Source organism: Salvelinus namaycush, chromosome 23 (assembly GCF_016432855.1).
Source record: "Salvelinus namaycush isolate Seneca chromosome 23, SaNama_1.0, whole genome shotgun sequence".
NCBI classification, from domain to species: domain Eukaryota; kingdom Metazoa; phylum Chordata; class Actinopteri; order Salmoniformes; family Salmonidae; genus Salvelinus; species Salvelinus namaycush.
In genome coordinates this window covers 4,257,215-4,329,303 of record NC_052329.1, presented here as the reverse complement: position 1 = coordinate 4,329,303, position 72,089 = coordinate 4,257,215, and the positions used below count along the sequence as shown (strand labels likewise).

At 43.9% G+C, this 72,089-nt stretch overlaps 1 protein-coding gene and 1 pseudogene across 1 annotated transcript; both read right to left on the bottom strand.

Annotated features, from left to right (window-relative positions):
- Window positions 1-19,764: 19,764 nt before the first annotated feature.
- Window positions 19,765-40,530, bottom strand: LOC120018921 (annotated as a pseudogene).
- Window positions 40,531-46,055: 5,525 nt separating this feature from the next.
- On the bottom strand, window positions 46,056-66,540 carry LOC120018031 (GMP synthase [glutamine-hydrolyzing]). The gene is made up of 16 exons (XM_038960986.1): window positions 66,308-66,540; window positions 64,525-64,700; window positions 63,690-63,804; window positions 63,401-63,498; window positions 58,433-58,536; window positions 57,856-58,049; window positions 57,384-57,549; window positions 56,769-56,920; window positions 56,259-56,432; window positions 54,590-54,695; window positions 51,996-52,111; window positions 51,681-51,806; window positions 49,476-49,591; window positions 49,251-49,381; window positions 48,136-48,308; window positions 46,056-48,027 (listed from the first exon to the last, which is right to left on the bottom strand). The coding sequence occupies exons 1-16, from the start codon at window positions 66,332-66,334 to the stop codon at window positions 47,926-47,928; spliced, it is 2,076 nt and encodes a 691-aa protein (XP_038816914.1). The 5' UTR covers window positions 66,335-66,540; the 3' UTR covers window positions 46,056-47,925.
- Between the last annotated feature and the right edge of the window lie 5,549 nt (window positions 66,541-72,089).

Sequence of the window (72,089 nt, the reverse complement as noted above, 5' to 3'; positions counted from 1 at the left end):
ATATTTTTAATCTCACGTTTCATCTACGGACTGAATATACTCTCCTGCAACCCGCCTCACCCAATGTGGTACGGATCTGCTATTTTTATACTTTAGAACCTGAGCTACTAGCTAGTAGTCAGTTAACCACTGCTAGCGGTCTTCACCGTTAACTCGGACATCAGCCAGCCTCAGCTCGGTCAATTCCTGCCAGTCTGCACAGTGCGATATCAACCCAGAGCATATCGGACTGCTTTTTCTCTACCACATCTCTACCACTACCAATCTGAGTGGCTACTCCTGGCTAACGTCTCTGTCCCGAAGCAAGCACCAGTTAGCTTGGAGCTAGCCTCGAGCTAGGCCCAGCTCCCGGCTAGCCGAAGAGGTCCATCAGCCAATTCTGGGCTACAATACCTCTTTTGCCAATTGGCCTGGACCCTTTACTGCCGACACAGAGCCCCGCCAATCCATCATGACTGGTCTGCCGATGTAACCGTCCGAGGTGGTTTCAACAGGCTCTTCCGTTGCGACGTCGCTGGAGGCCCATCTGCTAGCCCCGGCCCGCTAGCTGTCTGAATCGCCGTGTCTCCAGCTCGCCTAGCGTAATAGCGACTACTGAATCGGCTCCCTGACTCATCTATTGCTATTCATTGGACCATATGATCACTCGGCTACACATGCCTCTCCCTAATGTCAATATGCCTTGTCTATTGCTGTTTTGGTTAGTGATTATTGCCTTATTTCACTGTAAAGCACCCAGCCCTGAACAATATTCCTTAGACAGCCCTTTGGTTCCACCCCCACACATGCAGTGACCTCAACTGGCTTAACTGTTGCCTCTAGAGACAAAACCTCTCTCATTGTCACTTAATACCTAGGTTTACCTCCACTGTACTCACATCCTACCATAACCTTGTCTGTACATTATGCCTTGAATCTTTTCTTCCACGCCCAGAAATCTGCTCCTTTTACTCTCTGTTCCGAACGCACTAGAAGACCAGTTCTTATAGTCTTTAGCCGTACCCTTATCCTACTCCTCCTCTGTTCCTCTAGTGATGTAGAGATTAACCCAGGCCCTGCAGCCCCCAGCACCACTCCTATTAGAAGCCTCCTCCCTAAGTTTATTTTATTCACAGCCTTAGCACACTCTGCTAACCCTGATATCCTAGCCGTGTCTGAATCCTGGTTTAGGAAGGCCACCCAAAATCCTGAAATTTTCATCCCCAACTACAACATTTTCCGACAAGATAGAACTGCCAAAAGGGGGCGGAGTTGCAATCTACTACAGAGATAGCCTGCAGAGTTCTGTTATACTATCCAGGTCTGTGCCCAAACAATTCGAGCTTCTACTTTTAAAAATCCACCTTTCCAGAAACAAGTCTCTCACCGCTGTCGCTTGTTATATACCCCCCTCAAACCCCAGCTGTGCCCTGGACACCATATGTGAATTGATTGCCCCCTTCTATCTTCAGAGTTCGTTCTGTTAGGTGACCTAAACTGGGATATGCTTAACACCCCGATCGCACTACAATCTAAGCTAGATACCCTCAATCTCACACAAATTATCAATGAACCTACCAGGTACAACCCCAAATCCGTAAACACGGGCACCCTTATAGATATCATCCTAACCAACCTGCGCTCCAAATACACCTCTGCTGTCTTCAACCAGGATCTCAGCGATCACTGCATGCGTCCGTAATGGGTCCGCGGTCAAACGACCACCCCTCATCACTGTCAAACGCTCCCTAAAACACTTCAGCGAGCAGGCCTTTCTAATCGACCTGGCCTGGGTATCCTGGAAGGATATTGACCTCATCCTGTCAGTAGAGGATGCCTGGTTGCTCTTTAAAAGTGCTTTCCTCACCATCTTAAATAAGCATGCCCCATTCAAAAAATGTAGAACTAAGAACAGATACCGCGCCTTGGTTCACTCCAGACTTGACTGCCCTTGACCAGCGCAAAAACATCCTGTGGCATTCTGCATTAGCATCGAATAGCCCCCGCGATATGCAACTTTTCAGGGAAGTCAGGAACCAATATACACAGTCAGTTAAGAAAGGTAAGGCTAGCTTTTTCAAACATAAATTTGCATCCTGTAGCACTAATTCCAAAAAGTTTTGGGACACTGTAAAGTCCATGGAGAATAAGGGCACCTCCTCCCAGCTGCCCACTGCACTGATGCTAGGAAACACTGTCACCACCGATAAATCTATGATAATCGATCATTTCAATAACCATTTTTCTACGGCCGGCGATGCTTTCCACCTGGCTACCCCTACCCCGGCCAACAGCTCTGCACCCCCTGCAGCAACTTGCTCAAGCCCCCTTCTCCCCGCTTCTCCTTCACCCAAATCCACACAGGATGTTCTGAAAGGGCTTCAAAATCTGGATCCCTACAAATCAGCTGGGCTAGACAACCCTAACCCTAACCATCTCTTTCTAAAATGATCTGCTGAAATTGTTGCAAGCCTTATTACTAGCCTGTTCAACCTCTCTTTCATTTCGTCTGAGAATCCCAAAGATTGGAAAGCTGCTGTGGTCATCCCCCTCTTCAAAGGGGAAGACACTCTAGACCCAAACTGTTATAGAACTATATCCATCTTGCCCTGCCTTTCTAAAATCTTCAAACGCCAAGTTAACAAACAGATCACCGACCATTTAAAATCCCACCATACCTTCTCCACTATGCAATCTGGATTCCGAGCTGGTCATGGGTGCACCTTAGCCACGCTCAAGGTCCTAAACGATATCATAACCTCCATTGATAAGAGACAGTACTGTGCAGCCGTCTTCATCGACCTGGCCAAGACACTGTCAATCACCGCATTCTTATCGGCAGACTCAATAGCCTTGGTTTCTCAAATGACTGCCTCGCCTGGTTCACCAACTACTTCTCAGATAGAGTTCAATGTGTCAAATCGGAGGGCCTGTTGTCCGGACCTCTGGCAGTCTCTATGGGGGTACCACAGGGTTAAATTCTCGGGCCGACTCTTTTCTCTGTATATATCAATGATGTCGCTCTTGCTGCTGATGATTCTCTGATCCCCCTCTACGCAGACGACACCTTTCTGTATACATCTGGCCCTTCTTTGGACACTGTGTTAACAAACCTCCAAACGAGCTTCAATGCCATACAACACTCCTTCCATGGCCTCCAACTGCTTTTAAATGCATGGAACTTAACATTTCATACTAATTGGAGTGTCCCGGAATTTATGTTTACCATGTTACATCTAGCTTGACATAGGACCTGTACTAAAGATGTCTAATGCTGCCGGTCTTGACTACTTGTTTTGTTTCTGGCAATGACAAGTGGATGGTTTTGAGTTCTGCTGTCAGGCATCTGCAGGAGACAAAACAGAAGGTTAAACAAGATACATGAAGTCACATGGTCTATTTTTACCTTGCAATCGATGGTCACTTCAGTAATGGAACACTGGTCAATTTAATGTATTCTAGTCGATGCCACTCCGACATTGCTCGTCCTAATATTTATAATTCCATTCTTTTACTTTTAGATTTGTGTGTATTGTTGTGAATTGTTAGATACTACTGCACTGTTGGATCTAGGAACACAAGCATTTCGCTACACCCGCAATAACATCTGCTAAATATGTGTATGTGACCAATACAATTTGATTTGATGTGTGCAACTGGAACTGTGATGTCATGGCACGGTCTCTCTCTCTCTCTCTCACAAACACACACAAACAAACACACACACACAAAAGCAAATCCTGGAGGTGTGATCTCACTGATGTGTGAGAGCGTGACTGCCAGCTTCACGCTAATTTTGAAAGCAGATACACACAAAAACACACACTAGCCTCTCAGCCGATCACAATGTCCCAGACAGTGTCTGAGGAAGAGTATTTATAACCTGTCAGTATTTATAACCTGTCAGTATTTATAACCCATCAGCCTGGGAATTACTAAACATAGGATGATATGGCTAAGCTCAGATCAGCAATATTTGTCCACTGTAATAGCTACTGTAAATTGGACAGTGCAGTTAGACTAACAAGAATATAAGCTTTCTGCCCATGTAAGACATGTCAATGTCCTGGAAAATGTGCTGTTACTTACAACATCATGCTAATCACATTAGCGCACGTTAGCTCAACCGTCCCGGTATAGGGACAGCGATCCCATCGAGGTTAAAAACAGACTTAAGATCAGCTTTGCTTTTTAGCTGTCTGTTTATAATAATTGTTTGAGCGCACACACACACAGTATTGTATAACTAAACCTGGACACAATTCAGTCCCATTCAAAATCCTATTTTCCCTAACCCTAGCTCCTAACCCTAAACCTAATTCTAACCCTAATTTTAACCTTAACCCCCCTAGAAATAGCATTTGAATAACAAAATGTCCCCAGTTGGTCATAGTATTGTTAGTTTACTATTCTTGTGGGTACATCTGGTCCCCAGAATAATAGTTCAACATGTCCTCACACACACACACTACTCCTGACCTGTGCTCTTGTAACACTCCTGTAAATTCTGTCGACACACTCTGAAATCACACACACACACACACACAGTTGTTGACTGTCAGAGGCAGGGCAGGGTGCAAGCTGAAAATTTTCCACACGGAGTTCCTGAGAGTGTGTGAAAGTTGTGACAGGTGCAGGGAGAGGAAGAGAGGGAGGCAGGAGAGGGAGAAGAGATCGGGAGGGGAGAGAGGGAGAAGAGATCGGGAGGGGAGAGAGGGAGAAGAGATCGGGAGGGGAGAGGAGAGGAGAGAGGAATGAGAGGACAGGATAGGGAGAGGAGCAGAGATGGGGAGAGAGGGAGGGGAGAGAGAACTTTGTTCTAAGAGCAGAAATAATCTGATTGGTTTAGGGCAGAACAAATCCAATTGGTTTCTAAAAGGTCAGAGCAAGCTAGCTAGCTAAGCATTTAGCAACCTCAGCTGCTCATGCTGAATTAATTAATAGATATAGCTAGCTACCCAGCTAGGTGTCAAAATATACAAGTAAGTCAGCTAAAATTTGCTTTATTGAAATGTTAAGTTGAATATGCTGTATAAACTTACAAATTGTAATGAACTGTTATGTTTCCCTGTGGACAAAAACGTCAAATGTAGCTTAGCTGAGAAGAAAGCTACCTCCTAGTACTGTTGAATTAGAAATAGAAATAGCTAGCAAGTTAGGTCTCAAATCTGCCAATAGGTCAGTTAACATTTGTTTTATTCAAAGTTTAGTTGAAATGTTAGTTTGGGTCAATATCACTTGCGGCCATAAGAGCAGACTTCAAGCACAAAAGGTCATTTAAAGTAGTCAACTGCCCCCGGGGCAGCCATTTTTCTTCCATAGCCATTGCTAAGTCATAATTTATGTTTCCGCGTTGTGCGGTTTAATAAAGTTTAGCCAGTTCAGAAGGGAAACCCAAGTGTGATCGCATCAGCGGATATTGCACCAATCGTATTCACACTTTACATACATGCGGTCGCTTTAAGATTTCTACACACACTTCCTCAATGCCGGATGTCAACTGACTGGTTAAGCTGTGATATATTTTCACACATCATCATCTGATCCAGGAAGGAATTTTCTGAATGACAGTCAAGTGGGGAACAGCTGTTGTGATGCAACAGCCCAATTGCAGGAAAAAAACGTGTTCGTGGAGTAATGTCCAGAATATTTTGGTGTCTCGTTCGTTACGCTGGTGAAGACAGTTGTGCCATATTGGATCTAATATCCATAGCGGCAGGAAGTATTTTGGGGTGGAGGTGCTGCTTTTGCCGGGGGGGATGCAAAAAATGCATTGCCCAGTGCTACAGACGTCTATATAGGTCCTCTAATACAGGAATATAAAAATACTTGCTTGATATATGTTTTCCAGTTTCGTAAAATACTTTGCAAATGTAACTTATTTCTATGAAAACTGAAATGGTCTATTCATTCCTTATCAGTATACTAGATGCTCTTATCCAGAGCAACTTACGGTAATGAACGCATATATTTTGATCATTTTTCATACTGGTCCCCTGTGGGAGTCGAACCCACAACCCTAGCTTTGCAAGTGCCATGTTCTACCAAATGAGCCACATCATCACATACCACTTTTTGCCTCAATGCACTCAATTACTGTATTGTGCAATGTTTTTCTTAACGGTGATGGAAAGTTTACAGGTACAAACCCAGATGACCAGCCTATATACAATCCAGTAATGTACATTTACATCAAGTGATTTGTAAGGATGGTAAATGAATACTACACAAAAAGTAGTTGTTTTCCATATTATTTGATCAAGAAAAATATTTAATTTCATGTGGATGTTTCGTGTCTTTGCCCATAACTTTGCACCTTTTGATGTACATGTTTGAGGACAGGGTTTGGTTCTTTCTGGATTCCATTAGAATGACAATCACAGAGAAAGGAACAGGACAACAAATCTTACAATTCCAACTATTGAATCTTTCAAAATACTATTCTTAATTATACAACTACCTATTTTGCCAAATGGAGATGCTGAAAAGAAGTTTTGGCCCGCGCTACAGACGTCCATATCGGTCCATCAATACAGTGCATTAGGTAAGTATTCAGATCCCTTGACTTTCTCCACATTGTTAGCGTTACTCTAAAATTGATTAAATCGTTTTTTTCCCCGCATCAATCTACACACAATACCCCATAATTACATCTCAATACCTCATAATTACATAGCAAAAACAGGTATTTAGATTTTTTAAAAACTGAAATATCACATTTACATAATTATTCAGACCCTTTACTCAGTACTTTGTTGAAGCACATTTGGCAGCGATTACAGCCTCAAGTTTTCTTGGTTATGATGCTACAAGCTTGGCACACCTGTATTTGGGTGTTTCTCCCATTTTTCTCTGCAGATCCTCTCAAGCTCTGTCATGTTGGATATGGATCGTCGCTGCACAGCTATGTCTCTCCAGAAATGTTCGATCAGGTTCAAGTCCGGGCTCTGGCTGGGCCACTCAAGGACATTCAGATACTTGTCCTGAAGCGACTCCTGCATTGTCTTGGCTGTGTGCTTAGGGTTGTTGTCCTGTTGGAAGGTGAACCTTCGCACCAGTCTGAGGTCCTGAGTGATCTGGAGCAGGTTTTCATCAAAGCCGTTCTATCGGCTCTTAACCAACCACGCTATTTTGTTAGTTTTTTTGCATTGTTCGTAAGTTGTTTTGTACATAATGTTGCTGCTGCCGTCTCTTATGACCAATAAAAGCTTCTGGACATCAGAACTAGGATTACTCACCTCAAATTGGACAAGGACTTCTTCTTCAATGAGTTGGATGCGAGGGATATACTACGGACACCCGACCAGGCCCAGATCCCCGTGATTAGCAAGAAAAGGAAACGTAGATTTCGTGGAAAGAGATCAGGATGCCTTGTGAGGATCAGGTGATGAATGGCTAATCTGCCCTTGCCTTCCATTCTGCTAGCTAACGTTCAATCGCTGGAAAATAAATGGGACGAACTGAAAGCACATATATCCTACCAACGGGACATTAAAACTTCTTTGGGCTCAAATCCTGTTAACGGGATCGATTTGACAACATCCGGTGAAATGGCAGAGCGCCAAATTATAAAAAATATTTAACTTTCATACATTCACAAGTGCAACACACTTAACTTCTCGTTAATCTAGCCACCGTGTCAGATTTCAAAAAGGCTTTACGGTGAAAGCAAACCATGCGATTGAAATCAGATTTCAACCCAAAAGGCGCAACACAAAAGTCAGAAATAACGATTTAATTCATGCCTTACCTTTGAAGAACTTCTTCTGTTGGCACTCCAATATGTCCCATAAACATCACAAATGGTCCTTTTGTTCGATTAATTCCGTCGTTATATCTCCAAAATGTCCATTTATTTGGCACGTTTGATTCAGAAAAACACCGGTTCCAACTTCCAAGCTACATGTAAATGCTGTCCAAACATTTGAAACAACTTTCCTAATACAACTTTAGGTATTTTTTAACATAAATAATCAATCAAATTTAAGACAGGATAAACGGTGTTCAATACCAGATAAAAACAACGTGAAGCGTGTGACCTGGAGCGCGCATCAAAACATTAGAGAGCACTCAGCTGGATCCTCGTTCTGAACTGCCATACTTCTTCTCTAAAGAAAAACATCAACCAATTTCTAAAGACTGTTGACATCCAGTGGAAGCGATAGGAACTGCAAGCCTTATAAATCTAGATACACATAGAAAACCCATTGAAAACACTGTCACCTAAAAAAAATAATCCTGGATGGTTTGTCCTCGGGGTTTCGCCTGCCAAATAAGTTCTGTTATACTCACAGGCATCATTCAAACAGTTTTAGAAACTTCAGAGTGGTTTCTATCCAAATCTACGAATGTGCATATCCTAGCATGTGGGCCTGAGTAGCAGGCAGTTTACTTTGGGCACGTTTTTCATCCGGACGTCAAAAAACTGCCCCCAGCCCAAAGAAGTTAAAACTGTAATATCTTATGTTTCACCGAGTCGTGGCTGAACGACGACATTCAGAACACACAGCTGGCGGGTTATACACTCTATCAGCAGGGCAGAACAGGAGCCTTTGGTAAGACACGGGGCAGGGGCCTATGCATATTTGTAAGCAATAGCTGGTGCACGATATCTAAGCCTCAAGGTTTTGCTCGCCTGAGGTAGAGTATTTCATCATAAGCTTTAGACCATACTACCTACCCACAGAGTTTATCTGTATGTTTAGTAGCTGTCTACATACCACCACAGACCGAGGCTGGCACTAAAACCGCACTCAATGAGCTGTATTCTGCCATAAGCAAACAGGAACACGCTCATCCAGCGGCGGCGCTCCTTGTGGCCGGGGACTTTAATACAGGGAAACTTAAATCTGTTTTACTAAATCTCTATCAGCATGTTAAATGTCCAACCAGAGGGAGAAAAAAATCTAGACCACCTTTACTCCACACACAGAGATGCGTACAAAGCTCTCCCTCGCCCACCATTTGGCAAATCTGACCATAACTCTATCCTCCTGATTCCTGCTTACAAGCAACAATTAAAGCAGGAAGCACCAGTGACTCGGTCTATTAAAAAGTGGTCAGACGAAGCAGATGCTAAACTACAGGACTGTTTTGCTAGCACAGACTGGAATATGTTCTGGGATTTTTCTGATGGCATTGAGGAGTACACCACATCAGTCACTGGCTTTATCAATAAGTGCATCGAGGACGTCGTCCCCACAGTGACTGTACGTATATATCCCAACCAGAAGCCATGGATTACAGGCAACATTCACACTGAGCTAAAGGGTAGAGCTGCTGCTTTCAAAGAGAGGAAGTTTATAAGAAATCCCCCTATGCCCTCAGACAAACCATCAAACAGGCAAAGCGTTAATGCAGGACTAAGATCGAATCGTACAACACCAGCTCCGACGCTCGTCGAGGCCGGGCTTGCAAACTATTACAGACTACAAAGGGAAGCACAGCCAAGAGCTGCCCAGTGACATGAGCCTGTCAGACGAGCTAAATAGCTTCTGTGCTTGCAACGAGGCAAGTAACACTGAAACATGCATGAGAGCATCAGCTGTTCCAGACAACTGTGTGATCACACTCTCCGCAGCCAATGTGAGTAAGACCTTTAAACAGGTCAACATTCACAAGGACGCTGGGCCAGACAGATTACCAGGACGTGTACTCCGAGCATGCGCTGACCAACTGGCAAGTGTCTTCACTGACATGTTCAACCTCTCCCTGTCTGAGTCTGTAATACTAACATGTTTCAAAAAGACACCATAGTCCCTGTGCCCAAGAACACTAAGGTAACCTGCCTAAATGACTACCGACCCGTAGCACTCACGTCTGTAGCCGTGAAATGCTTTGAAAGGCTGGTCATGGCTCACATAAACACCATTATCCCAGAAACCCTAGACCCACTCCAACCAACAGATCCACAGATGATGCAATCTCTATTGCACTCCACACTGCCCTTTCCCACGTGGACAAAAGGAACACTTATGTGAGAATGCTATTCATTGACTACAGCTCAGCGTTCAACACCATAGTGCCTGAAAGCTCATCACTAAGCTAAGGACCCTGGGACTAAACACCTCCCTCTGCAACTGGATCCTGGACTTCCTGACAGGCCGCCCAAGGTGGTAAGGGTAGGTAACAACACATCCGCCACGCTGATCCTCAACACAGGGGTCCCTCAGGGGTGCATGCTCAGTCCCCTCCTGTACTCCCTGTTCACTCATGACTGCACGGCCAGGCACGACTCCAACACCATCATTAAGTTTGCTTATGACACAACAACACAACACCGACAACGATGAGAGCCTATAGGGAGGAGTTCAGAGACCTGACCGTGTGGTGCAAGGACAACAAACTCTCCCTCAACGTGATCAAGACAAAGGAGATGATTGTGGAATACAGTAAAAGGAGGACCGGAAGGCCCTAAAAATTGTCAAAGACTCCAGCCACCCTAGTCATAGACTGTTCTCTCTGCTACCGCACGGCAAGCGGTACCGGAGCACCAAGTCTAGGTCCAAGAGGCTTCTAAACACCTTCCACCCCCAAGCCATAAGACCCCTGAACAGCAAATCAAATGGCTACGCATTGCTTGTCTATGCATAGCCACTTTAATAGCTCTACCTACATGTACATAATTACGTCAGTTACCTCGACACCGGTGCCCCCACACATTGACTCTGTACCCCCTGTATATATCTCCACTATTGTTATTTACTGCTGCTCTTTAATTATTTGTTATTCTTATCTCTTACTTTTTGGGGGGGATTTTCTTAAAACTGCATTGTTGGTTAAGGGCTTGTAAGTAAGCATTTCACTGTAACGTCTACACCTGTTGTATTCTGCGCATGTGACAAATAACATTTGATTTGATTTTGAAGTTCAGTTTTTGTGTCTTTTACATTTGGTTTTGTACACCAGCTTCAAACAGCTGAAAACACAGTATTTTTGGTTATACAAAATATATTTCACAGCAGTTTAGAAGGTACAATGATTCTTTACACAATACTTGCTTGCTTTGTCACATAAACTGAAATTAGGTGAACTGTTAGAATTTTAGCAACCAGGAAAATGGCAGAGCGATTTCTGCAAAGTGCACCTTTAACTATTTAACTAACTAGTTAGTAGTCTTATGACTTGGGGTTTAAAGCTGTTCATGGTCATATTGGTTCCAGACTTGGTGCAGGGAACAGTCTAAGACTTGGGTGGCTGGAGTCTTTCACCATTGTTGTGATTATCTTTATGGCATTTTAAGGGCATTGTGGATTTTATAGGACCCTAGATATCCCACCCTCACCCCAGCCTCCACCTGTCTGGGTTCAGTGTTTCTTCCTTCAGGGGATTTGATATACACGGAAGTCCAGAGAGGACATGTAGAATAAAAAAATAATTCCCTCGTTGTGTCAAGATCACCACTTACATATCTCATGATCACGACAAAACACGACAAAACGTCCACTCTTATTTACAAAGTGTACTTTTGTTATGTCGTGATCACGAGAACATTTTCTTGTGATCTCGACATAACAAAAGTATACTTTGTAAATAAGAGTGGACGTATTGATGATAGATGGACAGTATGGCAGAGCCCAGTTGATCAGCGCATACATTTGTATTGATTGCAAATGTCCCTCACTTCAAAGGCAGTTATAGTCAATGAACTAATCACTGATCATAATCTTGATGTGATTGGCCTGACTGAAACATGGCTTAAGCCTGATGAATTTACTGTGTTAAATGAGGCCTCACCTCCTGGTTACACTAGTGACCATATCCCCCGTGCATCCCGCAAAGGCGGAGGTGCTGCTAACATTTACGATAGCAAATTTCAATTTACAAAAAAAGAAATGACGTTTTCGTCTTTTGAGCTTCTAGTCATGAAATCTATGCAGCCTACTCAATCACTTTTTATAGCTACTGTTTACAGGCCTCCTGGGCCATATACAGCGTTCCTCTCTGAGTTCCCTGAATTCCTATCAGACCTTGTAGTCATAGCAGATCATATTCTAAATTTTGGTGATTTTAATATTCATATGGAGAAGTCCACACCCACTCCAAAAGGCTTTTGGAGCCATCATCGACTCAGTGGGTTTTGTCCAACATGTCTCTGGACCTACTCACTGCCACAGTCATACTCTGGACCTAGTTTTGTCCCATGGAATAAATGTTGTAGATCTTAATGTTTTTCCTCATAATCCTGGACTATCGGACCACCATTTTATTACGATTGCAATCGCAACAAATAATCTGCTCAGACCCCAACCAAGGAGCATCAAAAGTTGTGCTATAAATTCTCAGACAACACAAAAATTCCTTGATGCCCTTCCAGACTCCTTCTGCCTACCCAAGGACGTCAGAGGACAAAAATCAGTTAACCACCTAACTGAGGAACTCAATTTAACCTTGTGCAATACCCTAGATGCAGTTGCACCCCTAAAAACGAAAAACATTTGTCATAAGAAACTAGCTCCCTGGTATACAGAAAATACCCGAGCTCTGAAGCAAGCTTCCAGAAAATTGGAACGGAAATGGCATAATAAACGGCTCTCTATCCACCGGATGTGTACCAAACTCACTAAAAGTGGCAGTAATAAAGCCTCTCTTGAAAAAGCCAAACCTTGACCCGGAAAATATAAAAAACTATCGGCCTATATCGAATCTTCCATTCCTATCAAAAAAATTTGAAAAAGCTGTTGCGCAGCAACTCACTGCCTTCCTGAAGACAAACAATGTATACGAAATGCTTCAGTCTGGTTTTAGACCCCATCATAGCACTGAGACTGCACTTGTGAAGGTGGTAAATGACCTTTTAATGGCGTCAGACCGAGGCTCTGCATCTGTCCTCGTGCTACTAGACCTTAGTGCTGCCTTTGACACCATCGATCACCACATTCTTTTGGAGAGACTGGAAACCCAAATTGGTCTACATGGACAAGTTCTGGCCTGGTTTAGATCTTATCTGTCGGAAAGATATCAGTTTGTCTCTGTGAATGGTTTGTCCTCTGACAGATCAACTGTACATTTCGGTGTTCCTCAAGGTTCTGTTTTAGGACCACTATTGTTTTCACTATATATTTTACCTCTTGGGGATGTTATTCGAAAACATAATGTTAACTTTCACTGCTATGCGGATGACACACAGCTCTACATTTCAATGAAACATGGTGAAGCCCCAAAATTGCCCTCGCTAGAAGCCTGTGTTTCAGACATAACGAAGTGGATGGCTGAAAACGTTCTACTTTTAAACTCGGACAAAACAGAGATGCTTGTTCTAGGTCCCAAGAAACAAAGAGATCTTCTGTTAAATCTGACAATTAATCTTGATGGTTGTAAAGTCGTCTCAAATAAAACTGTGAAGGACCTCGGCGTTACTCTTGACCCTGATCTCTCTTTTGACGAACATATCAAGACTGTTTCAAGGACAGCTTTTTTCCATCTACGTAACATTGCAAAAATCAGAAATTTTCTGTCCAAAAATGATGCAGAAAAATGAATCCATGCATTTGTTACTTCTAGGTTAGACTACTGCAATGCTCTACTTTTCGGCTACCCGGATAAAGCACTAAATAAACTTCAGTTAGTGCTAAAGACGGCTGCTAGAATCCTGACTAGAACCAAGAAATTTGATCATATTACTCCAGTGCTAGCTTCCCTACACTGGCTTCCTGTTAAGGCAAGGGCTGATTTCAAGGTTTTACTGTTAACCTATAAAGCGTTACATGGGCTTGCTCCTACCTATCTTTCCGAGTTGGTCCTGCCGTACATACCTACACGTACGCTACGGTCACAAGACGCAGGCCTCCTAATTGTCCCTAGAATTTCTAAGCAAACAGCTGGAGGCAGGGCTTTCTCCTATAGATCTCCATTTTTATGGAACGGTCTGCCTACCCATGTGAGAGACGCAGACTCGGTCTCAACCTTTAAGTCTTTACTGAAGACTCATCTCTTCAGTAGGTCATATGATTGAGTGTAGTCTGGCCCAGGAGTGTGAAGGTGAACGGAAAGGCTCTGGAGCAACGAACCGCCCTTGCTGTCTCTGCCTGGCCGGTTCCCCTCCACTGGGATTCTCTACCTCTAACCCTATTACAGGGGCTGAGTCACTGGCTTACTGGTGCTCTTTCATGCCGTCCCTAGGAGGGGTGCGTCACTTGAGTGGGTTGAGTTACTGACGTGATCTTCCTGTCTAGGTTGGCGCCCCCCCTTGGTTTGTGCTGTGGTGGAGATCTTTGTGGGCTATACTCGGCCTTGTCTCAGGATTGTAAGTTGGTGGTTGAAGATATCCCTCTAGTGGTGCGGGGGCTGTGCTTTGGCAAAGTGGGTGGGGTTATATCCTTCCTGTTTGGCCCTGTCCGGGGGTATCATCGGATGGGGCCACAGTGTCTCCTGACCCCTCCTGTCTCAGCCTCCAGTATTTATGCTGCAGTAGTTTATGTGTCGGGGGGCTAGGGTCAGTTGGTTATATCTGGAGTACTTCTCCTGTCTTATCCAGTGTCCTGTGTGAATTTAAGTATGCTCTCTCTAATTCTCTCCTTCTCTCTTTCTTTCTCTCTCTCGGAGGACCTGAGCCCTAGGACCATACGTCAGGACTACCGGGCATGATGACTCCTTGCTGTCCCCAGTCCACCTGGCCTTGCTGCTATTCCAGTTTCAACTGTTCTGCCTGCGGTTATGGAACCCCTACCTGTCCCAGACCTGCTGTTTTCAACTCTTAATGATCGGCTATGAAAAGCCAACTGACATTTATTCCTGATTATTATTTGACCATGCTTGTCACTTATGAACATTTTGAACATCTTGGCCATGTTCTGTTATAATCTCCACCCGGCACAGCCAGAAGAGGACTGGCCACCCCTCATAGCCTGGTTCCTCTCTAGGTTTCTTCCTAGGTTTTGGCCTTTCTAGGGAGTTTTTCCTAGCCACCGTGCTTCTACACCTGCATTGCTTGCTGTTTGGGGTTTTAGGCTGGGTTTCTGTACAGCACTTCGAGATATTAGCTGATGTACGAAGGGCTATATAAAATAAACTTGATTTGATTGCTATACTAAGGGATGGTATATTTCATGCTAACATCATGCTTTTATTTGTGTTTGGAGCTCATTTTTAGTTTATAAGTTAGAATTTTAGCAAGCTAAATGTCCCTTACCTTGAGCTAAGAGCTTGTGGGGTGAGCTAAGCCCTCATGGGGTATTTAAGCACTGAATGATGCCTGAGAGGCAGCTCGGTTTCCCAGGCTGTGTGCCACCCCAAGACCACAGCCAATCGCATGCAAGCAAACATAGCTAACTTAGTCTTGTGATGCGAGCAAGCTAGTTAGACAGGTAATCTTGTTAGCTAGATAGCTAGCTAGATGTCTATGCTGGTTGTTAGCTTACATACCTGATATGTGTATAACTGTAAGGGACACTTCATGTTTTATGGATAATATTTACAGTGTAGGGGAGCTCCATTCCTGGCAGGCTGATCAGATTCGATTTCAGAGCTTAATCAGATTCAATAGCAGCCTCAAAAGCTGATGAATCAGGATGCTGCCTTGTAGGCTCTTCATAGACAAAGCACCTTGCAGGCAGATTAGCAGTCAGTGCATTTTGTATGTGATCAAGAGTGGGTGTGCTCTATTCCTGGCAGTCTAATCAGATTCAATAGCAGCCTTAGCGGCTGATGAATCAGGATGCTGCTTTGTCTGCAAGGCTGTCTGCAAGGAGCTTTACCCTACGAAACAGCCTACAAGGCAAAATCCAGATTTATCAGCCCGAGGCTACTATTGAATCTGATCAGCTTGCCAGGAATAGAGCTCACCCACTCTGGATAATATGCATCAGCCTATAAAGTGCTGACAGCTAGTCTGCCTGCAAGGAGCTTTACCTACGAAACAGCCTACAAGGCAGAATCCGAGGCCAAAATTTGTGAACTAGGCCTGTATGAGAGGAAACAGTCCATTAGTCATTGTTTGGAATTGATTCATGTATTTGTTAGGTAAACTGATATCAGTAGCTTTGTTTCCATTAACTTGTCCAGTGACATTTAGAAAGTTCAAATAGAAAATCCCCGTGGTCCGTGTCATGGTGAAGACTTGCCCTCTTGTAGAACTGAAATTATTGGATTATGAAACTTGCATCCAGCTGATCAGAAAAACAAGTCGAAACAATTCAGCCATTCTTGAAAGTCAGGACAAGGATCCTACAAATAAACATATTGGTTTGTTGAAAAATAGATTTAGCAGGCAGTAGGCACTTAGAATTAAGTGTGGAGTGGAGCTTCAGGGCACTTGATGTCAAAGCAACTATGTGTACCTTCAAAATTATTCAGCAATCATAATTTATTTGAAAAATCATATTTTTGAATCCTAATTTGTCGCAATAAAGTTAGACAAAATAAAAATCCACACCTGTCAAACGTGATAAAAATGTTGTAGCGCTCCACACGTTTACACGTGTTTTTTGCAACATTGCTTTTTGTCGATTATTAAACCCGTGTCAATAGAAACCGCAATGATGTCATAATAAATTCTAGGCCAGGGGTAATCCATTCATGGTCGCCAACTACCTTAAGCGTCTAATATCTTCTGGCCGGGGGAGTTAAGAGCCCCGACTCGTTCTGAACGTTAAAACGTGTCGTGGTAATTTCCTGTATTACAAAATGAGGAGAGTTTACAAACCACACACAAGTCAGAGTTATATTTAAACTTCATATTTTATTATATGAGCTTCACCATAGCCCTTTGACTCTCAGATCAATTCAGAGTCTATAAATGAATTCTCTGAGTGTCCTTACAAAAGAATTCTAATATCTTTTATAGCCAAGATACACCCCTCTCAACTCACATGACGAACCACAGATCTCAGGAACTTCACAAAGGGCCTTTTACTTGAGAGAGGAGAATCCCATAGCCAGATAGCATTAGCTATAAATTATCGTTCAGTTTGGTCTCTAAAACAAGGTTGTAATCTCGTTCTTGGTACTTCATAGTACCAAAACATTACCTCATCCAAGCATATACCAATTGTCAACTTTAGATACTCCCATCTCAAATACACCCCACCCCTGGACAAGCTCACTGAGGGGAGTGAGCCTCTAGGTCATATACTAGGTCAAGAGAAGGGCAACAGAGGGGACATACAATGTTTCCAGACACTGCCATACTCCAGTGAGAAAAGGAGGGAGTGACTGGCGTACAGACATTGGAGACAACTAACTGGTTCCCCATTAATCACGCCATCCATTCCCATGGTTTAGGAATAGTTAGACACATTCCTATAAGGCAATGTTCCATTCTGTCCTCCTCCCCTTCTGATATTCTGCATAGCACCACATGGTTTTACAGATACATTGACATATGAAGACAAGCCTGACCTCTCCCCTCTCTGGGCCCCAAGTGACTGAGCCCTAGCTGAGAAGGGATAACTGCAACTGTCAACAGTATAGTCCAAAGGGAGACCTTCTAATGACAAGTATCTCACATAAGCATATTATGTAAATAAAACATCTTATTTATCTTTGTTACCTAACTAAGTCTGATTCAGCTACGACAAACGCCGTACAGTTTTGGAAACATAAGGAATGTATCTTTAATATCAGGGAGAAATTGTCTAAAAACAAAAAAGGTTAAATTACTGCACACCTTTATAGGGTTTCCACACGGCCATGTTTCCACGTTACAGCACCCGTTTACAGAAAACAGGGGTGTACCTATGCTAATTAGCTATTTGCGTCCCCGAACACCTGTGTGTAAACCGAAGACGGACACCACAAATGTGTTGTCGCTAAAAAAAAAAAATACTGTCAGCTTGCAACTGTGTGAAAACTGGTTAATAGTGCATGGTAAGTGTATAATTTGGTGAAATTATTTTGATGTGATTTGAAAGTACTGGGATTTATATTTCTAGAACCGTACTGCAATTGACAATCAATTCACATTTAGAGGGAGTATTTGCAGTGTTGTATAAAGTACTCAATTGTCATTAACCAAAATGGCACCATTTTTATTTACGGATAGCCAGGGGCACACTCCAACACAATTTACAAATGAAGCATGTGTGTTTAGTGAGTCCACCAGGTCAGAGGCAGTGGGGATGACCTCTTGGTAAGTGTGTGAATTAGAAAATGTTCCTGTCCTACTAAGCATTCAAAATGTAACAAGTACTTTTGGGTGTCAGGGGAAATGTATGGAGTAAAAAGTACATTATTTTCTTTAGGAATGTAGTGAAGTAAAACTAAAAGTTGTCAAAAATATAAAATAGTAAAGCACAGATACCCAAAACAACTACTTTGGAAGTATTTTTACACAACTGAGTATTTTGCTGTTTTGGCTTCCAGAGCCAATTCACCTTGAAACACGTAAGGTCCTCTGACTATGGAGTAACATTAGGCTCCTCTAGTCCATTATTGGGCTAGGCCAGGGGTACTCAAGTACTATTTCAGAAGGTCCAATCACTCAAATCTCCTAGGTGGCAAAGGTCCAGATGGATATTGTAATTTATTGGCGTGGTAACCAACCCCCCTCCCCATAACCCACGCAACCCCAAACTGTTAACACACCCCTCTTTTGGATAGTTTAGGTGTCTCATGGGAGTTAGATTTAGTATCAGGCAATACTGACCTCTACTGCATGACTTATATAGTTACAGAAAGATTCCAAGAAGGACTTTAACGTGTCAGTCTCTCGGTGGAACAAGGAAGAATCGTAACATAATCAATAATACATATCAACATGAATCGTTATTCACACACACACCAATGTGTAATAGTCAGACTAAAACATTTCGGCCTACTGAACACTACACGATTTTACAATCTTATCAGTACCTAACAAAAGTATACTAGTTCCTCTCATGTGACAGTCAAGCAAAGTCAAGACTGAAAATATATATTTTTTTTATTAGAAAAATCAAATAAAATATTTATATTCAGCATTAAATTCCACAGCTCCTGTCACTCTAAAACGAAAAGGTACATTAAAACCAAGAAAAGTTGGCAATCCATTTAGACTGATATTTATGACAAATAGATTTTACAACATTTTACAGTTTGTAGGGTTATGTTATAGTATCATGGAAAGACCTACAGCCTGAATATTTATTAAAAGAAACCCATCAATTAAATTTAAAAAAAATTAAATGAATAAAAATAATAGAAAAGGTCTTACGTGTGGTAGAGGGTGGCACATATACAATCTAATGTGGAAGTAACTTCCTTTTTACTTTCCTATCATGTCCCATGTGTACTGAACGGGCTTCAAGATAATAATATCATCAAATTCATGAAAACGCATTTAATTTAAATGTAAAATAATGTGGTTGAATATACTTCTACCAGATGCATTTTAATTAGTTTTTGCCCATTGAAGACCATTAAAAAAAATTACAAAAGTTGAAAAACTACAAGGGTGAGGGAGTACAGTAGTCTTCTTGAAGTCTTCCTGGTTACCATCACAGCGTATTCCCATGCTGCGTGGGTACGAATGCTGGCACCTAGCCCTACTTTGGGTCTACCCTTCATTTCATATCTCTCTCGGTCATTGAAAATCCAATAAGGTATGTCCACATTCATTTATAAAAAATAAAATAAAATGTCTTAATCAAAGCTCGAACATGCATATTGAACACATGTAGGTGAAGATGGAAGTGCAGCTTCGTCTCATGTTAATTACAGATCACTTGGTCAGCCCCCCCCATCTCTCATGTTAATTACAGATCACTTGGTCAGCCCCCCCCATCTCTCATGTTAATTACAGATCACTTGGTCAGCCCCCCATCTCTCATGTTAATTACAGATCACTTGGTCAGCCCCCCCCCCCATCTCTCATGTTAATTCAATACTGATGACTTGGTCAGTGGCGTTTCTGTCATTTCTCTTGTCTCTTGATCGAGCTGCTAAACACAGAAATAAAACCATGAGGAGGAATGAAATGTACCCAGATAACAGATATGAAGTAGTAGTCTAGGGGTTAAGAGCGTTGGGCCCTTAACAGAAAGGTTGCTGGTTCAAATCCATCAGCCAACTAGATGACAAATATGTTGATGTGCCCTTGAGCAAGGCACTTAACCCTAATTACTCCTGTAAGTCATTCCGGATAAGAGCGTCTGCAATAATTCGTTCAACATAGTAACTAATACACGTGGCATAGTTAAGTTTTAGACAATAGTTAAAGCAGCCTGAGATGGAGTGGCTGTGGGGGCAGGGGTTACCTCTGTGCGCTGTGGGGACAGGGGTTACCTCTGTGCGCTGTGTACTGTTTGGGGGTTCTTACCTCGAGCTCTGCAGCATTTCACCACCAGTGCAATGGTCACCAGCAGGAAGATAGAAACCACCAGTAAACTACACAGCAGAATGAGCAAAGAGATGGGCCACACTGGGTCTGGAGCTAGAGAGCGAGAGAGAGATGGAGGAGAGCGAGAGAGCGATGGATGGATGGAGAGGAGGAAGATGGATGGAGAGGAGATGGATGGAGAGGAGGAAGATGGAGAGGAATTGAGATCTACTGGTCATACAAACTGACACACACACACACACCCCTTAGAAATAACATACAAACACTAAAGGTGTATTTATTTCTCACCTCTCACAGACACCCAGCTCCCATGTGATTCTCCCTGGTCTAGTTGTTTACAGCGGTACCATCCTTCATCTGACTGTGTTGCTGCAGGGATGGTCATCTCTCCTGTTAGCTCAGTCTTAGTGAGGTAGCCGTTGTCCATCCATTTATGAAACTCAGCACTGAGGTTTGATGGGGTCCCCTGATATCTGCAGCGTAGAGTCACAGAATCTCCCTCAGTCACAGGAAGGGCAGGGCTTTCCAGGGCCACACCCTCTGTACAGCACCAATCACATACAGTACAGTTACAGTCTATCATACTGAAGAAACAACTCATCACCATATAATTTGTGGATGCTGGGGTATAATTCATATTATTATCAGGATTAGACTTACTAATGGTCACTGTGATGTTGACGGCATTACTGTACTCTCCTGACTCAGACTCACACCAGTACACTCCAGTGTCTGACCAGACATCTGTAGTTGTGAAGATGCATGTGGATCCTGTCACTGATCCCCAGTCAGTAGGACACTCTAATACGTTGGGTTCTTCCCATCGTAAGTACCTCTTCACTCTCCATCTATTAGAGTCCCCCTGCACCGCACAGCCCAGCGAGACAGACTCATTGTAAAAAAACTGAACTCTGTTGGGACTGACAGTCAGAGAGGCTGAAGGAGACCGACCTGAAACACACAGAAATACAGAGAGAGAGATTAGACTCTGGTCAGGGTGCAGACTGTGACACAGAGAGAGAGTGACTCACCTTCTACCCAGAGAAACTTGAGTTCACTGAAGTCTGTGTAATAGACTGGGTCTCCTCTCTCAGCTCTACACACATATCTCTCTCTGTGATTCAGACCAACCAGGCTGAGAGAGTAGGCGCCTCCAGCCCCACTATCACTGTCCGGTAGCAGCTCTGGAAAGAAGTCCTTGTCTGGATAAGAGGGGAACCCTTCCCTGTAGGGTACAGCCTTGTACCAGGAGAACCTCCAGCCTGTAGACGAATCTCCAACCTCACAACTCAGCGTTACCGAGTCGCCAGCATTCGCCCACCATGAAGGAGACATGGTCAGGTGAGGAGAAGCCCTCCCTGAAGTGGAGGGGAGATCATTTGTACCACAGTGATCTGTCAGTTTAAAAATATATATTTTATACTTGAATAGTCATAAAAGATTCATATTAGTCACTTATGATGCCATGTTCTAACACCACATCTAATATTACCTCACCACTTCTCTCTCAACAACGCAGACATATACACTCACATGACACGGTTAGTGTGACGTCTTCACTGATACTGGACTTCTGGGAGTTACTCCTCCGTACTCCCATACAGCTGTAGACACCATTATGAGACGGTTCAACAGGACTAAGACTGCATTCGTTCTGACTAGAGGAGTAAACGAGGCCGTAAAGACTTCTGTACCATCGGTACTCCCAGTCAGTGACTCCGTCCTCCTGTATGTCACATCGGAGAGTGACGGCCTCTCCTTGGTATATCCCCGTCGGTGTCCGTTTAGGCTGCAGAGTTAAAACAGCTCTGGGTGGCTCTGGACAAACAGAGAAAATAAGCATCAACGTAACACAAACATTCTTACTTTACAACAACACACAAACAAGTTATCATTAATCAAACCATAAAAACTAACTGAACACATTGAGTAACTACATGATGTGAGCTCACAAATAAAATGCACTTAAATGTTATTTATAGTTCATTGTTTTATTGATCATGTTCTGGTCAGATTGTATTCTGATAAAAAATAAAATTCAGTAGTATTGTAGATGTATTTTTAGTGACCAAATGTCTTTGTGTCTTCATGAGAGAGAGAAAAGAATTGTCCAGAAGAAAATAGAAAACGCTACTGGTGTGCGTCTTCATTTTGTCTACTGGGGTGGAGAGAAGAATGGGACTCACCTTGGCTTTGTCCATAGCAGGTGAGAGCACTCAGCACTAAAACACACAGAGAGAGAGAGAGAAAACACATCACACTATCACATAACAACCAACATTTCAACCTAACCGCAGCAATTAAAGGTGCAATCTGGGAATTGAAAAACATCAAAAACATTTGAATTAACAGCTCAGGGATGGGAGCTGGAGAAATGTAACACCTCAAATTCATAGACAAAGCCGTGGATGCAGGGACTGAGATAGAAATAATCTGCTGTTTGATCTGACAGTTAATCTTAATAGTAGTACAGTCGTCTCAAACAAAACTGACGGACCTCGGCGTTACTCTGGAACCTGATCTCTCTTTTGACGAACATATCAAGAATACTTCAAGGGCAGCTTGTTTTACCATCCGTGTAACATTGCAAAAATCAGAAACTTTTTGTGCAAAAATTTGATTAATTGATTGTTGACATTTACCTTGTTTACAAACAATGGAGTAAAACAATATTCTATTATGGGTCCTGATGGGGTATAACAGTTGAAGCTCATAGCCTTTTCTTCAAGAATCATTGGACAGCCTGTATGTCATTAATTTAAAATGTACCAATCCCAGAGGACCCCTATAAACAAGTGCTTGTGCCAATATTGATCATTCAATCATTTAATCCTCCCTAGCATCTGTTTCTGTCCAAAGACAGAGTACAGTCATTGTAAGAGCCTGCCTGTCATGTAGCCTACATCTGAGTTAAGGATTGGTCTCTATATTACATTTAACTCACTTTCGTTAAAACAAAAAACAGTTGTTGACACTGCAATGGATGTTACATTGATTTAGATTTACTGGACACACACACACGCAAGCACACAGTACTCACAAAGAATTCCCCAGAGTGAGGTGTGCTCCATGCTATCCTGCTTGACAGTGTAAGTGTTGTGAAAGGTCATGGCACTCTAACAGGACTCCCAATTGCTTCCAATTACACCAGACCACTCCCCTTCCCTCCACACCTGTTCCCACTCACTAATCACCTTTCCTTTCAGTTCCCTTTATAAACAGTATGATCCTTCCTACACACTAGTATAGTTTTGATTGGTGATGCCTTTGGGAGGCTCCATTCTGCCGGCGGCGCCATGTGCTGCCCCTGTAGCGCCATGTGCTGTGCTACCCATGTCCTCAGTTGGCCCCTTTTATGTTTTGCTCTCCTTAATTTGTAGTTATTCACCTGGCACTCCTTTCATGTCTGCAATAGTTTTTTTTGTTTTTTAATGTTCCTAATGTTTCCCTTTTGTCTCCCTTCCAGACCACCACATCCTTGCGGTGTTGGAAAATAGTTTACCAAGCTACAAATTACTTCACACTGGAAAAAGTTAAACGGACTTAGTTACTTTGAAAAAGTAGTTCTTTACATCCAAACTACTTTGTGGGTGGGGGGAGTATAAATCTGAAACGTCATAAACCACAAATTGCGAGAACAGATTATTTTAGGGTCACATGTTAACAGAATGTCTAATTTAGCCTACTAAACATGTTTAATGTGAGAATTGGGCAGGTCCGATTGGGCCATTTTACCATTGTTTTTGAAAGGTAGTTGGCTATATGGCAAAAAAAGTCATCATCTACTGAAAACGGTACCTTGATAATGATTTTAGTTCAACTAAAAATCACTGAAATGTTAAGGTATTAGTTGCATTCCACTACTTCCCGACACCGTATCCTTGTTACCCTAACCTTCCTATTTGCCTTAAAATGCATTAACTTCAACTCTAACCTCCATTACGCCATTCCTAAACTTCCCCATATGTCAACTGTCTTAAATGCGTGCAGATTGATAAAGTGTAGTTACCTTTGATTCTAAAAGGTAGAAAGAATCTGGTTTAAGGTAGAACAAACCTGTCTGTTTAGAAAGTCTATGGGTGCAGTTTATGATGCGGACATTTTATTATTTTTTTAAACATGGCAGAGGTTTGAAGTGAGAATCTTGAAATAGAATTGGGTTAAAAGTTGTAATGTGGTGATCATTGTTTGTCAGATAAATGTGATTCTAAGATGTAACTTTTCTCCTGATTTGAAGCAAACTGTCCCTCTATTTTATGATTTAGCTTAGCAAAACTGTCCATCCTTTAAGTTCATATCGCTATTCAACCTAACATTTCTACGAAGCAAATGTTAAATAACTTGTGTATTTGACAGCTAGCTCTATTTTTATTAATTCTACATGTGTATGTGGGAGGTTGCTAAATGCTTGGCTAGCTTTAACTTGTTTAGCATGTTTCTGCTAGGTTGCTACATTTGAATTACTTGCTTCAAATCAGGAGACCAGTTTTATCTTAGTGTCACATTTGTCTGACTATTGTAACAATGATTAAACATTTTTTTTACAACTTGTAACTCAATGTTTATTTACAAGATTCTCAGTTTAAACTTTGCCTGTTGACCTGTTAGGAACTAATTGGGTGTTCTGCCCTACAACAAAAGCTTACACAACCTGCATTGATGTTTGCTATTGCAGGAAATGATTAATAAAACCAATGTCTTCAGCATCTTTATTTTACTGTGCTATAACAGTCATTACATTTCCTCTAAATGATGACCCTTGTTTTCCCATTAGTCCTATGGATCTGAGTTGTAATAAACTCTTCAGAGGCCATTAGTTGCAATCAGCAGTAGAAACAGTGTCCTCCACACCTGATTTGGTAAAAAGATGAGGGATGTGGCTGGCGAAAGGAACCACTTATTCATACAGAGGTATGGTGGATCCGTGATATAAAAATGATAGTTTTAACTGTTGGTGTACGTGTCTTACTTTGATTATATTTTGGGTTCTGACAGTTGTACTAAGAACATTTATAAGTCATTCTTCAAGAATCAATGGGTGCAAATGGATGTAGTGACTGATTGCCCCTTTAAAATATGATTGGCTCAAAGTGTAGCCTAGATGAAAAACTGGGAATAGCAAAAGGAAGTTTCCAGTCCTGATTTATTAGGATCCTCCACTAGCCAATGACGACAGCTAGTCTTACTGTGGTCCGACACATGAAAGAGATTACATAAGACTTTACAATTTACATTTTAAAAAACATGTCTCTGTTACACGTCAGTACATACAAGTAGGTCACGGGGGAGAGGTGTTTTTTTTAAACCAGGTTTGCTGTTCACTTGCACTAACCCAGGACTAAAGTATAATTGCTCAATTAAGTTCTGGTTCCATATGTTTTGAGAAGATATGCTAGACCGGAACAACCTCGAGGAGCTCCACCCTCTCTTGGCAAGTCTATGGGTAGAATGTCCCTTCTTCAGATTTTTTGTTGTTGTCGGCACTACTATATTACACATACACTGCTATATTGGTATGCTAATACAGGACTAGTAAAGGCCCAGTGCACTACTTTTTTTTTTTTTTTTTTTATCCCCTTTTCTCCCCCAATTTTCGTGGTATCCAATCGCTAGTAATTACTATCTTGTCTCATCGCTACAACTCCCGTACGGGCTCGGGAGAGACGAAGGTCGAAAGCCATGCGTCCTCCGAAGCACAACCCAACCAAGCCGCACTGCTTCTTAACACAGCGCGCCTCCAAGCCGGAAGCCAGCCGCACCAATGTGTCGGAGGAAACACCGTGCACCCGCCCCCCTCGGTTAGCGCGCACTGCGCCCGGCCCGCCACAGGAGTCGCTGGAGCGCGATGAGACAAGGATATCCCTACCGGCCAAACCCTCCCTAACCCGGACGACGCTAAGCCAATTGTGCGTCGCCCCGCGGACCTCCCGGTCGCGGCCGGCTGCGACAGAGCCTGGGCGCGAACCCAGAGACTCTGGTGGCGCAGCTAGCACTGCGACACAGTGCTCTAGACCACTGCACCACCCGGGAGGCCCCCAGTGCACTACTTTTTACATTTTTTTTTATACACTGAAGAAAAATATGAACTTTACATTTTTACTGAGTTACCATTCATTTAAGGAAATCAGTCATTTGAAATAAATTCATTAGGCCCTAATCTATGGATTTCACATGACTGGGCCGGGGTGCAGCCATGGTTGGTCATAGGCTGGCATGGTTACACGTGGTCTGCGGTTGAGGCCAGTTGGAAGTACTGCCAAATTCTATAAAACAACGTTGGAGGCGGCTTATGGTAGAGTAATGAACATTCAATTCTCTGGCAACAGCTCTGGTGGACATTCCTCCAGTCAATATGCCAATTGCACGCTCCCTCAAAACTTGAGACATTGTGTTGTGTGACAAAATTGCACATTTTAGTGGCCTTTCATTATATAGACAGGTGTGTGCCTTTCCAAAACCATGTTCAATCAATTGAATTTACCACAGGTGGGCTCCAAGTTGTAGAAACATCTCAATGATTTTAAATGGAAAGGATGCACCTGAGCTCAATTTGAGTCTCATAGCAAAGAGTGAATACTTATGTATATAAAGGTCTTTGTGTTTTATTTGTAATACATTTGCAAAAATGTCTAAACCTGTTTTTGCTGTGTCATTGTGTAACAAAAAAATAAATAAAATGAATTTAATCCATTTTAGAATAAGGCTGTAACGTTACAAAATGTAGAAAAAGTCAAGAGGTCTGCACTTTCAGAAGGCACTGAGATATATATATATATGATTTTTCAGGGGATGCTGCAACACCCCTACTTCCTGTGGGTATGATTGCTGATATTATGTATTGGCCATTGAGAGACTGAAGTCATGGTTGGCCATATAGAGCCCCACAGTATGAGTTATAATGCCCATAAAACCTAGCAGGGAAATGGTTCCAATCATTTTTCCGCCATAGATTTTTCCCATGGTGGATTTTATAAAACTTAAAATAAGGGCTGTGTTTTATATAGGCTTACCCTGGCGTGACGTTTTGATAACTGTGTAAATCTCTCTGACCGCCAGGTTTTATGGGTATTATGACTCATACTGTGGTACTCTATTGGCTCTCCCCAGTAGGAGCAGTCCTCCATAGGAATAAATACAATTCTACAGTATTTCAATTAAACATTTCAAGGACAATTGCATATATTTAAGTATTTTTGTTTTAAATGGGGACATTAACATTCATCTCAAAAGTATACTTCAATTTGTTTTATGTTTAGCTCACATAATATACATTTAAAAGTATGCATTAAGGTGTCTGTAATATAATAAACATGGCAAAAACGAATGTAGGCATTAATATAAATGCAATATTTTGGTGGGGGAGTGACAAGATGGAGGCATGGTGGCTTCAACATAGCATCCCATATGTCATCCTGTGTGCAGTACATCATTGATTGCCACCTGTAGCCTACTTGCCTGCCACCCGGCGCCCAGGTCAAGAAAGTAACTTAAAGTCAAATGAATAATAAGCACTGGTAACACATCTTTAAGCTCCCAAGTGGCGCAGCGGTCTAAGGCACTGCATCTCAGTGCAAGAGGTGTCACTACAGTCCCTGGTTCGAATCCAGGCTGTATCACATCCGGCTGTGCTTGGGAGTCCAATAGGGCGGTGATCATGGAGTATGGATCATCCCGATTTTGACCATATAGATTAATGAGCCAAATCTCTTTTTCGCCCATTTTCATATTAAAAAAGATCCACCTTCCTTGCAAATTATTCCTGACTATTTGCACATTCAGATCAACATTTTTGTTAATTAATATCATCACACCCTTTGAGTTCCTTTGTCCATAACAGAAAATTATTTCACCACCCCATTCCTTTTTCCACGCAACTTCATCTAAGGATGTAGAGTGAGTTTCCTGTAAACAGTATATGTTATATTCCTTTTCTTTTAACCACGTAAAGACTGATCTTATTTTTTTATAATCTGCTAAACCGTTACAATTATAACTGGCTATACTTATTTCACTCCTTACCATAACTAGATACTATTCTCAGTCTAAATTGAGCATAATTAGTGCTTGTTAGGTTACTGCCATCAGAGGTATTATGACGGTCAAAATTAGAGCTTTCAAATGTCTGATATTTAGAATTCAAGAACAGCAATATGTGTTTTATTCCCTTGCCTGTTTGCCTGTGAGCAAATGACATAGATGTTAGAAAATTGAGACAAGATATGTGTGTAGTAAATCTGAGTAGGTTGATGTGTATGATATTGGATATGATATAATGAGAATGTGTACAATGTCTGTATAAGAGTAAGACTATAATGTGTGCTGTCCAAATAAATAATATCTCTGCCAATTTGCATGGTTGAGTGTCTGTGTAACATGTAGTGCTTATAGCCTTAATATTCATGATGATAATTGTAATCCATATCGTATCACTGTCAAAGTTTCATCATAATTACATAATTAAAAAACGCATCCCAGCATTTCTATAGCAATTGACGTTTCACATGAAAGAGGCCTTGCATTACTCTAGAGGGCTTCACTACAGTACAAATGTATTCCTTACAATATGTTATTATTCCCCAATGCCCCTATTCTGATATCTTCCCCTTGCTTGTTGTAAACATATATAAACTTGTAGACAAATACATAAAAGAGACAAACAAACATATTAAATGATAAAACAGTTTGACAATAGAGAGGTTAGAGGGGAAAAGAGAAAGTGAGAGAAGAGAGCGAGATTAGGTGTGTGTATGTAATTGAGTATCTGTGTGTTCATATCCACTTCATAGTGTTCAGATATTTTTACAGTTCCCATACTTTCTTTTCGTAAGCGTAAATCCCGGTAGAATTTAGTACAGCCATGGTGTTATGGAGCTGTCTCGGAATAGCTGTCCATCTATAAAGAGTTTGTCCACAATGAGAAAGGCACGCTTACCCTTCTCCCTCTGTTGCCTCTGTCCTGGAAACAGTCTCTTACGACGTTTGTTAATCTCCCTTGGAAATTGGTCATTGAGACTGAATTTGGTCCCTATAACTTCTTATGGCTGGGGGCAGTATTGAGTAGCTTGGATGAATAAGGTGCCCAGAGTGAACTGCCTGCTACTCAGTCCCAGAAGCTAAGATATGCATATTATTAGTATATTTGGATAGAAAACACTCTGAAGTTTCTAAAACTGTTTGAATGATGTCTGTGAGTATAACAGAACTCATATGGCAGGCAAAAACCAGAGAAAAAATCCAACCGGAATTGGGAAATCTGAGGTTTGTAGGTTTGCCTATCCAATATACAGTGTCTTTGGGGTCATATTGCACTTCCTGTGGCTTCCACTAGATGTCAACAGTCTTTAGAACCTTGTTTGATGCTTCTACTGTGAAGAATGAAGGAAGGAGAGCTCTTTGAGTCAGGTGTCTGGCATGAGTTGATCACGCGCACTCCCATGAGAGCGACCTGCGTTCCATCGCGTTTCTGAAGACAAAAGAATTCTCCGGTTGAAACATTATTGAAGATTTATGTTAAAAACATCCTAAAGATTGATTCTGTACATCGTTTGACATGTTTCTATGAACTGTAATGGAATTTTTTGACTTTTCGTCTGACCTGAGCGTCATCAATTTGGCTTTTGGAACTAAACGCGCAAAAAGAATGGAGGTATTTGGACATAAATGATGGACGTTATCGAACAAAACAAACATTTATTGTGGAACTGGGATTCCTGGGAGTGCATTCTGATGAAGATCATCAAAGGTAAGTGAATATTTATAATACTATTTCTGACTTCTGTTGACTCCACAACATGGCGGATATCTGTATGGCTTGTTTGGGCTCTGTACTCAGATTATAGCATGGTGTGCTTTTTCCGTAAAGTTCTTTTGAAATCTGACACAGCGGTTGCATTAAGGAGAGGTTTATCTAAAGTTCCATGTAAAACACTTGTATCTTTTATCAATGTTTATTATGATAATTTCTGTAAATTGATGTGGCTCTCTGGAAAATCACCGGATGTTTTGGGAACAAAACATTACTGAACATAACGCGCAAATGTAAACTAAGATTTTTGGATATAAATATGAACTTTATCGAACAAAACATACATGTATTGTGTAACATGAAGTCCTATGAGTGTCATCTGATGAAGATCATCAAAGGTTAGTGATACATTTTATCTCTATTTCTGCTTTTTGTGACTCCTCTCTTTGGCTGGAAAAATGGCTGTCTTTTTCTGTGACTAGGTACTGACCAAACATAATCGTTTGGTGTGCTTTCGTCGTAAAGCCTTTTTTGAAATCGGACACTGTGGGTGGATTTACAACAAGTGTATCTTTAAAATGGTGTAAAATACTTGTATGTTTGAGGAATTTTAATTATGAGATTTCTGTTGTTTGAATTTGGCGCCCTGCACTTTCACTGGCTGTTGTCAAGTCGATCCCGTTAACGGGATCTCAGCCATAAGAAGTTTTTTTTTTATTTTTTATTTTTTTTTATTATTTTATCCCCTTTTCTCCCCAATTTTCGTGGTATCCAATCGCTAGTAATTACTATCTTGTCGCTCTCATCGCTACAACTCCCGTACGGGCTCGGGAGAGACGAAGGTCGAAAGCCATGCGTCCTCCGAAGCACAACCCAACCAAGCCGCACTGCTTCTTTAACACAGCGCGCCTCCAACCCGGAAGCCAGCCGCACCAATGTGTCGGAGGAAACACCGTGCACCTGGCCCCCTTGGTTAGCGCGCACTGCGCCCGGCCCGCCACAGGAGTCGCTGGAGCGCGATGAGACAAGGATATCCCTACCGGCCAAACCCTCCCTAACCCGGACGACGCTAGCCCAATTGTGCGTCGCCCCACGGACCTCCCGGTCGCGGCCGGCTGCGACAGAGCCTGGGTGCGAACCCAGAGACTCTGGTGGCGCAGTTAGCACTGCGATGCAGTGCCCTAGACCACTGCGCCACCCGGGAGGCCAGCCATAAGAAGTTTTAAGCTCCTTCCCCTGCTTTTGATCAGCTCCTTTTGTTGGTAGTGTTCAAATATTGCGATGATCGATCGGGGACCCTTGGTCTTGTCGCTCTGAGCTCCAAGTCTGTGTACTCGGGGGAAAGCCACCTTGTTTACAGTCTCTAAAGGAAGTGTCAAGGCGGATTGCATGAATTCTCTGATCGCGCTCTCTGGATTATTGGAATAAAAAATATTTTCACGCATGCTACAACTTCGTATGTCTAGTAGCGACTCCATTTCCCTGTTTTCCCTGAATAGACAATCCATGTTGGAATCGTGTATTTTTACGTTGGCTGTGAGTGCCTTGTCCTCTCCTTGGAACATGAGAATTACACTCTGGCTGAACTCCAAACTCCCTCAGCCCTGCTACCTCCTCACACAACTTTTCCAGGATTCCGGCCAGAGCAATAACCTCTACTTCAACGGTAAGTAAATCGTCCGTGTATGTAGATTAATCTGTTTTTCTTGTCGTGTTAAAGTTATTTTGTGAGGTAGTCGGATCTTTCCATGATGGAGTATGTTGTTCCTCCATAGCGTAAAGCTGTTGGTACTCCTCGATTTCCCTCAGAATCTCCTTAGCATCCAGGTTGGCTCTTTGCTGCAACCAGTTGTTTTACGAAAAGATCACAATGAGTCTTTCCCAAGACGACGACAGGTGTCTGTAGTACAGCCAGCTAGCACTCGTGGAATCCACCCAAAAACACATTTGGTATTCATATTTAATTAATAGCAGTTTCGTTTTAATCAAAACTAACAAAGCAAGTGTTTTTTCCCCAGCATACAGTGTTCAGCTGCGCACTTGCTATGGTTTATTGTTGCTCCTTAATTATACAGTATGAATGGCCATTAGAACCTGTTGCTGCTGTGTGTTTGGCTGTAGTTCTACTGCCTGGGAAATCCATTGGTACACATGAGTCAAAACTACTGTATCAGCAGCAGAATGATGACATCACAGGACACTAGGGACAGACACCACAATGAAATGCTGAGTAGTCCCTAGTTTGTGTATGTGTAACGTGTATCACTGGCCTAAGCGTGGTTGCTGCTGAGTGTGTATCTGCACCTAGTGTGTGTGTATCCTATGTGCGTCCCTCCCTAACCCTAATAATCAATGGTGCCCAACGTAACTTGAACTTCAGTGGCCACCGTAGCGAGCGAGGTCCCAGTCTGGTTCCGTCACATGACTTGGAACGCGTCCGCATCATATCCTCTGTGTTATGCTCGGGCTTGACTAGCAGGATGTAGCACTTGGGCAGGAAGATGCAGACCAAAGCTGAATGGCAAAGATCTGTACGGCCACCATGAACTTACCACGTGTACTGAGGTAGGCCGGGACGAAGGAGACCCACACGATGAAGAACACTAGCATGCTGAAAGTCACTTACTTGGCCTCGCTGGAATCAAGAAACAGAGCATGAATTAAACCCCAACAAATTTAAGTGGTCTAAAGCAGGACATTTAAATGAGCGGCACAACTCTTAGGCTATTTATAAGTTACGCAATGGTAAGATACAGTATGATAAGTTACAAAGTTATGGCAGCTTTACTGCTATGTAAGCTGCAAGTCTACAGCTAGCCAAGGCTTTAGCCTGCTAAGTTAAGTAACTTCCAGGTCCACTAGCAACCTGGAGGGGTCCTCCAGTTTGTGTGCCATGAAGGTGACTAGCTACATGAAATGGTCCTCCAGTTTGCGTGCCATGAAGGTGACTAGCTACATGAAATGGTCCTCCAGTTTGCGTGCCATGAAGGTGACTAGCTACATGAAATGGTCCTCCAGTTTGCGTGCCATGAAGGTGACTAGCTACATGAAATGGTCCTCCAGTTCGCGTGCCATGAAGGTGACTAGCTACATGAAATGGTCCTCCAGTTTGTGTGCCATGAAGGTGACTAGCTACATGAAATGGTCCTCCAGTTTGCGTGCCATGAAGGTGACTAGCTACATGAAATGGTCCTCCAGTTTGCGTGCCACGAAGGTGACTAGCTACATGAAATGGTCCTCCAGTTTGCGTGCCATGAAGGTGACTAGCTACATGAAATGGTACTCCAGTTTGCGTGCCATGAAGGTGACTAGCTACATGAAATGGTCCTTCAGTTTGCGTGCCATGAAGGTGACTAGCTACATGAAATGGTCCTCCAGTTTGCGTGCCATGAAGGTGACTAGCTACATGAAATGGTCCTCCAGTTCGCGTGCCATGAAGGTGACTAGCTACATGAAATGGTCCTCCAGTTCGCGTGACATGAAGGTGACTAGCTACATGAAATGGTCCTCCAGTTCGCGTGCCATGAAGGTGACTAGCTACATGAAATGGTCCTCCAGTTTGTGTTTCACGAAGGTGACTAGCTACATGAAATGGTCCTCCAGTTCGCGTGCCACGAAGGTGACTAGCTACATGAAATGGTCCTCCAGTTTGCGTGCCATGAAGGTGACTAGCTACATGAAATTGTCCTCCAGTTTGCGTGCCATGAAGGTGACTAGCTACATGAAATGGTCCTCCAGTTCGTGTGCCTTGAAGGTGACTAGCTACATGAAATGGTCCTCCAGTTCGCGTGCCATGAAGGTGACTAGCTACATGAAATGGTCCTCCAGTTCGTGTGCCATGAAGGTGACTAGCTACATGAAATGGTCCTCCAGTTCGTGTTTCACGAAGGTGACTAGCTACATGAAATGGTCCTCCAGTTTGTGTGCCATGAAGGTGACTAGCTACATGAAATGGTCCTCCAGTTCGCGTGCCATGAAGGTGACTAGCTACATGAAATGGTCCTCCAGTTCGCTTGCCATGAAGGTGACTAGCTACATGAAATGGTCCTCCAGTTCGTGTGCCATGAAGGTGACTAGCTACATGAAATGGTCCTCCAGTTCGTGTGCCATGAAGGTGACTAGCTACATGAAATGGTCCTCCAGTTTGCGTGCCATGAAGGTGACTAGCTACATGAAATGGTCCTCCAGTTCGTGTGCCTTGAAGGTGACTAGCTACATGAAATGGTCCTCCAGTTCACGTGCCATGAAGGTGACTAGCTACATGAAATGGTCCTCCAGTTCGCGTGCCATGAAGGTGACTAGCTACATGAAATGGTCCTCCAGTTCGCGTGCCATGAAGGTGACTAGCTACATGAAATGGTCCTCCAGTTCGCGTGCCATGAAGGTGACTAGCTACATGAAATGGTCCTCCAGTTCGCGTGCCATGAAGGAGAAGATGAAGGCCAACAGGTCCAGCAGGATATCGTAGATACAGCAGATGAAGACCACAGAACTGTCGTCACACTCCAGGAGGATCTTGACGTTCTGCACCGTCGTGTTTTTGACCGGTTGCGGTGGGAGCATGAGCCACACCATGCACGCCACCGCCTGGATCAGTGTTGCTATGGCAGCCAGGACACTCTGGTGGGTGGGACGGAGACAGTCGACATCGGGGTTGCCAGTGGCTACAACATTGTTGTTGATGTTACCGTTGGTGACGATGACGTCAGGGCTGCTGTCAGCGGCAGCGTCAGCGTGCTAGACTAGCCGCTAAAGGTATAGTCTGGATTTGGTAAGATACACCAAAGAGTCCCGAAAGAGAGAGAGAGAAATACACTTCTACCCCCCCATAATGGAGGAGAGGCAGAGGGTGAACCCCAGGGCCCAGAGAGAAGCTCAGCATTCACCACAGGTCATCTATCATAATGACGGTGAATACTACCTGATTCACCACAGGTCGTCTATCATAATGACAGTGAATACTACCTGATTCACCACAGGTCATCTATCATAATGACAGTCAATACTGCCTGATTCACCACAGGTCGTCTATCATAATGACGGTGAATACTACCTGATTCACCACAGGTCATCTATCATAATGACGGTGAATACTACCTGATTCACCACAGGTCGTCTATCATAATGACGGTGAATACTACCTGATTCACCACAGGTCGTCTATCATAATGACGGTGAATACTACCTGATTCACCACAGGTCATCTATCATAATGACGGTGAATACTACCTGATTCACCACAGGTCGTCTATCATAATGACAGTGAATACTACCTGATTCACCACAGGTCATCTATCATAATGACAGTCAATACTGCCTGATTCACCACAGGTCGTCTATCATAATGACGGTGAATACTACCTGATTCACCACAGGTCGTCTATCATAATGACGGTGAATACTACCTGATTCACCACAGGTCGTCTATCATAATGACGGTGAATACTACCTGATTCACCACAGGTCGTCTATCATAATGACGGTGAATACTACCTGATTCACCACAGGTCGTCTATCATAATGACGGTGAATACTACCTGATTCACCACAGGTCGTCTATCATAATGACGGTGAATACTACCTGATTCACCACAGGTCGTCTATCATAATGACGGTGAATACTACCTGATTCACCACAGGTCGTCTATCATAATGACGGTGAATACTACCTGATTCACCACAGGTCGTCTATCATAATGACGGTGAATACTACCTGATTCACCACAGGTCGTCTATCATAATGACGGTGAATACTACCTGATTCACCACAGGTCGTCTATCATAATGACGGTGAATACTACCTGATTCACCACAGGTCGTCTATCATAATGACAGTGAATACTACCTGATTCACCACAGGTCGTCTATCATAATGACGGTGAATACTACCTGATTCACCACAGGTCGTCTATCATAATGACGGTGAATACTACCTGATTCACCACAGGTCATCTATCATAATGACAGTGAATACTACCTGATTCACCACAGGTCGTCTATCATAATGACAGTGAATACTACCTGATTCACCACAGGTCATCTATCATAATGACAGTGAATACTACCTGATTCACCACAGGTCATCTATCATAATGACAGTGAATACTACCTGATTCACCACAGGTCATCTATCATAATGACGGTGAATACTACCTGATTCACCACAGGTCGTCTATCATAATGACGGTGAATACTACCTGATTCACCACAGGTCGTCTATCATAATGACGGTGCATACTACCTGATTCACCACAGGTCATCTATCATAATGACGGTGAATACTACCTGATTCACCACAGGTCGTCTATCATAATGACAGTGAATACTACCTGATTCACCACAGGTCGTCTATCATAATGACGGTGAATACTACCTGATTCACCACAGGTCGTCTATCATAATGACAGTGAATACTACCTGATTCACCACAGGTCGTCTATCATAATGACGGTGAATACTACCTGATTCACCACAGGTCGTCTATCATAATGACGGTGAATACTACCTGATTCACCACAGGTCATCTATCATAATGACGGTGAATACTACCTGATTCACCACAGGTCGTCTATCATAATGACGGTGAATACTACCTGATTCACCACAGGTCGTCTATCATAATGACGGTGAATACTACCTGATTCACCACAGGTCGTCTATCATAATGACGGTGAATACTACCTGATTCACCACAGGTCGTCTATCATAATGACGGTGAATACTACCTGATTCACCACAGGTCATCTATCATAATGACGGTGAATACTACCTGATTCACCACAGGTCATCTATCATAATGACGGTGAATACTACCTGATTCACCACAGGTCATCTATCATAATGACGGTGAATACTACCTGATACACTGTAATTATATTGCCTCTCAATTCCATCAGACAAATCACCAATAACACTCTATTCCTCAATATTGCGCTACTTTTGCATGCCTTTGGCTACACATCCCTACAGCCATTGTGATCAGCGCTCCAAAGGCTGATATCACTCTGAGTATGATGCCCAGAGGTTCACTGAAGTCCAGGAACTCTATGGTTTTGGGGATGCAGGCATCTCGGGCCGCATTAGACCAGTAGTCCTCACTGGACACACTTCCTGGCATCTGACAGCGGAGGCAGTGGAGAGGACGATGTCAGGTCAGTCTAACACACACACACACACACACACACACACACACACACACACACACACACACACACACACACACACACACACACACACACACACACACACACACACAGAGAGAAACAATCTACAAAGCCGGTAAAATTCCTTCAAGCTACATATGATTTTAAACCCAAAACAACTGTGGAATCAATTCAAACCAACTCTGCTGCAGACCACAAACCAGTTGAGTTGAATTAAGGACTGACAAGATGTACACAATGATACATTACCTGTGGCGTTGCTGATCTCTCGGTCAGCACAGGGGACGCAGTCGAAGCAGTTGACGGGCTCTCCCTGCCTGATCCCCAGCCTGGTATCAGGCTGGCAGCTCTCACTGCACACAGACCTTGGAGTCGGATGGGAGGGAGGGAGGGAGTCACTCAGACAGACAGTACAACAGACAAGGAGGGAGACTGTCAGACAGACAGACAGGGAGGGAGGGAGACTGTCAGACAGACAGACAGGGAGGGAGGGAGACTGTCAGACAGACAGGGAGGGAGGGAGGGAGGGAGGGAGGGAGGGAGGGAGGGAGGGAGACTGTCAGACAGACAGACAGACAGACAGACAGACAGACAGACAGACAGACAGACAGACAGACAGACAGACAGACAGACAGGGAGGGAGGGAGGGAGGGAGGGAGGGAGGGAGACTGTCAGACAGACAGACAGACAGGGAGGGAGGGAGACTGTTAGACAGACAGACAGACAGACAGACAGGGAGACTGTCAGACAGACAGACAGACAGACAGACAGACAGACAGACAGACAGACAGACAGGGAGACTGTCAGACAGACAGACAGACAGACAGACAGACAGACAGACAGACAGACAGACAGACAGACAGACAGACAGACAGACAGACGGGGAGGGAGACTGTCAGACAGACAGACAGACAGACAGGGAGGGGGGGGGGGACTGTCAGACAGACAGGGAGGGAGGGAGACTGTCAGACAGACATCACTGTCTGTATCCTCAGTATCTCACTGACCTCCAGCTTATCATTGTTCCACACTATGGATGCCTTGTTGATGGTCATCATGGCCTCTGTGGCTGCTGTGCTGTTGAACTGGCCAATCGTCACGTAGGAGATCTTACCGTCACCATTCACTTGCAAGTTAATGATGTCATAGTAGCCGTTCAGGAAGAATAAAGGTTCTTTGGTGTGGGAGACGTCAAACTACACATTCCTCAGGTAGTACATCAACTAGAGGAGAAAGGAGAAGATGGACAATATTAAAACATACAGCAGTTACAAATGAGATGCAACCACACACACACACACACACACACACACACACACACACACACACACACACACACACACACACACACACACACACACACACACACCCACACACAGTCCTGTGCTCAATGCTGGTGATATCAGCACCGCTGTTATTGAAGGGCCTCTGGCCAGGCTCACAGATCTCCATGTTATGCAGGGCATGGGCCACAGCGTACACAGCCGTTTACACACTGCAATGCATAATATCATAATCATAATCACCATATCTACCTGTATGTGAGGTGTAGCAGGGTCACGTCAGAGTAGGTATCATCATATCTACCTGTATGCGAGGTGTTTAACTGTATTAACTTGTTTATGGTACAAGCAAACTGTATTAACTTGTTTATGGTACAAGCAAACTGTATTAACTTGTTTATGGTACAAGCAAACTGTATTAACTTGTTTATGGTACAAGCAAACTGTATTAACTTGTTTATGGTACAAGCAAACTGTATTAACTTGTTTATGGTACAAGCAAACTGTATTAACTTGTTTATGGTACAAGCAAACTGATGGAGAGAAATAGAGGAAAAGAGAGAGAAGAGAAGCAGACAGAGAAAGACAGAAAGAGAGAGACATACTGTGGAGAGACAGAGACATTGAGAGGCGTGTTGTAATGGAAACCGGTCACCTTGGGCAGGGTCTCAGAGAAGGAGATGCAGACCTCAGCCTCATCCACCTGTTCCTTGAAGGCCTTGATGCCATACTTCCCATAGTCGTCGGCGGCGGCGATGGTTCCCACCCAGGTCCAGCTGAAGTGCAGCACCAGGCAGGTCATTGAATGGTAGACGGCATTAGGAATTGTCATCAAAGGGTGGGGAACTGAAACTTACTTTCCAACACAGAGCAGGACAACGAGGAACTCACCTAGAGACAAGGACAGAGGGAAGAAAGAAAAGGAAAGGGGGAAGAGAGAGAGGAGAGAGAGCAGAAGAGAGCAGAGGAGAGGGGGAGGAGAGAGAGCGGAAGAGAGCAGAGGAGAGGGGGAGGAGAGAGCAGAGGAGAGGAGAGAAGAGGGAAGAGGAGAGAGGGAAAAGGGAGAGGGAGGGAGAGGAAAAAGCCCACTAGATTAGGCCCCACTGCACCTAGGTAGGTAGATATAGGAGCTGTAGTGAAGAGGAGAGTATATGTATTAATGAGTGTATGTAGATGGACAGAGACACCTGGGGGAAATAGTTGAGTCCCAGTATGCGGGCGCTGGCGATGGACAGGTCTAACCCCCCCCCCCCTCCCCCCCTCAGGTGAGGGTGCCCTCCACAGCCTTGGAGATGGTGACGCAGGAGTGATAGATGACATAGCCCAGGTCTGTATCAGGGAGAAGGTCTGTTTGCTTGTTGATCTCATCAATGGCGAAGAGCATCGTCTGAGTCCAGAGGAACGTCCGGAAGTTAAACCTGGATGAGAAGTGATGATGATGATGATGTTGGTAAATAGTAGTAGTAGTAGTAGTAGTAAAATCCTGACATTACTTTTAAGTAATCTCGAGTAGTACCAGCAATGCATAACATTGCATTAAACTGCCACGCGACAAAGATCAATGTGTACCTTCTCAGATGAGCCCAAATCATCATCGCTTAGTTCATTGGTTAATATAAGAGGAGGACAGGTCCAAGGGGCGGAAGGGATGGATGATTGTTGAGTCACAGATTGGATGAGGGAGCAGGACCTTGACAGAAGGAGGCGACTCAGTAGAGAAGCATTTCCATAATGTTCTGTTTCTAAATTGTATTCAAATAATATTTGAAAACACAATAGGGCTAATTTAATATAATAACATTTTAAAAAATCCCACATTGACAACTTCATTCTCTCCATTTCTCTAGTTTCACTGCCTTAAACTCCTGAGTAATATAATGTAATTGCATCCCAAGAAATTAAATTGACTCACCACTCGCATCCCAGGGATACCGGCACCGGGGAGGTGTTGGTATCGGCTGAGGCGATGCGGTGGTGAACGGGAAACATCCCTCCCACAACCACCTTTTTCTTCTCCGCGTTCTTGTACCCGCTCAGGTTAGGCTTGGCCTTCAGTTTACAGTTGGACTCGCCGAGATGGACGCGTAAAAGTGTAGAAAAGCACATCATCTACACAGTAACCGTTTTTTTTCAATTGAATCCAGTAACATCCATGATGTGAATGTGTGGTATAAAGTGTTCACAATGATAGACTCTGAAGGAACAGCGTTCACAACAGGTACCTTCCGCCAAATCTCAGGGGATGATATTAGCCATGTTGAACAAAACAACCTCCTCACAAAGACGTGAGATAAACAGGACCGTTAAAATGTAGATTATGGATAATTATTGACTATGATAAATGAAATAAATGGACATAATTTCATTTTAATTTGTATAATATAAATAATAACTAAGAATTGAGCAGAGTATAGGCCTAGGCTATATGCACCGTAGTGTTTTAATATATTTTGTGCGCTTTGCATTACTTTAAAATAGCCTATAGGGTTTATAATTTTAGGGCTTGAAATCAAAAGTATAGTTTTAAATTAAGGAGACAATGACGGAATAGTAAATAACGTTGTGTGAAGTGCGATGCGCAATGAGCTGGCAAATTAAAAATACATATAGTAAATGAGTCAGAAGCAGTAAATTCCCTGGCATGTGAATGTCGGTCTGTATTCATGTTAATGACAAAGCACAAAGCGTCACAAGGCTACGATTTAATTGGCAATAGCATGTGGCGACGCGGATGAGCGCCCACGGGACATTTGCCTTAATGCTCAATAATAAACCTCGGATACTGTAATTGTTTATTCCGAAGCATCCTCTGGGTCTTTCGCTGTTGTGAGTCTGAGCTTGTCGACACTTGTCTTTCAACCATCCGGGAGAGGAGAGAAACACCTGAACCTCCGCGGTGGAGACGCCCATGGGATTGGATCGCTGGCAGTGCTTGGTTTGCACAAACAGGTGGCTTCACGTGTTGACTACTGAAAGTCATTTAATCCAAATTTATAATTTCTTGTAATGAAACGTACACCATTACAATCCATATTTCATTAAATAGGCTTACATAAGCAGGGCATATTTTTCTGTCCTGAAAATGTATCTTCATAAGCAACGTTCAAACCAATAGTCTCCAACCTGGGTCCTGGAGAGCTACAGGGTGTTAGGCCTCTCTGTAAGTCTAGACTACCACATCTACTTACCTAACCACCTGGTGAGTTGGCTATAAGGATGTAGACTGAAGAGTCGATGGAAATTGAACACTCATGACCTCCCCAACCCTAAGGCACGTAAAAAGGTTCTACAGTCACTCGTAATGAGCAGTGGCGTGTATGGATGCTTGTATGGAATGCTTCCTCCCCCAAAAAATGACCAACCCAAAAATAAACCCTGAGAAGGCAGGTGGTGCCGAAACGTTGGTGAACGCCCTGTAGATTGCTGGGATTTTGTTGAGTGTACGACTCTGTATTTATTTTTGAGTTGCAAACCACCAAAACATAAAATCATTTCTTTTGTCTCTGTGTTTCATAACTTTCCTTAAATTCACGTCTAGTTAAATACAAATAAATACAATTCAGTTAAGAGCAAATTCTTATTTACAATGACGGCCTACACCGGCCAACGCTGGGCCAATTGTGCACCGCCCTATGTGACTCCCAATCACAGCCGGATGTGATTCAGCCTCACAGGAGAAAGCATCAGAGCGAGCGAAACAGCGCCCCTCTGTCTCTCTACGTCAATCAATCAATCAATTGTATTTATGAAGCTCTTACATCAGCCGATGTCACAAAGTGCTGTACAGAAACCCGGCCTAAAACCACAAACAGCAAGTAATGCAGGTGTAGAAGCACGTGTAGGCCATCTATCTGATGCTGTCTGGTCCAAACGAGTATGACATTGTTGCCGCCTGTAGCATTTAAGGCAAGGGAAGCCAGCGAACATCTGGCCTCCCTTGACAAAAAAAAAGCAAACAAAATTAGCCAATCAGAGTTGAGCTAAACTGAGCGAGCTCAACTGTGAATGGTTCTGGCACACCAACAACGAAAAAATGTGAAGGGAAGCCAGTTTGGATTTGCCATCACTCCAATCAAATCCCATTGAGTGCAAAAACTACATACGTAATTGACAGAAAAACTTGATTTGTTGCATCTGGTTGTGTTGTTGTCTTCCGGGGGCTACCAAGTTAGCTAAAATGAGCCCTTTCCTAAATTAGCCATGGATGGATATTGGGATGTGGACTTGTGGTTTTACTTAATTCTCCGTACTGGCCAATGATTATAACGGCGATTTTGATCCAATTATTAATTCACACCTTGTTGTGCCCCTGGCCTGAGAGGATGGAAGTTCAATATGTACGGTAGCTAGACATAAAATGTTAATGGTAACTAGCTAACGTTGACCATGAAAGGAAGCTAAGCTAGCGAGTATTCATTTTAGTCAGGTAGCCTAGGACAACAAAATATAGAAGTGTGTACTGTATGACTGAGTGAGACTATTTCATCAATATGAAAGAGAGGAGGAAGGCATTGGTGTTTCTCTACAAGTAGAGTGAGTCAACATGTTTTTCTACTTGCATGCACACACACAGAACCATGGACAGCCACATATTTAGCTTACTTTGATTGGACTAAATTGTTTTTGTTATCTTTTGTCACTGTCTGAGACCAAGCAAGGTTATTTGATGATATTGAAATGGTGCTGGAATATTAGAGGCAGCTCCTGTTTTCTTTGTGACTTGCGGTAACTCTCTGTGGTACTAAATCAATAGTGGTTCAGTGGTCTGAAAATGTCAGAAACATGAACTTCCTTGACCGTGCTGTAGGTCATGTCACAGTCTGTTACTGTACATGCAATATGCTTTGGGGACTTCACTGGAGAGAGGTTGGTCTCCGGTTTTCTGATAAAACAAAAGGTGTTGTTGAATTTAATCTTTCACCGTTTTATTTGAATTAAAAACCAGAAATATCACATTTACATAAGTATTCAGACCCTTTACCCAGTACTTTGTTGAAGCACCTTTGGCAGCAATTATAGCCTGGAGGCGTCTTGGTTATGATGCTACAAGCTTGGCACAACTGTATTTGGGGAGTTTCTCCCATTCTTCTCTGCAGATCCTCTCAAGGTCTGTCAGGTTGGATGGGGAGCGTTGCTGCACAGCTAGTTTCAGGTCTCTCCAGAGGATGTTCAAGTCCGGGATCTGGCTGGGCCACTCAAGGACATTCAGAGACTTGTCCCGAAGCCACTCCTGCGTTGTCTTGGCTGAGTGATTTGGGTTGTTGTCCTGTTGGAAGGAACCTTCACCCCAGTATGAGGTTCTGAGCACTCTGGAGCAGGTTTTCATCAAGGATCTCTCTGTACATTGCTCTGTTCATCTTTGCCTCGATCCTGACTAGTTTCCCAGTCCCTGAAAAACATCCCCACAGCATGATGCTGCCACCATAATGCTTCACTGTAGGGATGGTGCCAGGTTTCATCCAGACGTGACGCATCGCATTCAGGCCAAAGAGTTCAATCTTGGTTTCATCAGACCAGAGAATCTTGTTTCTCATGGTCTGAGAGTCCTTTAGGTGCCCTTTGGCAAACTCCAAGAGGTCTGTCATGTGCCTTTTACTGAGGAGTGTCTTCTGTCTGGCCACTCCTACCATAAAGACCTGATTGGTGGAGTGCTGCAGAGATGGTTGTCCTTCTGGATGGTTCTCCCATCTCCACAGAGGAACTCTGGAGCTCTGTCAGAGTGACCATTGGGTTCTTGGTCACCTCCCTGATGAAGGCCCTTATCCCCCGATTGGTCAGTTTGGTCGTCCGGCCAGCTCTAGGAAGAGTCTTGGTGGTTCCTAACTTCTTCCATTTAAGAATGATGGAGACCACTGTGTTCTTGGAGACCTTCAATGATGCAGAAATGTTTTGGTACCCCTCCCTCAGATCTGTGCCCCGACACAATCCTGTCTCTGAATTCTACGGACAATTCCTTCAACCTCATGGCTTGGTTTTTACTCTGATATGCACTGTCAACTGTGGGACATTACATAGACCGGTGTGTGCCTTTCCAAATCATATCAAATCAATTGAATTTACCACAGGTGGACTCCAATCAAATTCTAGAAACATCAAGGATGATCAATGGAAACAGAATGGACCTGAGCTCAATTTCGAATCTCATAGCAAAGGATCGGAATACTTACGTAAATAAGGTATCAGTTTATCTGTAATAAATTTGTTAACATTTTTAAAAAAAACTTATTTTCACTTTGTCATTATGGGATAGTGTGTGTAGACTGCTGACAATTTTTATTTATTTAAATCAATTTTAGAATAAGGCTGTAACTTAAAACGAGGAAACAGTCAAGGGATCTGAATACTTTCCAAAGGCACTGTATATACAAAAGTATGTGGACACTCCTTCAAATTAGTGGATTCTGCTATTTCAGCCACACCCATTGCTGACAGGTGTATAAAATCGAGCACACAGCCATGCAATCTCCATAGAAAAATATTTGTAGTAGAATGGCCTTACTGATGAGCTCAGTGACTCAACGTAGTAACGTCATATGAAGCCACCTTTCCAACGAGTCAGTTCCTCAAATTTCTGCCCGGCTAGAGCTGCCCCGGTCAACTCTTAAGTGCTGTTATTGTGATGTGGAAACCTCTAGGAGTAACAATGGCTCAGCTGTAAAGTGGTAGGCCACACAAGCTCACAGAACGGGACCACCGAGTGCTGAAGCGCGTAAAAATTATCTGACCTCGGTTGCAACACCACCTACCGAGTTCCAAACTGCCTCTGGAAGCAACGTCAGCACAAGAACTGTTTGTCGGGAGCTTCATGAAATGGGTTTCCATGGCCGAGCAGCCTCACACAAGCATAAGATCACCATGCGCAATATCAAGAGTCAGCTGGAGTAGTGTAAAGCTCGCAGCCATTGGACTCTGGAGCAGTGGAGCTGCGTTCTCTGGAGTGATGAATCACCCTTCACCATCTGGCAGTCTGACGGACAGATCTGGGTTTGGCAGATGCCAGAAGAACGCTACCTGCCTGAATGCATAGTGCCAACTGTAAAGTTTGGTGGAGGAGGAATAATGGTCGGGCTGTTTTTCATGGTTCAGGCTAGGCTCTTTGTAGCGTTAAGATTTCTCTTCACTGGAACTAGCCTACAATGACATTCTAGACGATTCTGTGCTTCTAACTTTGTGGCAACAGGTTGGGGAAGGCCCTTTCCCATTTCAGTATGAAAATGCCCCCGTGCACAAAGCGACGTCCATACAGAAATGGTTTGTTGAGATCGGTGTCGAAGAACTTGACTGGCCTGCAGAGCCCTGATCTCAACCCCATTGAACACCTGTGGGATGAATTAGAACGCCGACTGTGAGCCAGGCCTAATCGCCCAACGTCAGTGCCCGACCTCACTAATGCTCGTGGCTGAATGGGCGCAAGTCCCCACAGCAATGTTCCAACCTCTAGTGGAAAGCCTTCCCAGAAGAGTGGAGGCTGTTCTTGCAGCAAAGGGGGGGGGGGGGGGGGGGGGGGGCACATCTCCATATTAATGCCCATGATTTTGGAATGAGATGTTCAACAAGCAGGTGTCCACATACTTTTGGTCATATAGAGTAAATCTAGACATTTTGATTAGTTGGTAAAGAGTGTGAGAAGATTCAACAGGGACTTCTTTACTAAAGCTTGGTTTTTCATTATACACATTTCATAGTTGAAACTGCATGCAGTGGCTTGGTTTGAGGCACGTTACTAAGGAAAAATTAGCTGTGATCATTTTAAACAAAACAAACAAAAAAGAATATCAAACACAGAATTGCATAAATTAATCTTATTTCAATATTGCAGTAAAATCCAACTACAAAAATTAAACATCCATTAATTTTAAGCAGTTTTTGTTTTCCAAGTAGACATATGCATCATAAAATACACAAGTAAAGGCAACACAAAGGGAGAGACGCTAACGACAAGTTGCAATTAAGACCGTTAAGGAACAGATTCATTTTGCATTGGGTATTCAGCTGTCATAACAAAATAATATTGAAGGTGAGGGGTACAAAGTCAAACACAGAGGCATGTAAATCAGTATTATCGCACAGTAAAACATTACCTACAGGCTGGACATGGGGCAGACAGGGGTCCTTAAAAAGACATGCTTCAGGTCCAGTAAAACAGTTAGTCCTGGACTAACTGAGGACTCTCTCAGTAAATGAGTGTTGAAAACATTGAACTGAGAGCCAGGTTACTGGCAATGCCTACGCAGGAGACCTCTAGTAGTTGCAACGCTCAAGATGGCCACTGCCACTTTTCAATTTGACCCTATAAAAAAAAGGGGGATGCTTTCGTGATTGGGTTTTAAAATCCATCAGCTGTAAGTACTATAACTTCCCAAACGCGTTAGGAAAGCACCAAGGCTTTATGTGCAAAAGTTGCTCCTACACGACTGTAGGAGGTGCCACGTGCCAGTATGATCATGATAACGACAAAGGTGTTCACACAACAATTGTTGTTTTGACTATACTAACATCTTAATTAATTATCAGTCCTTTTGTCATCTTGTTTCTCTTAAATAGCATATATTGCAGCATGAAGTAACAGTTCTCACCAGTCAGGGGGCGTGTCAAACAAAGGGGACGAGAAAAAAAATCAGGCACAGAAAAGGACACCCCGTCATTTTGGGGGTTCCCCAAACAGTTACCAATCTCTGAAAATTAACTCATATTTTCCTTTGGCCGCTGTTGGTAGTTTAACATCACATTTTTTCATTTAAGTGAACCGTCAACAAAACCCCAGATCTAATTTCACCACAGCTTATCTACATTTGGCAAAAATAAAAGTTTAAAAAAAATTGATATTGGCCACAGTTTCTCTGCTGAATGACTTTGGACAGGCAGCCCCTGTCTGTCTCTTGGCACAGTATACAGTTGGAACAGAAATGGTTGAGTAAAAACAATCTTGGGACAAAAAGAATCATCGGAAGTGGAACAAAAAAGCCAAAACGCGACGGAAGACTTTAAGCCACTGGCTAGTTGCTGCTCTTCCTTCTCCTGTATGTCATACAAGTGTGTTGCTTTTTCTTTCTTCTGTCGTTGGTCTCACGCTGCAATCTGAGGCACGACGTTTACACAATCCACTTCCTGAACTCTCTGACTCTCTTAACCCTTGAATCTCAACTGGCTGTTTCCAAAAACAGGAAGCAGCACTTATGCCAAAGAAGGAAAAAAATAATGCATTGTCACGCATGAAGAAACTGATCCAAGAAGAAGAATGAATAGTCATCATATCTATAATAACAATAATACAAACACACCTCCCAAAAACTGAGAGGGGGGGGGGGGGGGGGGGGGGCATAGTAGCGGCTTCAGGTGTGTGCTGGTCACAGTACTGCCTGCTTTCCATGGGAATGTTCTAGAGAGAGGGGGGGGTGATCTGAAAGGAGAGGTGAGATGGGGGGAGGATAGGTGTTAGGAGGAGGAAAGAAAGGAGGAGAAGAGGAAGAGAGGAGCTCACATCTCCTCTCTTCTCGAGCTCTACTCCCACTCTGTGGTGCCAGGAGGTTTGGAGGTCAGGTCAAACATCACCCGAGAGATGCCAGGGATCTTCTTGATCTCATTCACCATCTTCAGCACCACCTGGGGAGACATGGTGAGAGAGAGAGAACGGTTAGAACTGGAGACCGTGGTTTATACATCTGCACTGAGAATAATGTCTGATCCCCATCTCATGGCGAGCCGTAGTACCTCCTCGGGGATGTGGTTTCCGGGCGTGGCAGGTATCCCGGTCATGAAGTCGCTGGTGATGAACGTTCTTATGACCACAGAGCGTCGGCAGGACGGCTGCCTCTGTGAGGAATCGCGGTCAAAGTGCAATGGGGTCAGGATGACCGGCATCTGGCTGATCTTCCCAGAGTAACCTGGGAGAAAGAGGGAATTACCAGACAGGGTTAGCAACGAGCACCTCATAAAGGGAAGTTGGTTCTACAGGGATGGGGGTTTGAAATCATTTCACTATTCAAATAGCATCATGATTTTTTTTGGTCAGATATCTGAAATACATGTTTTTTGTTTAAACTTAAGGTTTTAACCTAAGTAATGCTGCGCGAGGGAGAAAGGCTAACGCTCTATTGCTGCATCTGTAGACAGCCTGGTGTGTGTGTTGGGAGCGACCAGACAGAGGGAGAGCGAGACGCCAACGCAACCCTAGCTAACTTGTAGCAGCTACAATGTTATTTATTATCCCATATAATAGCTAGCTAGGCTAATTAAGGCTGCATGCTGTGCTTTCTTCCCAACCCCATAAAACAGCGGCCTATCAAATCAAATCTTATTTTTCACATGCGCCGCATACAACCTGTCGGTAGCTCTTTGTAGCCTGCTCCTTCTCATTTCGCTAACTTTTAAATCCATCATTTTATTTCATCTTGCATTGCATTAGTGAACTCACTCCACATTGAGCCTCTCGTCTTCTTTGATTGTTGGCCAACAATCAAGTTACCCGTCTTCATGGGGCGCACCGTGCACATCACAAAAACTACCTTGATAAGTGTGTTGTTTCCAATGTGTTAAATTTGAAAGTGTCATAGTATATCCTTGTATGTAACAAAGTCACATTCATGTTTTAATATAATTCCGAAAAAGCCTTTTCAGTGTTATAGGCCTATAATTTCTCTCTCGCCAAAATGAATACTGACACAAGTATTTAAATACTAACGTCCGTTTAAATATTCAAATAACCGTGCACATCCCTAGAGTTCTACACATTGTATTTCTATATTCTGTCCCCCGCTTTACACTGAATCCAATAATAATTTCTATCCAGCCCTTCTGCTCCCCTCCTGAAGCAGGAAACCACTTACCAGACTCTCTGAGGATGGAGTGGGCCACGAAGTCCGCCTGTCTGAGTGTGCTGAGAACGCCCGTGGTCAGGAAGGTGGGGGTGATGTCTGTGGGGGGCTCCTTCACGTGGGACCCAAATATATACACAACTCTGCAGGGAGGCAGGAGAGAGGAAAGAGTCCATATGGCATCCTGCTAGCAGTAACCGGTTGTACTTCATCTACTGTGTACTGTGTGTGTGTTACCTGTTGATGGTGTGGCACATGCGAGGGATGAGTCTGGCCAGGAACATGAGGGATTCCCAGTGTGGAGCCTCTTTACTGGTGACCCCACACACATAGCTATAGGACCGACAGTCACCCTACACACACACAGAGACACAGAGAGAGAGAGAACAGGTTAGGAGCCTCTTTACTGGTGACCCCACACACACACACACAGAGAACACACGCTAAAGCTTCAGCTAGGATCACTTATATATGCTGTAGAGGTTCACTTGACCAACACTTCATTATTGTGATGATTAGTTAATGAAAAGTGATCTATCGGGGTCCATCCTTCACATTTAGACTTCATTAAAAGACTCTGGGGTTATTTGAGGCCTTTCTCTTCTCCCTCTGCTCCCAGCCAAACTCCACAGAGAACAATAAGCCACTCTGTTAATACACTCCTGTGTCTCTCCTGGTCCACTTACCAAAACACCCACTTTCTGAGGTAAAAGTAGCGCTCCGTCTCTCTTACACAACACAGACACACATTCTCTGTTTCTGGGATAAATATATCCCTCAGTGGCTTTCAGCAGGAAGTGTGGAGGAGACATCCACCACTGAATGGGCGGAGCCAGCTGTGTCATCATTCCATTACCATGCACTTGTCAACAGACAGATATTGTTTAACCAAAGCCTGAAGGAAATTAACAGACAGAGCAGTAAATCTCCAAAATACCCATTGACAGACATTGCCCCTAACCACAGATCTAGGATCAGATTACCCCTCCCCAATACTAACCTTAACCATTAGCTGGATAAACAAATATATCTGACCCGGTATCAGCAATTATGGGAAGAGTTCTACCTACTCAGCCCTGGCAGTGCCATCCTGTTATAGTGAGAGGGAGATGGCTGCTGGGTCAAGGAATAACAGGGAGTGTCTAACTAGTCCTGACATGGCTGCTGGGTGACGGAATAACAGGGAGTGTCTAACTAGTCCTGACATGGCTGCTGGGTCAAGGAATAACAGGGAGTGTCTAACTAGTCCTGGCTTCAGAGCCCAAACCACAGGCTAACATTAGGCCTAGCTACACCACACACTGTCAGAAGTGAGACAGAAGGGAGACAGGGTTGGTACTGTGTTGTCTGTTCTACAGTGTGTAGACACTACAGATTTCTCTTTTAATGAAAACAAAGCTTGTATGAATTTGAGAAATAAACCAATGGAAAAACAGACCGAGACGTGTAGACCACTGGGTCATAAAGGCTGTTGACCATATAGCATAGATAATGTAGTGGGGCAGACAGAGCCATATAGCCTAGGTAATGTAGTGAGGCAGACATACATATAGCATAGATAATGTAGTGGGGCAGACAGACATATATAGCCTAGGTGATATAGTGGGGCAGACAGACATATATAGCCTAGGTGATGTAGTGGGGCAGACAGACATATATAGCCTAGGTGATGTAGTGGGGCAGACAGACATATATAGCCTAGGTGATGTAGTGGGGCAGACAGACATATATAGCCTAGGTGATGTAGTGGGGCAGACAGACATATATAGCCTAGGTGATGTAGTGGGGCAGACAGACATATATAGCCTAGGTGATGTAGTGGGGCAGACAGACATATATAGCCTAGGTGATGTAGTGGGGCAGACAGACATATATAGCCTAGGTGATGTAGTGGGGCAGACAGACATATATAGCCTAGGTGATGTAGTGGGGCAGACAGACATATATAGCCTAGGTGATATAGTGGGGCAGACAGACATATATAGCCTAGGTGATGTAGTGGGGCAGACCGACATATATAGCCTAGGTGATATAGTGGGGCAGACAGACATATATAGCCTAGGTGATGTAGTGGGGCAGACCGACATATATAGCCTAGGTGATGTAGTGGGGCAGACAGATCCATATAGCCTAGGTGATGTAGTGGGGCAGACAGATCCATATAGCCTAGTTGATGTAGTGGGGCAGACAGACATATTGCCCAAAGGGTGGCTACTTTGAAGAATCTCAAATATAAAATATATTTTGATTTGCTCAACACTTTTTTTGGTTACTACATGATTCCATGTACAATGTAGAAAATAGTACAAATAAAGAAAAACCCTTGAATGAGTAGATGTGTCCAAACTTTTGACTGTTACTGTGTGTATGTCAGAGGTCACATTCCGACAGACACCTCATGTCAAGCAGTGCCTAGAGTGAGTATACTGTAAGAAGTGTTACCTGGACTCCCACAGTCTTGATTGGCAGCAGGAAGGCATTGAGTGAATGTAGACTTGTGATCTGCAGGAGTTTCTCCTCCTCCTCGTCTGATATACACGACTTCACTCTCTGCAGCAGCGTGTGGGGCTGGAGGGACAGAGGAAGTTATGATTATTATTATTAGCTAGTCTGACATATACAGTAAGTTATCAGCATGTTGGTGCATAAAGAAGGACAGTTGGGGTCAATTGCATCAACAGTCCATTGCAGAGCTCCATGTCCAAAACTCTGTTATTAGCACCGTGCTCCTGTCATAGACTAGCGATGCTCTCTGACCTTTTTGACCATGGCAGAGAAGTCTGTGATGATCTTGAGGATGTTGTTGGTCTCAGCAAAGTCCTTACAGAGGTAGGGCTCGTCTGCACAGATCACTCTGATGGCCAGGCCAGGACCTACAGGAGAGGGTTAACGATACAGATCACTGATGACCAGGACCTACAGGAGAGGGTTAACAATACAGATCACTCTGATGGCCAGGACCTACAGCAGAGGGTTAACAATACAGATCACTCTGATGGCCAGGACCTACAGCAGAGGGTTAACAATACAGATCACTCTGATGGCCAGGACCTACAGCAGAGGGTTAACACTACAGATCACACTGATGGCCAGACCAGGACCTACAGCAGAGGGTTAACACTACAGATCACACTGATGGCCAGACCAGGACCTACAGCAGAGGGTTAACATTACAGATCACACTGATGGCCAGACCAGGACCTACAGCAGAGGGTTAACATTACAGATCACACTGATGGCCAGACCAGTACCTACAGCAGAGGGTTAACATTACAGATCACACTGATGGCCAGACCAGGACCTACAGCAGAGGGTTAACATTACAGATCACACTGATGGCCAGACCAGGACCTACAGCAGAGGGTTAACAATACAGATCACACTGATGGCCAGACCAGGACCTACAGGAGAGGGTTAACATTACAGATCACACTGATGGCCAGACCAGGACCTACAGGAGAGGGTTAACGATACAGATCACTGATGACCAGGACCTACAGCAGAGGGTTAACAATACAGATCACTCTGATGGCCAGGACCTACAGGAGAAGATGGGGTTAACATTAAAGCCCTAGACATTCTGCAAAACATTCTGCTATTCTCCATGTTCGTTCTAAATGTTCCTTGACTATATACAGTTGAAGTTGGAAGTTTACATACACCTTAGCCAAATACATTTAAACTCAGTTTTTCACAATTCCTGACATTTAATCCAAGTAAAAATTCCCTGTTTTAGGTCAGTTAGGATCACCACTTTTATTTTAAGAATGTGAAATGTCAGAATAATAGAAGAGAGAATTATTTATTTCACCTTTTATTTCTTTCATCACATTCCCAGTGGGTCAGAAGTTTACATACACTCAATTAGTATTTGATAGCATTGCCTTTAAATTGTATAACTTAGGGCAAACATTTCGGGAATCCTTCCACAAGCTTCCCACAACAAGTTGGGTGAATTTTGGCCCATTCCTCCAGACAGAGTAACTGAGTCAGGTTTGTAGGCCTCCTTGCACGCACACGCTTTTTCAGTTCTGCCCACACATTTTCTATGGGATTGAGGTCAGGGCTTTGTGATGGCCACTCCAATACCTTGACTTTGTTGTCCTTAAGCCATTTTGCCACAATTTTGGAAGTATGCTTGGGGTCATTGTCCATTTGGAAACCCATTTGCGACCAAGCTTTAACTTCCTGACTGATGTCTTGAGATGTTACTTCAATATATCCATAATTTTCCTACCTCATGATGCTATCTATTTTGCGAAGTGCACCAGTCCCTCCCGCAGCAAAGCATCCCCACAACATGATGCTGCCACCCCTGTACTTCACAGTTGGGATGGTGTTCCTCGGCTTGCAAGCCTCCCCCTTTTTCCTCCAAACATAACAATGGTCATTATTGCAAAACAGTTATATTTTTGTTTCATCAGACCAGAGGACATTTGTCCAAAAAGTACGATCTTTGTCCCCATGTGCAGTTGCAAACCATAGTCTGGATTTTTTATGGCGGTTTTGGAGCAGTGGCTTCTTCCTTGCTGAGCGGCCTTTCAGGTTATGTCGATATAGGACTCGTTTTATTGTGGATATAGATACTTTTGTACCCGTTTCCTCCAACATCTTCACAAGGTCCTTTGCTGCTGTTCTGGGGTTGATTTGCACTTTTCACACCAAAGTACGTTCATCTCTAGGAGACAGAACGCATCTCCTTCCTGAGCGGTATGACGGATGCGTGGTCCCATGGTGTTTATACTTGCATACTATTGTTTGTACAGATGAACGTGGTACCTTCAGGCATTTTGAAATTGCTCCCAAGGATGAACCAGACTTGTGGAGGTCGACAATTTTTTTTCTGAGGTCTTGGCTGATTTCTTCTGATTTTCCCATGATGTCAAGCAAAGAGGCACTGAGTTTGAAGGTAGGCCTTGAAATACATCCACAGGTACACCTCCAATTGACTCATATGATGTCAATTAGCCTATCAGAAGCTTCTAAAGCCATGACATCATTTTCTGGAATTTTCCAAGCTGTTTAAAGGCACAGTCAACTTAGAGTATGTAAACTTCTGACCCACTGGAATTTTGATACAGTGAATTATAAGTGAAATAATCTGTCTGTAAACAATTGTTGGAAAAATGACTTAGGACATCTACTTTGTGCATGACACAACCGACTTGCCAAAACTATAGTTTGTTAACAAGAAATTTGTGGAGTGGTTGAAAAACGAGTTTTAATGACTCCAACCTAAGTGTATGTAAACTTCCGACTTCAACTGTATAGAACATTCTATTGTGTGTTGGTTCTAAATGTTCCATGACTATATATAACGTTCTGTCCCGTGTGTACGGTGGGGTACTGACCAGGGAAAGGGTGTCGACAGACGATGTCCTCTGGCAGTCCCAGTTCTCTGCCCAGTGCCCGAACCTCATCCTTATGGAAGTCCTTCAGCGGCTCAATGACTTTTCCCTGGAGGGAGTGAGAGAGGAGACAGTTCAGATCAGAGTTGTGGACTCAAGTCGCATGACTTGGACTCGAGTCACAAATTTCATGACCAGAAAATAAAATAACTTCAGAATTGACTTGAGACTGATGACTTGAAATTATCTGGCCAAGATTTGTAACGTTTTGTCATTCATTTTGTGGCACAGAGACTCAGTGAATTACTCTCCACGCAGCCAGAGACAGTATCTCACTTTCAAAAAAATTAAACAAAAAAAGATTGCCTAATTAAAACGCACTCTGCCCTCTGATTGGACCAGAAAACTGTCAATCAACACAAGTCGGTGAGCTAGCGTAGTGAGAAGGTTTAGGGGGATTGTATTTTAATAGGCTACATACCAGTCTACCATTTGTATTTATACCTTGGCTTATTCGATCTGGTCACTAACACAGGCCTATAGCATTACACCAAATTCTTGTTTCAAAATGATCAAATTTTTGCTTCAGAACCAAAAAGTAGTGCATCTTGACTGTTTACCAGTCATTAGCATTGGTGCGCAAAGAGTAGCCTACCCATGCTAATATTATCCATAAAGTACCGTTTAGCAATCTACTACGGATGCATCTTACAACAATAGGCTAGCTGGTGATTTCGTCATTTTCCTATTTCAGATAGGCCTAGTTTACATGGGTTATAATTCTATACCTCAGTGGTGGTACTGTCTGAAGACAGTGCAAAGTCACAGCTATCTTCATTTCTTAGAGTCTGGTGATGTAATTATGATATCTGAAATTGACTGCTAACATTAATGACTTTCAGCTCAAAATGCAGATGTAAAACACACTTTATTTCTGTATCTTGCGGTTTTGAAAATGCATCACCACCCTGTGCGCGGGCGTCGCAAGCTGTGAACCACTCCTTTTTGTGGGTCGCAGGTCAAAACCACTGATCTAGCGAACAGATGCCTGATTTGTTATAGGATCAGGTGCAGTGCAAATGTTACATTTGCAGGGAGAGAGAGGATTGACATAAATATTGTTTGGTGATAAGAATGAGCCGGCAAGCTCACCAGCAATGGGGTATCAAGCAACAATTACTAGCATAGGTCTACTGGTCTTTTTGTATGTCAAAATTGCTTGAAATGTGTTGTCTGTAATGTGCGGGTGAATAAGGGAATCTGACAATGTTACTGTCGATGTCCAATGTTTACTTGACCCTCTGCATATCATACATTATACTTCTTGTGTCACACTCAATGCGGTCCCCACACACCCCACTTGTACTCCATTAGTTCCTGGTGGAACACCCACCCATCTATATTGTCAAAAATGTGTTGTAGACAAACTAATGAAAAGGGCTTTCTGGTAGCCTCAATAAATAAACAGATTTTTTTGTTGAACAAGTCATTGCCTGTATAGATTTTTTTTTACATGACTTGCTTTTAGACTGCACGACTTGGACTTGACCCGCTCAACTTCGGATTCGACTTGGACCTTGTGACTTGAATAATAGTGACTTGGTCCCACCTCAGAAAGCTCTGATACATGCTTTCAAGGTTGTGTTTGAAGTTTGTTTCAGTGTGTGTGTACCTCGTCTCTGAGCTTGCGGATGAGTTCTGTGTCGTTGTGGTGTGTTTTGATGACCTCTGCCTTGCCGCTGGCGAGGTGAGAAGCACTCTCTATGAGGTCTGGCCTTAGGGTGCCCTGGGCTAGGAACACCTCCTCCGGCTTCAGGTTCATCTCCCCTATCACCTCATTGGCCACCTACAGACACCAATCACACACACAGGAAGTCAATTCAATAGTCTTTTTTTTTTTTTTGACAGACAGAAAGAGACTTGCAGACAGACTCTCAGAAAGACAGACAGACAACAGACTAGGACTAAGATAAAGTTCAGGACAAGGTATGAATCCATGTGGAAACTTTTCGAAAATTAACAGATTGATGGGACCAGCTCCGTTGCTAACTACCTGTGCCATTGCTAACTAGCATAGCTGGTCCATTGTTCCAAAGAGTTACAGGATATTAGAATTCTCTAGTCTTAACCCTTGTCACCTTCAACCTAGATAAGACAGGCAAGACACTCACAGACACAGTACCTTGACGAAGGTGTCTCCAATGATCTTCCTCTTCTCCTCAGGGTTGGTGGTCATGTTGAGGGTCTTGCTGATGCGTTTCCGTGGCGTCCGGTCCTCGTCGGAGATGGGCAGGGTCGTTGTGCCGTTATAGAAGGTGTGTGCTGCGTTCACCACTGGAGAGAGAGAGAATTATAGTTTAGTTAGTGATATTTTTTTCATATACACAGCCAGGCACATGTATGCTACATTTGAGTCCATTCTGGACAGGTATAGCACATCAGCATAGCTTTACCTATCACTTTTAAGGATGACCCCCAGCTTGGCTTGACCTCTCACCTTTTTGAGGATGACCCCCAGCTTGGCTTGACCTCTCACCTTTTGAGGATGACCCCCAGCTTGGCCTCTCACCTTTTGAGGATGATGCCCAGCTTGGCTTGACCTCTCACCTTTTGAGGATGACCCCCAGCTTGGCTTGACCTCTCACCTTTTGAGGATGACCCCCAGCTTGGCTTGACCTCTCACCTTTTGAGGATGACCCCCAGCTTGGCTTGACCTCTCACCTTTTGAGGATGATGCCCAGCTTGGCTTGACCTCTCACCTTTTGAGGATGATGCCCAGCTTGGCTTGACCTCTCACCTTTGAGGTTGATGCCCAGTTTGGTGAGGGCCTCCTCAACGCTCTGGCTCTCTCTCTTCCTCATAAAGCCATTGTCGATGTGCACCGCGATGACCTGCTCCTGGTTCAGAGCTTTGTTCAGCAGTGCCGTACACACCGTGGAGTCCACCCCGCCACTCAGCAGAACCTGGGAACAACATTGGACCAGACATGTCAATCAACACAACACCAGGACTAGAAAAGCATTCTTTCATCTCCATTTCCCTCCCCCTCCCTTTTATTCTCTCTCTCTGGAGGGACAACCCGCTTTCTGGGAGCAGAGGAAGTCGATCACATTGTTTCAGCAGAGAAAACAGTGTAATTTCACTGTCTAATTGAGTGTTTAATAGCTCAGATTAACTTACTACGCCCTCCCAAGGTCTCTATGTTCTATACTATGGGGCTCATGTTGTACACCCACATACAGCATCTAACCATACTATAGATTCCTCACCAGTACTTTGGACTTGCCAACTTTCTCCTGAATCTCTGTGATGCAGGACTGCTGGCGGTTCTGGACAGTGAAGTTGGAGGTGCAGCCGGCGATCTCAAACAGGAAGTTACGTAATATATCTGGTCCCCGCTCCGTCAGGTCCACTTCCGGGTGAAACTGGGTCCCATACAGCTTCTTCTGCTCGTTGGCAATACCTGTCAGAGAACAACAGGGGGGGGGCAGTGGTGAGATGTGGGTGATCAAAGACGAGGCGAATGAAGGGAGAGAAGAAGGGGATGGGGAGGGAAAAAGGGGATGGGGAGGGAAAAAGGGGATGGGGAGGGAAAAAGGGGATGGGGAGGAAAAAGGGGATGGGGAGGAAAAAGGGGATGGGGAGGAAAAAGGGGATGGGGAGGAAAAAGGGGATGGGGAGGGGAGGAGGGATGGGGAGGGGAGGAGGGAAGAAGAGGATGGAATGCCAATGGTCTTCATGATCATATTGTGTAATTGACTGAACGTAGGGAAGTATGGCAGTAGACTAAATTAGTCTAAAATATAATTTTCTTCCAGGCCCAGGACCCTTTCCCAGAATGCTTACCCGCAATGATGCTTCCTGACTGGGCAACCACCTTGAAGCCATCGGCCACCTTGTCCACACTGTCCCCATGAGTCAACAGCACCAGCTCCTCCTTCTTAAGGCCCCTGACAACATCAAGTCACACACAGGGTCAAAGGTCAGACAGGAAGTACATTCACACACAGGCATAATGAAACCTAAAATAACTCCACCCATATCTGGAACCAGAGGGAACAAAGCAGCAGCAAGCAGCCACATTGTGCTTGTGTCTAACTGTGTGTGTCTGAAAGACGACTCGCTCGCCGGCCGCTATTCTCTGAACTGTGCGTGCGGTGGTGGCAATTTTCCTTTTTCTTCACCATAGTAAGAGGAAAATTATTTGAGGGAGGAACGGGTACAGCTGTGACATGGCTAACTCGTTTAACGACCAAGTCAGCTGTATCCAAACAGCGACTAATTGTTAGCAAGCTAACCACCATGGTAGCTCGCTTTTGTGGTTTTACATCGACAAGAAAAGTGTTTTACTGGCTACACCAAGCTAACTGTTCTAATATGTCTTTTCGGAAATGGTATCCGGCCATCACACCGAGTGCCACCGTCGGAGATAACCCACTAATCGCGAGCTATCTGACTAGCCTACCACGCTAGTTTTTTCTGACAGCTAAAAACATAGCATCCCAGCTATGGCGACAAAACCATCTCCCACTCCAAACGAGGAGAAGATCCCGGCGATATCGGCCAAGGACAACCACTCGTTCTGCTCCGCTTGCCTTGGGCTGCAACATGCCAGGGAAGCGTTAGCCTCCCCCAGCTCCTGTCCACACTGTGCCCACTTCACTGTGAAGAGTCTCCGTTGCAAGCTGGCACGCCTAGCTAGCCTGAGTCAACAGGACCCTAACATGGGTGCTCGTGCCCCCAATGGCTCATCAGAGGCGATGGATATCCCCATGGGGAATCCTGGAGCGGCGGCTAGCGCAAGCTGGTGCGACCAGCTCCACGCCATTGCCCCGCTGTTGGAGGACTCCAGCAACGACCTCGCGGCTTCCCTGCCAGACTTCCTAATTGGAGGTGAAAACTACTCCGTGGGGTTCTCCTTTGAAATCGTCAGACGGCGACGAAGACTCCTTCACCCCCCCGGCCAGGCCACCAAGCCTCCTGCCAGGGAATTCGAAACTGGAGACGCAGGACGGGGTCCATCCCTACCAGCTCTCGGTGTGGACCTGCAGGATGTGTGCAAGCGCGCTGTAGACAGGGAGTACAGGAGGGGACTAAGCACACACCCCTGAGGGGGCCCAGTGTTGACGATCAACGTGGCAGATGTGTTGTTGCCTACCCTTACCACCTAGGGGCGGCCCATCAGGAAGTCCAGGATACAGTTGCAGAGGGAGGTGTTTAGTCCCAGGGTCCTCAGCTTAGCGATTCGTTTTTGTGGGAACTATAGTGTTGAACACTGAGCTGTAGTCAATGAACAGCATTCTCACAAAGGTGTTCATTTTGTCCAGGTGTGAAAGTGAAGTGTGGAGTGAAAATTAGATTGCGTCATCTGTGGATCTGTTGGGGCGGTATGTGAATTGGGGTGGGTCTAGGGTTTCCGGGACGATGGTGTTAATGTGAGTCATGACCAGCCTTTCAAAGCACTTAATGTGAGTGCTACGGGGCGGTAGTCATTTAGGCAGGTGACCTCCGCTTTTTGGGGAACAGGGACTATGGTGATCTGCTTGAAACATGTAGGTATTACAGACTCGGTCAGGGAGAGGTTGAAAATGTCAGTTTAGACACTTGCCAGTTGGTCCGCGCATGCTCCGAGTACACATCCTGGAAATCCATCTGGCCATGCGGCCTTGTGAATGTTGACCTGTTTAAAAGGTATTGCTCGGCTACGGAGAGTGTTATCACACAGTCGTCCGGAACAGCTGGTGCTCTCATGCATGCTTCAGTGTTTCTTGCCTTGAAGAGAGCATAAAAGGCATTTAGCTCGTTTGGTAGGCTCGCATCACTGGGCTGCTCGCGGCTGGGTTTTCCTTTGTAATCTGTACTAGCTTGCAAGCCCTGCTACATCCGACGAGCGTCAGAGCTGGTGAAGTAGGATTCAATCTTAGTCCTGTATTGATGCTTGCCTATTTAATGGTTGGTCTGAGGGCATAGCAGGATTTCTTATAAGCGTCTGGATTAGTGTCCCGCTCCTTGAAAGCGGCAGCTCTAGCCTTTAGCTTGGTGCGGATGTTGCCTGTAATCCATGGCTTCTGGTTGGGATATGTACGCACGGTCACTGTGGGGACGACTTCATCGATGCACTTATTGATGAAGCCGGTGACTGAGGTGGTATACTCCATGCCATTGGATGAATCCCAGAACATATTCCAGTCTGTGCTCGCAAAACAGTCCTGTAGCGTAGCATCAGTGTCATCTGGTACAGCGAGTCACTGGTGCATCATGCTTTAGTTTTTGTTTGTAAGCAGGAGTATAGAATTATGGTCAGATTTTCCAAATGGATGGAGCGAGGGAGAGCTTTGTATGCATCTTTGCGTGTGGAATAAAGGTGGTCTAGAGTTTTTTTCCTCTGGTTGCACATGTGACATGCTGGTAGAAATGAGGTAAAACTGATTTAAGTTTGCCTGCATTAAAGTCCCCGGCCACTAGGAGCGCCGCTTCTGGATGAGCATTTTCTTGTTTACTTATGGCCTTATACAGCTCGTTCTTAGGTTGGGGTGCGACCCACGAGGGCAGAACGGTGAGTGGGGACCCCATCTCCATTTTATACAAATAAACAGCATGGAACTCCTTGGGGTGAAGGGTGCATTAAAGCATTAAAGTATTTTCTCCCATTTCTGGAGGGTCGTCATGTTCCTAGTCAGAACAGACAATACCACTGTTGTGGCTTACATAAACAAACAAGGGGGAATGCGATCCCTTCACTTGCACACACTGATACAGACTGAATATGTGAAGCAGTTTGCATCTCCAGTCACTGAGACCTACTCATGTACCGGGAGTACTGAATCTGGGGGCAGATTTACTCTCCAGGGGGAACCCTCTATATGAGGAGTGGAAGCTCCACCCAGAGGTAGCCAATCAGGTTTGGATGCACTACGGCACCCCAGCAGTGGAGCTTTATGCATCAATGGAGAATAAACACTGTTCCTGAGGGATCGAGACGCACCGATAGGAGTGGACGCATTAGTGCACGAGTGGCCACGCGTCCTCCTGTATGAATTCCCCCGACTTGCCCCGATTCCCACCCTAGCCAGGGTGCGGGAGAAGGGTAGGTCTCTCATACTAATAGCGCTGCATTGGCCAGAGAAACTAGCAGAGATCAGTCAACTACTATGCGGTCAACCGTTGCCCCTCCCTCTGCGTCGGGACCTACTGTGCCAGGTGCGCGGGGAGATGTTCCATCCTCACCCAGAACGGTTAGCACTCTGGGCCTGGCCCGTGAACAGCTCAACTTGAACACTGCCGGGCTTCCTCCAAAATGTAATTTAGACTATTCAGAGTGCTAGAGCCTCATCCACCAGTTCCCTTTATGATTGTAAACAGCACGTGTTTGAGGAATGGTGCAACAAGTCACAGACAGTGTCATTCCAGTGCTTTGTCTCTGTAATCATGTCGTTTCTACAGGAATTATTATTAGACAAAGGCTTTTTCTACTATTAAAGTATCAGGCATTGTATTTTGGCTTGTCATGTGGGTTTTGGGAGCACAATAGTTTTATGAAGGGTGCATGTCGTTTGTGTCCGGTGTCCAGACAGCTTGCCCCGTCGTGGGACAGTTGTTTTGGATGCTCTATGCCAACAGCCTTTTGAGCCCCTGGATCAGGTGGATCTGAAGATGCTTTTAATTAAAGACAGCTCTATTACTAGCACTGGCCTCTGCCAAGCGTGTAAGTGACATTCACACACTCCCAGTGCAGCTGGTACCTAGTACCGATAGCATCATTGTGGCCTAACCCCTTGCCTTTATCCCTCAGGTTATTAACCCAACTTTGATGCATCTTCCCCTTGAGCAGATTGCTTTTTTTTAATCCCCCACCGTTTTCCTCTCCGGATGCATATGTTGTGCCCAGCACTCTACGTATCTACACGTACAGGACTAAGGGGTTTAGAAAATGTCATTAGATGTTCATTTCCTGGGCGAAACCTTACACCGTGAAGCGCTCACAAAACAGCGCCTATCCCACTGGACAGTGGGGGCCATTGCTTTGGCCTACACAAGTATGGGTCTCCTGCTGGCCTACGGCTCATTTCACTAGAGAAATGGCTACATCCTGGGCTATATTTAAGGGCATATCTATCCAAGATATTTGCTTAGCAGCGAGTTGGGCTTTGCCACATACATTTGCAACGTTTTATAGGCTTGATGTCACTGCACTGACCCTGGCGCATTACATACTGCTTTACGTGTAGGATCTTCTCAGGGGCCCATTGTGTGGTGTATTGCACAGGGCAGTCGGTCGTCAGGATAACTTGTCTGGAAATACGGGAGTCAGATTATCCCATAAGGGAAATACCGAAACTGACGCTTGAAAGAGAACTTTAGGTTACGACCGTAACCTCGGTTCTATGATAGCACGAGTGAGGTATTTCACCAGACCACCAACCTTGCAGGAGCAACGAAGAGGCGTTGCTTATTTTTGAATGACTCAGAGACGCTGCGTCAGACCTTTTTATAGGGTAGGAGGGATGCCCCTCCCCGACGCACAAGTCTCGACATCCAGTCTATCATGGCTGGCGTAGTGTAATAAAGGCTTCTGACGAATACACCGGGGGCGTATCTCATAAGTGAAACACCGAAACGAAAGAGAAAAGAGAACTGAAGTATGTGACCGTTGGAACTTTGATCCAGTTCGCGTCAAACACATGGCTCTGGGACAAACCAATCAAAAACACTTGTTTTTGCTCTTCTAACCATTAACCTATTTTCTCAGAGTGGTTATGGTGAGACTGTTTTCTATCTGTCTACACTGAAGAATCTTTAGTTCTTCCAACCCACCTGAAGAGAGAACAGGTGTTGTCCAGTCCGATGTTGAATACTCCATCCTCTCTCACACTCTTCCTGTGTACTGTTCCTCCAAAAACTTTATTCATCATCTGTGGAGATGACAATTGATCATTAGCCTCTTAAGTCGGCATTTTGTATTGATTGAAAGACCTCCTTTCATTTGTATGGGATGTGTACATAAGAATGTGATTCTTAGTGGGTTTTATCCAAATGATCTGTCTTATGCTAAGGTCTTCAGGAGAGAGGTTGCATGCGTGTGTATTTCTCAGGGCCCTCCTACCTGCATTCCATAGCAGATACCCAGGACAGGCTTTCCAATGGTGAATATAGCAGGGTCAAACCAGGGGGCATCCTCAGCATACACCGAATTAGGACCACCAGAAATGATGATCGCTCTGGAGACAGAGAAAGGGGGGAGGAAAGTAAAAAAAAGGGTAGAAGGGGGATAAATATTCAAAGGCAAAAGACAAACAATCAATGGCATCATACACAACAACAGAGTAGTCATTTTATACTAATAGCATAGACATGAGCATACAGCTGTTTGAAAACCCCACCGCTCTCTAGTGTGCCCATAGTTTAGACATTCTCTATTGTCTGTTCAAACTGAAGCATTCCAAAAAGGTGTGTGCGCGCGCACACACACACACACACACACACACACACACACACACACACACACACACATCTACTCTGTAGGGGTGGAGAGACGTTTTCGCAAACTGTAATGGAAAAATAGCGTCTCCTAAAAATCCTCCCCTGCCCTCTCTCTCCTTGCAGTGTAAACACACACACTCCCTCCAAGGTCAGATAATACAAAATATACAGTAACATTTCATATATTTACAAAGACCTGCTTAGTCTAGCCACTGGTTTGTGTTCCTTTGTATAGGGCTCCAGGCTCTCTCACAGGCTGTCCTGACAACTGTGTTCCTCCACAGACGATGGACAGACAAAGAGGAGCTCTTGGGAAGCTCTTTGTCATTATTCTGACAGGTTCTCTCTCTCTCACACCTACATGTATGCATTTTCTTGTTTATTTCAAAATGTTTGGTCCAGGTTCGTTGACTTTGTAAATGTCACCCAGGTGCAAGTGTGATGTCAGTCAGTCTCACCTGAAGCCTTGTTCTCTGATGGCGAAGGCTGGCGTCTCTAGTGGGAGGATCTCTGAGCGGACAAACAGCTCTCTGACCCGCCTGTCAATCACCTTGCCGTACTGAGCCCCGGCGTCCAGGATGACCACCGCCCCCTCACATGAACCATTCTGAGGCTCAACGCTGCTGATGTCCAGCTGGGGGAGAAAGAACACACACACACTGTCCTGACCACGTACGAACACTCAATCAGGATAACCACATAGGCCTGTGTGTTGAATAGCCTTCAACAAAGTTGTTTTTAATGAAGATACAATAGTCTATATTCCCAACACAATGGTTGAACCAGCGGGTGTTCAAAAAGCGTTGCAAAACGGTAAATTCATTCAAAGACAGACAAAACCATTTGCGATGGTGAATGGCCCCACTTCGCTAACCTCATTGTGAGGAACGGGATTCATTAAGGCCAGAACACAATTTGAGACATGTGAGACACGCAGAATCACGAGTCACACAGAAGCTAGGGGCCTGAGCATGGTCCAGTAGGGTCCAGCTGTGGTAAAACTGTTCAGTCAAGTAGGGGCTTTAACCTTCCTTTTGAGATGTCTAGTGACCAGATAGATGCTTCAAGCCAGGATTCACAAGCCATTGGACGTTACTCTAGAATAGATATATCGAAACAAGTTGTTTTGCAGTTAAATCTATATGCCCGCCCCTTATGCATGATTTATGTAGGCAGCCATTGATTCATTGATATGGCAGTCAAGTGTTATCAAGGGAGATAGTGATTTTTAAGACAGTCACTATGGTTAGAAGCTTAATATTCTTATCAAAACTGTACATTTCTCATTCAATACATTGGGGCATTAGATATGGGCAAAACAAATTCAATTCACTGCTCTAGCAGTAAATTGTGAAATTGAGTAGCGTGTCCCCACGTGGTTTCTGACACTCCGTACTTCCGTCAATGAAAAACAACAGGCATTCGCTCGTGTATCAAGCACTGCAAGTGACACCATTAAAGCCCTAAAACTGCGAACCACACATTGCATATAAAACCGCGTCGATATTGGATGTGGAGTTGTTATAATGGGCCTGCTATCCTGGAATAAAGTCAAATGGAGTACTTACGGATATAAAAAATAATACGATGGTTGGCCTATGCTGCAGCTGGCACAACTGTGTGGTGGGTGGACAGACTGGAGACCGGGCGCTAGCTAGCTGGCAAGTCATAGTTAGCTAGCCATCAACCCGATTGTTTCTGTTAAATGACCAAAACAATATGCATGCTCGTAACACAATCTCGCACTGTTGCTACGAAGTTGAAATATATAAAGTCCACGACAATCTGCAACTACACTGCTAGCTATTATGCTAGTGAGCTAACAATATCGGGCTATTGCTAACGTTAGTTAGCTAACTACAGTAGTCGATATCCAGCTGTGCGGCTACCGTGCGGCTGCAACTAGCTAAGCTAAATTACACGCGGCTTCTGCTAGCAATGTCTACACCATGAAAGATGCAATAGTGGCATACAAATTACATTCACTATCTGCTGGAGGTTTATAAAACCCTCCAAAACATACATTTAAGACACGAGGCAACAGGCATGAGACAGGCATCTCCGACGGGGGTGCACACAATCCGCAAGTTTGCTGAAAACACGACATAGGCCGTAGCTAACCGGGGACTCCCAGCGCCCATGTCCCGCAGCCGACAACCACCGACAGACAGCCGATACACATTGAACGAGAAACGGGATATGTTGCTTCCTTGGCGGCACATAGGCCGTTGTTTGACTGACCTTGGTATCTCCGTTGCACAGAGCCATGGATGAGTGTAGCGGAATGAACTCTCCTCCTCGGTCTTCCAGATAGCACGAGACAGAGACTAGTGGTTGCTCGCTCAGTTGTTGCGCCGACCGCTGACGAAAATGTGTGCTAACTAGCGCTTCCGTAGCTACACTACTCACTGGCTGGATGGCTTCCTATGACCGTGCACTGTCCGACCACTTCGCTCAAAGACTGTCGCTGTCCCCTCCCCTCTTGAAGAGTACTGAGTACTAGTGACTGTCTGCGTGAGAATACGGGCTTCTAGGGAGGAGTTACTCCTGGATAATTCAGTGGAAAAGTTTATTATGGAAAAGCTGCTGCAGTTTACAAGGGGAAGAATTCGCCCTATATGTCTAATTATCTATATCACGTGAATAATGTAAATAGTATGTAATTGCTAGCGGACTAAACACCATTCCTTGGGGAAAGACGTTTTCTAGGGATAATTTTGGATCCCTCTGTGGAAGTGTAACAGGAGCTATGAGGGGAAATCCAGACAACGGTATGTCTGGATCATGGGTTCAGCTTCAACTAGAGGAACAGAGTGTTTGTACACTCACTGTGTGTTAACATGGTACACTGCATGTAATAGACAAATATGAAGAGGAGTCTTCTGATGTTCTGAAAGGGACTGTTAAAGAAGGTTCTCTGCTGTTGGAGTAGATGGAAAATGGACGTGTGAACTTTACTGACTTTATTGTCCCCACGGGGAAATTTTGTTGCAGTGTCATGTACACGTTTAAAGTGGTGTTTAAATACAAAACAAACTGACAATACAACTTTCATAATGGTCACATACCAATAAAAAGAGACTAGCCTGCTGGCCTTAGTGGGTCGATAGGAACATTAGCCCAAGCTATTTAGGAGGGATATCACACCTGGCACAAATGATTGTCTAGTTGTGTTTTTCCTGCTGAGGGGTGCCCTATACCTGCACCCAGAGGGGAGTAGTTCAAAGTCTGGGTACAGGGGGGGCTTGGTCTAAAATAATTTTGTGAGCCTTGCAGAGGGCCCTGACCTTAAAGATCTCATCCAGTCCTGTCTGTTTGACTCCAAGTACCTTGCTTGCTGTGGTGATAATCCTTCTCAGCATATTTCTCTGGCTGACAGTGGTATTGCCAAACCAAAAAATAATACAAAAAGTTAAAATACTCTCAATGAAAGATTTATAAGACAGAGTCAGTATAGTACAGTCTACATTAAAATATCCCAGCTTTTTGAGAAAGTACAGTCTCTGTTGACTCTTTTTGTAGATCAGGTCTATACATTTACTCCACTGAAGCTTATTGTCCAAGAGGACACCCAGATATTTGTATTCCTCTACAATCTCTATGTTCTGACCTCTGATAGATGTTGCAGAGGTAGGTGTTGTACGCTTCCTGAAGTTAATGCACATCTCTTTGGTCTTGTTGGTATTGAGGACCAAGTGTGATTCATCACACCACTCTGCAAAGTAATTTAGGACCGGGCCATGGTGTTCCACATCATCATGCAACAGCCTGATGAGGGCAGGGTCTTCTGCAAACTTAAGGTGTTTGTCAGGATGGGAACTAGTACAACTATTAGTGTACAGGAGTGGGGACTAAACACATCCCGAGGAGAGCCTGTATTGGTGGTGCGTATGTCCCACACGTGGGGACCCACCTTGATCCGCTGTGACCGCTGGCTCAGGAAGTCCAACAGTCACAAAACCAGCCCTCCATCTAAGGAGGATTCCCAAATGAGTCTCTGTGCCAGAATGTAAGGCTGGGTTGTGTTGAAGGCAGAAGAAAAAGTCAACAAACAAAACCCTGAACCTTTGTTAAAGCTCTGTGTTGTGTACCTTCAGTTAAGTTACCGAACACCTGAGGAGGGCAGAGGAGAGGAATCTCACAGCAAAGAGACACAATGACACTACAGGAACAAAAGGATCCAACTGTTGTGCTGCAGGGTCATGTTTCACCCTTTCAGTTTCGTTCGGAACATACTGGTTTGTTCATGTGGGATTTTTATCATTATTTTAAAGGTGAATCATATTTGTAAAATAATAAAGAAAGCCGCTGGATATATAATTAGACTCGTGGTTGGATGGATGCAGTTATCAGGGAGGTTTCTCTAACACCATCTCTCCCATGTATCAAATGCTGAGAGAGTGAAATGAGGGGAGAAATCATCCATTCTAATTGGCAAATTGTCTGAAAAATACTGTAGAAATGAGTACCACTAGATCATGCCAAGACGGGGGAAATTAGAAGATAAATAAAATGGTTATTATTATGTAGTTATAATGTAATGTCCAATAATACCCATATATAGCCTCGCTACTGTATATAGCCTCGCTACTGTATATAGCCTCGCTACTGTATATAGCCTCACTACTGTATATAGCCTCGCTACTGTATATAGCCTCGCTACTGTTATTATTCACTGTCTTTTTACTGTTGTTTTTTATTTCCTTACTTATCTATTGTTCACCTAATACCTATTTTTTACTTAAACATTGCACTGTTGGTTAGGGCCTGGAAGTAAACATTGCACTGTTGGTTAGGGCCTGTAAGTAAACATTGCACTGTTGGTTAGGGCCTGTAAGTAAGCATTGCACTGTTGGTTAGGGCCTGTAAGTAAGCATTTCACTGTTGGTTAGGGCCTGTAAGTAAACATTTCACTGTTGGTTAGGGCCTGGAAGTAAACATTGCACTGTTGGTTAGGGCCTGTAAGTAAACATTGCACTGTTGGTTAGGGCCTGTAAGTAAACATTTCACTGTTGGTTAGGGCCTGGAAGTAAACATTGCACTGTTGGTTAGGGCCTGGAAGTAAACATTGCACTGTTGGTTAGGGCCTGGAAGTAAACATTGCACTGTTGGTTAGGGCCTGTAAGTAAACATTTCACTGTTGGTTAGGGCCTGGAAGTAAACATTTCACTGTTGGTTAGGGCCTGGAAGTAAACATTGCACTGTTGGTTAGGGCCTGTAAGTAAACATTGCACTGTTGGTTAGGGCCTGTAAGTAAACATTGCACTGTTGGTTAGGGCCTGTAAGTAAACATTTCACTGTTGGTTAGGGCCTGGAAGTAAACATTGCACTGTTGGTTAGGGCCTGTAAGTAAGCATTGCACTGTTGGTTAGGGCCTGGAAGTAAACATTGCACTGTTGGTTAGGGCCTGGAAGTAAACATTGCACTGTTGGTTAGGGCCTGGAAGTAAACATTGCACTGTTGGTTAGGGCCTGTAAGTAAACATTTCACTGTTGGTTAGGGCCTGTAAGTAAGCATTGCACTGTTGGTTAGGGCCTGTAAGTAAGCATTTCCCTGTAAGGTCTACCTGTTGTATTCGGTGCATGTGACAAATAAACTTTAATTTGATTTGATATAGTGGACTGTCAATTCAAGTTTGAGGCCTAGCAATCCACCGCAAACCCTCATCCCCCTTTCTATCTGAAACAGTGACTTCTTGTGTATGGGGTTAGCTAACGCAGTGTCACATGCTTTATCCTAGTTTGCCTGTCTGCCTGGTCTGGTCACATGATATTAAGCAGTTTCACATGGTCCTCATAGCTGTGGCATATAGGAGCGTGCAGTCATTCATTACCTTAGACACAGAATGGAGACTCACCCTGGTTGACACGATGGATGATTTACATGGCATTTACTTATATTACTATGAAAGGGGGCCCCTCACGACATAGCTCTTGTTTTAGGTCGGGTGAGTTGGTAGGAGCAGGGTGATATGGGCCAAAGGACTATCAGTTACCCCTCAAAGGTCTTTTTAAGAAAACATAGGGTGCCTCCCATCTGAACACCTCACCTTGACAATCACTCTTAGCATGAAAATATAAGTAACAGATCCATTCACGAACAAATTATATCAGATTTAGAAAATGTCCTGCATTAATTAAACTGCAGCCTGTATGAAATAAAACTGTTTTCAAACAATCAGTGGAGGGCAGAGGTTTGTTCTGAGGAATTTGCTATTCATGTACCATAGGATATAGGCTCCATATTGTGAGCGAAATCAGCACCGGGTTAAAGGGAAAGGTCTTCAGCAGCCTTACACAATCTCTCTCATTCTATTCTTCTACCGACACTGCCCTGTCCCCCAATCCTTTCCTCTCTATGAGAAAGTGATGCATAAATGTACAATGGTAAACGGGCCAAAAGTACTGCTGCGGATAATATTTTACTTGGTTAAATATCACAGTATGAGAGAGACAGGGAGAAAACCTATCTGGGGGTTAAATGATCCCAGTGTCAATGGATGTCAGGTTTCTCTTGAAACTGTATTTGTACCAAATGACCACTAGAGGATGAACGTCAGTCAATTTTGAAAGGTGCTGTTCCCCCTTAGAAAAACAAGACTTAAATTAAATTGAACATTTCTAAGAAAATTGGGGAAAACAGTGACAAGATTAATTTTAGTGGAAATGTCAAGCAGTAGGCCTACGAGTATTACTGCCAACCAGCTGAGTAAACAAGTAAGTACATTTTCCAATGTATTTTTTTAAATAATTATCTTCTACTGTACATTATTGTGTGTGGAACTACATCATTTCTATCCTCTCAGATGATCAGTGTGCCTACAAGTAACTTATGTGAGATCAATGGAACATGGAGATGTGATGAAATCCTTGGTGAGATATTACCATGTGTCTCACAGGACATGGGCTCAAAAAATAATGGCAGGTTCATTAGAGACTGAAAATATTTGGCATGGGTCCCCAGATCCTCAAAAAGTTCTACAGCTGCACCATCGAGAACATCCTGACCGGTTGCATCACTGCCTGGTATGGCAACTGTTCGGAATCCAACCGTAAGGTGCTACAGAGGGTAGTGCGTACAGCCCAGTACATCACTCGGGCCAAGCTTCCTGCCATCCAGGACCTATATACTAGGCGGTGTCAGAGGAAGGCCCAAAAAATTGTCACCCAAGTCATAGACTGTTCTCTCTGCTACCGCACGGCAAGCGGTACCGGAGCACCAAGTCTAGGTCCAAAAGGCTCCTTAACAGCTTCTACCCCCAAGCCATAAGACTGCTGAACAATTAATCAAATGGCCACCCGGATTATTTGCATTGACCCCCCTCTTTAATTATCTATGCATAGTCAGTTTACCCCTACCTTCACGTACAAATTACATCAACTAACCTGTACCACCGCACATTGACTCGGCACTGGTACACACATTATTGTTATTTTATTGTGTTATTTTTTACTTTAGTTTATTTAGTAAATATTTTCTTAACTCTATTTTCATAACTGCATTGTTGGTTAAGTGCTTGTAAGTAAGCATTTCATGGTAAGGTCTACTACACCTGTTGTATTCGGTGCATGTGACAAATAACATTTGATTTGATTAGATTAAGTAATAGGCACAGAGTGTGTTCACTTTTTTTTTTCTCTTCCCCCCGTTATTTTACTTAAACAGTGCATGACCCTCTAACTATTAGTCACAATCTATAACTCTTAGATATAATATGTAACAACAAGTTAAAAGAGATTAGCTATTAGATTCAATATACAAGTGCCCTCCTTAATTATTGGGACAGTGAAGCATTTTTCTTCTTTTGGCTCTAAACTCCAAATATATGAGGTTAAAGTGCAGACTGTCAGCTTTAATTTGAGGGTATTTTCATCCATATCGGGTGAACCGTTTAGAAATTACAGCACTTTTTGTAAGTAGTCCCACCATTTTATGTGAGCAAAAGTATTGGGACAAACTTATTAAAGTATTAAAACGCTAGGTATTTAGTCCCATATTCATAGCACGCAATGACTACATCAAG

What these genes read in the sequence shown, in the direction of transcription:
- LOC120018031 (XM_038960986.1), bottom strand. Translation starts at nt 66,334, where the DNA reads ATGGCTCTGTGCAACGGAGATACCAAG. An exon ending in TTGGAGACACCTTCGTCAAG is followed by an intron (nt 56,433 to 56,768) that starts GTACTGTGTCTG and finishes TGGTGTCTGTAG; the next exon opens with GTGGCCAATGAGGTGATAGG. An exon ending in CTCCATCCTCAGAGAGTCTG is followed by an intron (nt 48,309 to 49,250) that starts GTAAGTGGTTTC and finishes TCTTTCTCCCAG; the next exon opens with GTTACTCTGGGAAGATCAGC.